Source organism: Lotus japonicus, chromosome 2 (genome assembly GCF_012489685.1).
Source record: "Lotus japonicus ecotype B-129 chromosome 2, LjGifu_v1.2".
Classification (NCBI taxonomy): domain Eukaryota; kingdom Viridiplantae; phylum Streptophyta; class Magnoliopsida; order Fabales; family Fabaceae; genus Lotus; species Lotus japonicus.
In genome coordinates, this window is record NC_080042.1 from 47184078 (window position 1) to 47249481 (window position 65404).

Genomic DNA, 65404 nt, shown 5'->3' on the forward strand with positions numbered 1-65404 from the left:
AGCTCTTAAGACATTCGAGCATAATGTCTTGTGGGCTTGTGGGCCGGACGAGCCTTGACAAGCCTAAGACCCGCCGTGTTACTGGTATAACGCCGGATCAAGGTTCAACATTAATTGGACGATCGAGGATAGAGACAAGGATGGTCGCCATAACTGGGACGGACTAATCCAGGCGAAGAGTTTCTCGCCCGTTGTATTGGACCTGAGTCTATTTTATTTACTTGTATCGGGAATTGGACCCTTGATGTATGACCCAATTCCCAGAATCTTCTAGATTAGGATCCACCCACTATAAAAGGGGGGGCTCCATTGTACTAAGAGACTTTTTTTTGATTAATTAATGAATAGTACTCTTTATTGATATCATCTTTCCTTATTTGTGCTCTCCTAGAGTTTGCTAGAATATTCCTTTATTCCTTAATAAGCTTCTAGTACGGAACATTGTGGTAGCGTTTGGTAGACAGGTGGGTAGAGAACGGAACATGACACATGGGTTCCGTTCTGTGTTTGTCATGTTTTTAAGATGGAACGGAACGGGACAAAAGACTCCAGGAACGGGACACTTTGATTCATAGAAAAAGGGTGGAACGGAACAGTTTCTTAAAACTTTTGTAAGTTAAAAAATACCGCTAATTTATATTTGAAATTTTATGTATCTAAACAGTTTAAAATCACTTCTAAAATTGAAAGCACTTATTATATTTGTAGACAAAGTTAAATGAAAATCTACTTTTTCAAAAAAATCACTTAAAATAAAATCAATTATTTTTTCAAAAGTAAAATCACTTTTTGTAAGCAATGATAAACGAGCCAATTAGAGTGCGTTTGATTCAACTTATTTTGGAAAAATCACTTTTAATAAAAAAATCACTTTTAAATTCCAAAATTATTTTTTTAATCAAAATATCACTTTTTGTGTTTGTTTCAGGTGAAGCTGAAAACATATTATTTGAAACAGTTACTTTAGCTTATCATGAAAATCTATGATGATAGATGAGAGGAGATAAAAAAAGTGATTTTAATTAGAGTAGTCAAACACGAATCAACTTAATTAAAACATAATCAATTATTTTTTCAAAAGTAAAATCAGTTTTTGTAAGCAATGATAAACGAGCCAATTAGAGCGCGTTTGATTCAACTTATTTTGAAAAAATCACTTTTTAATCAAAAAATCACTTTTAAAATAAAAAAAATCACTTTTTGTCCTTGTTTCAGCTGAAGCTGAAAACAGATTATTTGAAACCGCTACTTTAGCTTATAATGAAAATCTATGATGACAGATGAGAGGAGATAAAAAACAAAAAGTGATTTTAATTAGAGTAGTCAAACACGAATTCTTAAAATCTCTTAAAAAAATTATAGTTAAAAATTAATATTTTTTAATCTAAACAAACACACTTAAAATAGCTTAAATAGATAATTAGGTTTCTGCTTTTTTCAATAGAATACTGAAACAACTTAAACAATATATAAGTGATTATTTTATGAAGTAAGCAATAACAAACGATTTCTATGCAAAATGTTCAATTGAGTTTAATTTGTTTTCCTCAATCAAATATTAAACATGCAGGGTTATATATGTAACCTAAATTATGGTTCTGTTATATTGACTTGGAGTTACCAAAAACAACACACAAATTATTATTGTCCTGTTCCATCCTGTTTTGTCCCCTTCTGTTCTGTTTTGTCCTGTTCCGTTCCGTCACCAAATTGTGTGACGGTAATAGTTTGTGGACATTAATTTTGACACCATCCTTATAGATTTTCTCACGACCCCAATCAACTACACACTGCACACTGCATTTAAGATTACAGGTCATACACATGGTACCAGTAAGTAAGTAAGAGCATCTCCAATGGTGAGATCTTATTTTGAGACTTAACTCACTTTTTGTGGGCCCAGACTGCCACATAAGATTTAAGACACTCATAAGGTCCCAATGCACATTTCACTCTAGTGGTTGAGATCTTATTTTATTTTTAACTGGACCCACGGTACCCAATATATTTATATTATTTATTTCTCTCACTATTTTTAACTTTGGTTCTGGTATTGATAGGAGAGAGAAAAAATATTATTTTATTTAAGATTCCGGATTTGAGAGTACCTGAGCTAAGGCACGGATCTTAGCTTTTGCTAAGATCTCATGCCATGTAGGATAGCTCCAATGGTGAGATCTAATAAAATCCGGATCTTATTTTAAGACCTCAAATTAAGGACTCCATTGGAGATGCTCTAACAATGCCAAGGTTTTTCTCCCTACATTTTTTTTCCGGACTTGTCTTATCCAGAGTCAACTTTCCGAGATTTTCGGATATTCTCAATTGAAGAAAAGAGATTCTATTCTATACGTTTGATATATTGCAACTCAATAAAGTTGATTTTTTTTCTGCTTCTGCTTCTCTTTTTTTTTGTAGAGAATTTACTTTTGATATGCGAATGAAACAAGGTCACATTCGTAAAAATGACATCTCATTATGCGTCAGACACTTGACGAAACAGCTTCCTTGTCCAAAACAACAACCTAGGGGTGCACATGGGTTGGGTTGGATGAATTTTGGTCAAAATAAAATCCGAACCGATCAAAATTGGCTGGGTTGGGTTGAGTTGGATTTCACGAATTTTTTCTTCGGACCCGATCCGAACCAACCCGACGAAGTTTGGATTGGGTTGGATGGATTTATTGGGTTACTATATTAAAATAATAATATATCTAAAATATTAAAAAATCTTGTAAAAATTATTATAAATTCAGAAAAAGTTATAAAAAGTACTAAATATGTTATAATACTAAATAGCATGAAAAAGACACAAAAAGTTATAGAAATAATACCACATAAATGACATATAGCCAAATATCATAAAAATATAAAACTTCATTACCAAATGACATGAAACAATCTAATATAAATAGTATCTAAAAAGTGAAAAACAACACTAAATGTCATGACACTTAGAACTTAGATGTCTCCAACATGCCAAATAACTATATATAAACATGTAACAAATAACTACGAACAAATACTCTAAGTTCAAATATGACAAATAACTACAAATACTTAAGTCTCAAAGTTTCAAAAAGTCATTACTCCGACACTAGCACTCAAAGTATGAGTAAAATTATAAAAATTATTATTATATGTATGGATTCTGGGTTGGGTTGGATGGATTTGAACTGAATCCGAAATCCGATCCAAACTTGGTTGGGTTGTAGTAAAATCCATCCGACTAACCCGATTGCCCGATCCAATCCGCATTTTTTCTATTGGATCGGATTGGGTTGAGCGGGTTCATTGGATTTAGCCGTTCACCCCTACAACAACCATATCAAACTCATCAATTTTTCTTTTCTTTTCTCTTCAATCTTCCTTATTCTCATTTCATTTTAATTTGAGTTGAAGCAGTAGCAACTTGCAATATCATGATTACTGTGAACTGTAAATAAGGTGATTTTGATTCATCTTCACAATTTCTGGGTTGCACCCTCTTTCTAAATCTTTTCTGGGTAGCTGCCACTGTTCTTAGTTTCAGGTTTTTCTCTGCTTTTGGTTAAAAGCATGAACTTGCTCTTTTGTTCATTGTGAACTTTAGCTTGATACTTGAACTGGGTCAGCATAGAGTCCCAAAAAGGTTTGATCTTTAGGCTTACCAAACGTTCTTCGTGCTTGAATGACTGATGGGTTGTGCTAGTTGGCCAAATATGCTCCTTACACAAGCTTTAAATTACTAAGTAGTGTTTTGGTGTTTAGAGGCCCACGTATCATGTGGGTAATTGAGCATACCAGAAAAATTGAAACTTTATTGCAAGAGTTCAGAATTCAGACACCCTGGATCAGTTGTTCAAGGTCTTCTGAACTTGTGGCTTAGCAAGGTTTGATTGCTTACTAGGTTTTTACTGTTAAAATTACTATTTTTTTCTTTCTCATTTATAGCTATTTGGTGAATTGGTATGTTCAGAGGGTATTAGAGATTTGGTTTGCTGGGTTTGTTTATTGTTTGAGGGTGTTGCCAAATTGAAGAATTGATGGGAATTTAAAATACAGATTCTTGGAATGCACAAGTAATGGGATTGAATATTTGTCCAAACTGCAAAGAGTTATTGGAAGGTTTTGATAGCAAACAGAAGAAAAATCTCAGGCAAATGGGTGATGACAAGTTGGTGACAGCTCTTTCTGAAAAAACAAAGGATTGGAAGGAAAATTTGGGGCAGAAATCGTCAGAAGAAGTTAGTTCTTTGCCTCGAATAGGTTAGTTCTCATCAGCTCTAAGTTGAAGTTTCTTTTATCATTAATCATATTAGGCAGTTGATGAGTATGTAGTAGCATTAAAATTGTCATTCAGTAGGTTCCGAAGATATTTTTCCTGTCCATGTCAGTCTCTTATTTTGTTTTTCAGCTGATCTAAATTTTTTGTGTTTGTGTGTGTCCCCTGAATCTTAACTAAAGGGTTATGAAGCATTAGGTTTGATATGAATTACCTCATTGGTGTCAGTTGAACATATTGCACGTTAAATAAATGCAACTTTTACATTGACTTTACTCTTTTACATAGATTTTATCCCTCTATCTTCCATTGTAACAAAAAAAAAAGATTTTATCCCTCTAGTTGTGGAAGAGTAATAGTTCTTTCAGAATCAAAACTTCATTTTTTGTTATTGCATAATCCATTGGATTTACTTCCAGCCAATGAGGGAATTAGAATGGAGATAATAGAAGTTTTGTCAATCATAGAAGGAAAAAGACTTGCATTTTCCCTGTATTGGAATGTTTAGTTTGTAGGTTTGCAGAGAAACTGCATTTGGCAATAGCAGAGCCAAGAAAATAGTTGAGGAAGGGAACTTGAGAAGAGAGAAGATGAAGACTTGAAAATGGAGGATGTTGTAGAAAGGAGATGGGGCTGACATGAAGAGAAGCATAGATTGAAAAGTGGAGAAGAGAAAAAGATTATAAAGGAGGTCTAAGAGAAGCATAGATATAGAAGTGTACAAGAGGAAAAGATGCAACATGAGGTCTATAAAGAATTGTTTCATGAATGGCCTTATTCAAAAGCCTTTTAGGCATCATTGTTTTGATGGGTCTAAGTTACTTTCTTTATGATAACAAACTAAAAACACCTTGTCCAAATTGGAATTTTCAGTTCTAGTTTCCGTTTTCTTTGTCTTTCTAAAATCTAAGTCTATAATTCCAACAGAAACATCAACAAAAGCCATTTCTCACTAATTGCAAAAAATTAGTAAAATAAAATGGGGCGTTCTGAGAAAAGAGTTGTATGTTTTTTTATATATATGAATGGGTTAAGACTTGATTTTTGCGTAGAGTTGCATGCCTACCTCCTATAGCTGTTGGCCTTGTCCCCTTGGACTATTGTTTTTAACTTGGTTCTTTCAGATTGATATGCTGTAAATATTCAATTTTTCTCTTCTCCTGAAGTTTTGGACCGTTTCATCACAGAGCCTTTTGGATCTGAGAGAAACCTGCATATGGCAGACCATGATATTATATCAATGATGGAGAAATGGGGGTCTCCAACGCATGAGCTAATGTTAGACAGGTTGTCAGAAAGTGAGAAGGTATACACAAGTGTTATATTCTGTATGCGGTCATATTTTAGAGTCTTGCTTGTGCATTTTATTCAAATTTCATATAGTTATGTCAGATCTTAACAGCTGTCATATATCTTAGTGTTTAGTGCTTTTTTTACATTAATATATCCTAAATATTCATGTTAAGGTTCTGAATCTTCATTTTGTTTATATTTGTGTTCTTTTTATTGGGGTTGATGTTACTTCTCCAGTGGCTTAGTATGCAGATACAAATACAATAGTTTTGAAACTTAATTTCTCATCTGTAAATGTATTGTTTCATTATCCTGCCCACAACGAAGTACTAAGAGTTGACCTACTTTTGAAAAGCCTTTATGTCTCTTGGTACTCCACTTATTTCTGGGTTTATTTGATAATATGAGGCATGCCTTCATAGCTTTATTTTTGACAATGTGGCCCGTATTGTGATACATGAGTCAGTTTCCAAATTCTCTTTATTGGTCACCACATTTTCTTTTGTTGTTTCTCAGCAAAAGCTGATTGCTAACCTACTGAAGAAACAGAATGATGGGACTGTTGAAGTTGATCTAGAAAAAAGTGCACCTGCTGTATCAGAATTGTTGGAGCTCCAACCTTTTGAAGAGTCAACAGTGAGCCGAAGTCTTACGTCTGATACAAAAAAATCAGCTCCCTGGTTACAAATTGCCATACTTGTGGTTGGAACTAGAGGCGATGTACAGCCTTTCCTGGCCATTGCAAAAAAACTTCAGGCATGTCTGAATATTTCCTTCCAATTCATCCTGGTGAAATGTCAACTAATTGTGATTTTTGCTATTTTTACTTGCAGGAGTATGGTCATCATGTTAGGCTGGCAACTCATGCTGATTTTGGCGCATTTGTAAAATCTTCCGGTGTAGATTTCTATCCTTTGGGTGGTGACCCTCGTGCTTTGGCAAGATGTAAGAAGTTCATTTTTGGCATTCATTAATATTTAATGATTCTCATTTCAATCTATACTTTGTTCTTGGACATGGATTGATCCTCGTTTAGCACCTTAACTTTTGTTCACCTATTCAATTTGGTTTCTAGCAAGCATGTTAGAATGTGTTGGTATCGATCTTATTGTGCAGAATTAAAATTTCTAGCATTGAGTATGAATTTTAGTATTGTATAGTGGTTAAATTTATATTTTTGCTTTCTGTTCTGGCCTAGATCTGTATATGGACCTAAAACAGATTCAAGGGTCATGGATTTCAAGTACTAGCCAGGCATCTTAAATAACATTTGCTTTATAAGGCAAGAAGGAGAGTTTCGGACAGGAAAAAAATGCTGAATTCAATTAGAAAACTTACTCACGTGATACTTAATTATGGAGGTCTTATAATCTTACTTACTCCTATGCCTTTAATCCTTGTATCATGTGAATTCCTTATTTTCAAGGTGTAAGATATTTTAAAATCACCCAAAGCCTTCATATTATACTCTCCATCATTATCCAATCTATAAACATTTACGAAATCATGACAACCATGTTCAGCAAACTAATGCTCATAAAAAGTGATATTTTCTATTTTGACACTCTTCTAATATTGGGCCAGTGACATTATTTTGAATAATTTTTTTTAATGTTATTCTTCTCTTCTCTTTCTTTTCATTATATATTATATATATTTACTAATATCTTGTTATATATAAAGCCAATGATGAGTTTTCTTCTAAAAGCTTAAGCGGTCAAGAATTTGATCCTTCTTCCATTCTTCTAATAAGAGTGGAATTTCAGAATAAGGTAGAGTGAACTTGTGGCTTGTTCATGCTTTAAGCCCAACGGACTCTTGCATTAAAGGATATGTTAGATATAAATGTATCATGAGCCTTCACATTACAACTTAGGAGAGTTGGTTCTTTTCATATGCTAATTGAGTTATTTCAATAATAGATATGGTGAGAAATAAAGGTTTAATCCCATCTAGTCCAACTGAAATATCCATCCAAAGAAAGCAGCTGAAGGCCATTATTGATTCTCTTCTTCCAGCATGCACAGCACCTGACTTGGAAACAGGCATTCCTTTCAGAGCTCAGGCTATTATTGCCAATCCTACTGCTTATGGTGAGTGGTAGTAAGATTATTGGATCTTGTCATGTATTTTTTATATTTCATTCCTTGTTTGTGTTTTATGTATCATTTTAGGTTTAATTCTAATAGTTCTTGTACCATGAAGTGCTAATGATATTGCTTGCTTCACAAGTATTATGTTTGGTGATTCTATCAATACCCATGACTTAATCTACTCTTTTTTGTGTGTACCTATTTAATTGTTGCTGCCTTGATGATATAACTAAACAATATTTATGGATTGACATATCACACTATGTTATGGCCGTACTTTTACCAAACATTTTCAAATGAACTTAATTTAGGTGGCTCTTATATTCCCTTTAATAGAACTTAAACTTTGGAGAAATTAAACGAAAATTAGGATCTTTCTAGTGACCAGTCTGGCAATAATCTAATTCATATTATATGAACTAAAGCTGTAAATTATTGCAATTATGATATATTTTCTTATGCTTCTTAATGTAATGAAAATGAAAGTTAGTATTAGAACCTGGGCTAAGCCAAACTCTACCTCAAAAGCTGGCTCAGAGGTGAGAATTTCTCTCCCATTTATAAGTACATCTAGAGCGTGGAGATCACAAACTTCTTATTCATAAAAATTCCCTTATATCTACCGGGCTGGTCAAGTCTATACCCATATCCCCATCATAGGGTACCTACAAGACAGTCATGTCAATTCTTTAATTTCAAATTTCAATGGGTGGCCCAACAATGGATTTATGATTGACTGATATCATATTTGAATTTGGGTTAGGCCTACTTCCACCCCAAAAGCTAGCTCAGAGGTGAGGACTGTCCTCCCATATATAGGTACTTCATAAGCCATATCTCTAGCAAATGTGGGATTTAACTTTAAGAGATAACTAGAAATGAGGAGAAGTGCAGTGTGCAACAAATTTGAGAAATGGGAAACAAGGTAAATGTGAAAGTCAATATATAGTTTGTCCTTATTGAAAAATAATAGGTAAATGCTGTTCTATTTTATTCCTCAGCCAAAGGCTGGTATTTATAGAGAGGATACAATTATTACTCCTTGAATTAAGGAGAGAATTACTACTCCTTGAATTAAGGAGAAAATTATTACATATAAAAAAGTCAATAATAGAATCTCTAGAATTGACTGGAAAACAATAAATACTGATATATTTTCCAACACCCCCCCTCAAGTTGGTGCATAGATATCTATCATGCCCAACTTGCCTATCAAATGCTCAAAGGTAGGTCTTGCCAAGCTCTTGGTCAGGATATCCGCAGTTTGCTGACTCGAAGTCACAAAAGGTAGACATATGATTCCAGCATCTAACTTCTCCTTTATGAAATGTCGATCAATCTCAATATGCTTGGTTCTGTCATGTTGAACTGGGTTATGAGCTATGCTAATAGCAGCTTTACTGTCGGAGTATAATTTCAATGGAAGCTCAATTTTCATCTTAAGTTCTTCTAGGACTCTATGAATCCATAATCCTTCACAAATACCTTGAGCCATAGCTCTAAACTCAGCTTCTGCACTACTTCTTGCCACAACTCCTTGTTTCTTGCTCCTCCATGTCACAAGATTACCCCAAACATAGGTACAATATCCAGAGGTTGATCTTCTATCTGTGACTGAGCCTGCCCAATCAGCATCGGTGAAGATAGACACATTTCTTTCACTAGTCTTCTTAAAAAATAAGCCTTTTCCGGGATTTCCCTTCAAATATCTCAGTATCCTATAGACTGCCTCAAGATGTTCCTCAAAAGGAGAATGCATGAACTGACTCACTGCACTAACTGAGAAAGCAATATCAGGTCGAGTGTGTGACAAATAAATCAGTTTCCCAACCAATCTTTGGTATCTTCCAGTATCAACGGGAACACTACCTTCTTCCCAAAGTTTAGCATTAGGATCCATAGGGGTATCTGCTGGACGACATCCACTCATTCCTGTTTCTTTCAATAAGTCTAGAATGTATTTCTGCTGTGAAACCACAATACCATTCTTTGATCGAGCAACCTCCATTCCAAGAAAATATCTCATGGGTCCTAAGTCCTTGATTTCAAAGTCTACTGCTAATTTCTCTTTTACTCTTGCCATTTCAACTGTATCATCTCCAGTAAGGACAATATCATCAACATAAACAATCAGGGCAGCAACTTTCCCATCATGGGAGAATTTTGTGAATAAGGTGTGGTCAGCCTGTCCTTGAGTGTACCCTTGTTTCTTCATGGACTGAGTGAATTTTTCAAACCAAGCTCTAGGGGACTGCTTTAATCCATACAAAGACCTATTTAGTTTGCATACATTTGATCCAAATTTGCTTTCAAAGCCAGGAGGAATCTCCATATATACTTCTTCTTCTAGATCACCATTAAGAAACGCATTCTTAACATCCAATTGATGTAGGGGCCAATCCAGGTTGGCAGCAAGAGATAAGAGAATTCGGACAGTGTTCAATTTTGCAACAGGAGCAAATGTCTCTGAGTAGTCTATACCATAGGTCTGAGTAAAGCCCTTCGCCACCAAGCGAGCCTTGTACCTTTCAATTGACCCATCTGAATTATACTTCACAGTAAACACCCATTTGCATCCAACTGTCTTCTTGCCATCTGGTAGTGTCATAACACTCCAAGTTTTGTTCTTTTCAAGAGCTGTCATCTCCTCAAGTACAGCTTCCCTCCACTTTGGAATTTCTAGAGCAACCTGGACATTTTTTGGAATTTCTACACTAGACAATTTTGAGGTGAAGGCAGACAGAGATGAAGACAAATTTGAATATGATATAAAATTGGAAATAGGGTGTTTAGTGCAAGATCTAACAGGTTTTCTAATGGCAACATGATCATCTATATCAGGATACAAAATACGACTCTCAGAAACAGAGATAGACTTACCTTTCATTTTCTTAGGAGGTTGATCATTCCCCGGTTCAGATTCCTGACAGTGTTGAGATGTGGACTCATTCCTTTCTTTGTGGTGCTTTTTCACATAAACCTTCCCTTTCCAAGTCCTGTTTCCTACTTCAAATCTGTTCTCTTTAAGTGACTCATTATTTTGTGGCATTTTAATTAGATCATCATCATCCCTATTGTCAAGATTCTCATTGGTTTCTTCATGAGAAAATGTAGGCTCTGATTCCTCAAGTTCCTTACTCATAACAGGAGTAGGATCAGATAGAGTATCTTGGCCATTTTCTGTTGGTGCAGAACTATAAGTCTTAGAGCTTTGTGGTACAGGCAAAGATAATTTATTTAAAAAACTCATGTCCTCAATTTGAAACGAGTCTTCCTTTATATCCCCCCCTTGAAGATGAGTGTCATTAAAAAAAGGTTTATTTTCAAAAAACGTAACGTCCATAGTGACAAACATTTTCTTGTTTTTTGGATCAAAACATTTATACCCCTTTTGGGTTGGGGAGTATCCAACAAAAACACATTTTATAGCACGTGGTTCAAGTTTTCCAACATTTTTATGTTCATGAACAAAGGCTATGCAACCAAAGATTTTTAATGTCAAATCAGTTGAAACACGAGTACTAGGAAAACATTCTTTGAAAGTATTAATTGGAGTTTGGAAATTGAGAACTTTGGAGGGCATTCTATTAATTAAATATGCCGCTGTTAAAACAGCTTCGCCCCACAAATAGTTTGGTACTTTACTTGAGAAAAGTAATGCTCTAGCAACCTCCAATAAATGTCTATTTTTTCTTTCAGCAACTCCATTTTGTTGAGGAGTATTAGGACATGAACTTTGATGTACAATCCCATTTTTTAGGAAAAAATCATCCAAAATAGTGTTAAAATATTCTTTGCCATTATCACTTCTAAAGACTTGAATATTTGTTTGATATTGGTTCTGCACCATTGTACAAAAATCCTTTACAGCCCGACAAACATCTGATTTCCCCTTTAACAAGTACACCCAACATACTCTTGAATGGTCATCTATAAATGTGATGAACCATTTTTTAAGAGAAAGTGTACTTGTACGGTTAGGGCCCCAAACATCACTGTGAACAATAGAAAAAGGTTTTGATGGTTTATATGGCTGTATTGGAAATTGGGAACGATGATGCTTTGCAAACTCACATGCTTCACATTTAAGCAAAGAAAGGTTCTTATTATAAAATAACTTAGGAAACAAGTGTTTTAAGTAATGAAAACTAGGATGACCTAATCGTAAATGCCATAACATAACGTTGTCATCATTATTATTCAAAACAAAAAAGGATTCAAAGCAGGAACTTATTGTTTTTGGAGGTAGTTGTGATGCAGATCCAATGTCAAGGTAGTAGAGTCCTCCACTCTCCTTAGCACTGCCAATCATCTTCCCCGAGTTCAAATCCTGAAAGACACAGTGAGAACGGAAAAAATTGGTTTGACAATTTATATCTCGGGTTAATTTACTAACAGACATTAAATTACAGGATAAGTTTGGAACATGAAGGACATCGTTAAGAGTTAACACTGGAGACAACACAACTGACCCTTTACCTGCAATGGCTGAAAAAGAGCCATCTGCAATTTTTATTTTTTGATTACCTGCACATGGACTATATGAAGAAAACAAGGTGGATTCACTTGTCATGTGATCCGAGGCACCTGAATCTAATATCCAAGTATGACTGGGACTGACACTAAGACATGCAGAATTACCTTTTGTTGCTATAGAGCAAGAAGGGGTTGAAGACTCGAGGAGTTTGAGCAGTTTGTCTAGTTGTTCCGTAGTGAGCGGAAGCTGAGTCGAAGAGGATTGCTGCCCTTGATCAGAATTACTTGCTTGAAATGCACGACGACCTTTCTTCTTCCAGCTAGGAGGTTTTCCTATGAGCTTCCAACAATTTTCACGTGTGTGCCATTCGCGCTTGCAGTGATCGCACCAAGGAACTTTTTCTGACCTTTTTCCCTCGCCGAGGTTCCTAGTAGCCAGAGCAGAGCCTTCAGATTCAGAACTTCGTGGTGTCTTGCCCATCATAATTCCTTGTCGTGCCTCCTCCCTTCTGATTTCTGCAAAAGTTTCACGAAGAGTTGGCAATGGTATTTTTCCTAAAACTCGACCCCTTACCTCATCAAGGTCTGTATTTAGCCCAGCAAGAAACATGAAGACACGATCATTTTCTTGCCTCTTGAGAAACAGAACACTATCTTCTGTACACCTCCAATTGTCATCATAACAGAGATCTAATTCTTGCCACAGGGTCAACAACTCATTGTAATAAGCAGTTACACTCCTGTCACCTTGTTTAGCCTGCCATAACTTTGATTTTAAACCAAAAATTTGGGAGGAGTTTTGAATATCAGAGTATGTTTCCTTAACAGCTTCCCACACATCCTTTGCAGAAGGCAAAAACATGTAAGGCTTACCTATTCCAGTTTCCATAGAGCTTACCAACCAAGCAATAATCAAGGAGTTTTCAGATTTCCATTGTTTGTAACGAGGGTCTCCGCTTGTTGGTTCAGCTACTGCTCCTGTTAAAAAACCAAGCTTCCCTTTGCTATCCAATACCAAGCGAACGGTTTGGGCCCATTCATTATAGTTCTTCCCATTCATCTTAGGAATATTGACCTTGAGGGAGTATGAGGAACCCTCTTGGTCATTGCAACCTATATTGACATTACTGTCACCATAAACACTGTTGTTTCTGTTTTCATTGTTGCCGTCATTACCGCCACTGTTTGTGACGAACTTTGGTGTGCCATCTCCACGACCACCACCATTACCGCGGCCACCGCCGTCTCCTTTGCCACCGCCATCACCGCTGTTGACGCCCGAGTCAAGTGATTGTTCGCCGTGGTTGGCTGTGGATCCGGTGTAGGCCTCTGCTATGGAGGGCCACCTATTGCGACCTGCCATAGGAGGCTAAATGGGTATGTGAAACGGGTCGGGGAAGGAAATAGGTTGATCAGACTAGCTGTGGAAAGCTCTACAGTAGAAGTCCCAACCTAGGGCTCTTGATACCATATTGAAAAATAATAGGTAAATGCTGTTCTATTTTATTCCTCAGCCAAAGGCTGGTATTTATAGAGAGGATACAATTATTACTCCTTGAATTAAGGAGAGAATTACTACTCCTTGAATTAAGGAGAAAATTATTACATATAAAAAAGTCAATAATAGAATCTCTAGAATTGACTGGAAAACAATAAATACTGATATATTTTCCAACAGTCCTCCTAGTCTTTCTTTATCTTTTTTAAATACCCTTTATATATCTATTCTACTCAAATTTATATTAACAGAAAGTATTAAGTGACCCTATCCTTCAGAAGGAAAAAATATAAACTTGGAGCCACAAAGGTGACTGCCAAATTAACTGTCAGAAATTCAAGGTCATTCATTTGAAAAGCATGAAGGACGATGAAATTGTTTTCTAAAAATTGTTTCTCAAAATCATGAGTTATTGACTTGCATATTCTTTCATCCTTTTTTTTCTTAATGCTTATTATACAAATGTATCCATTTTTGTTTATTTCATAACTTCATTTGTACATCTGTCTGGTGCATGGTTTTTGTGAATAAAATAGATAGAATTATATGTTATGTTCTGGCTTGCAGGGCATGCGCATGTTGCTGAAGCCCTTGGGGTACCCCTACACATCTTCTTTACAATGCCTTGGACGTGAGTTTAAATTGTTACACCATTGAGTGGAAATTTCAATATTAGGTCACTTTTAATACGATGGGAAGATATATGCTTTATGCAAGATATAATATTATACTTGATTTTTCATTTGAAATATTAAAATCAACAACTTTGAATATAGACAATACAAATTCCTTTTTTATCCACAACATTCCACAAAACCTCTCTAGAAACCTATGTCATAAGCAAATCAATGAAAACTTTGTGTAAATCTTGTTGATAACTCTAATATCTATCCATGAATCTCGGTAGCAGATATGTTTCTTTCATAGTGAACCTCCCAACATAAAACCGAATTGCTCTTTTGTCGCGTGGGTCTCTTGTCTTAATATATGCAGATCCACTCTTTCCTACTGCTTCATATTATGAGCTTTTCTTCCCTAAATTTGTGCAGTTCTGTATGTTACCTTGTTCTTAAAGTTTGGTTTTAAAGTGCTTCTCGTCCATTCGTCTGCCAAGCTCTTATACCTCATAATCTTGGTCGACAACTTACACCATGTTTAGATTCACTTTTAATCCTCACAAAATCACTTCTCTCCCCACAAAAGCCACTCTTAGTTACATCTCCCAGAATCACTTCTCCCTCAAACTTGGAAATCTACTGAGTTCTCAAATACACACTTAATGAGCTATCTTGTGCCTTTGTCTTAACCCTAGTTTTATTATCTGGTCCAACTTCAATGCTATTATCCATCCTTTTCAATATTCCCTTAACCTCAAATTCTTGAATGCTTTGATGGAAAATATAATTTTGTTCCTCGTCTATGGTGTTAAATCTGAGTTAAATGATACTTTTATCCTTCATTTAATTTAAGAAAGCAATTCTTCCGTCTTTCCTTGATATGTCGCCGCTGACCAAGACTTTTCCCTTGTCATCATTAGTGACTACCTTTAGTAGTTTAAATTTGTCATGATACTAGTTAAAGATTATTTTACACCATCATGCAGACATGTACTCACCTATTATTAAAAGAGTTTGACTATTCAGGTGGTTTTTACCATGGTCAAACACTTTTAATGACAAGTCAACACTTGATTGGATGATAATTTTTTTTACAGACAGTGGATCAAAATTAAAGTACTCAATAGAGTATGGTTTTATTAAATCAGATGCCTTCTTAGTTTCATTTTACATTTTTACTTCACAATTCGCATAAAAAAGCTTATGATTGATTGTATCTTCCGATACCCCTCCCTCCAGTTCCGTGGATAAACTCTCAATTTTAAACATGGCCTACAAAGCTTAGTCCTGTATTAGTTTTGATATTTTGCATCATCTATTTATTGTTCTTTCTAAATTTGTTTTGAGGTCACTTAAATTTTTTTCTATAGGCAGGCCGACATATGAGTTCCCACACCCCTTGGCACCCGTTCCTCAAAGTGCTGGTTATTGGGTATGTCATTTTTTGAAGCTATTTGTTCCTATCTGAATTTGGTTATTTTATGTGTTGAGAACCTAAGCAGAAACTGAAAAACTGAATAGAAATTATCATTGAATCAAAGGTGTAATTACAAGAGTGATTCTCAGTATTTATACTTGAGAGAGTAGCTTGCTAAACAAGCTATCTAGACTAACCATAGTTCTAACTGAACTAACTAGAGTTGACAGCTGGCTAACCAGGGTTAACAACTAACCGCAACTGACTATAACAAACTCATAACAAACATTGAGTTTAACTGCCTTATACTCTAATAGACCCCCTCAAACTCAAGGTGGTTGAGAAAGAAATTTCTCAAACACATTGAGTAGGAGAAAGAGGTTTAGTAAAAATGTTAGCTAGCTGGTCAATAGAGGGAATATGGGTCACAAACAGTGACTTGTTGAGAACCTTCTCCCTGACAAAGAAAATGTCAAGCTCCATGTGTTTAGTTCTAGTATGAAGAACAGGATTATGAGTTAGAGCTACTGCCCCCATGTTGTCACAGTAGATCTTTGGTGTCTGAAAAGGAATATGAAGCTCTTGTAGAAGAGATTGGATCCAAAGAAGCTCTGCAGAAGTGTTGGCCAGGCTTCTATATTCTGCCTCTGTACTGGAACCAGTGTTTGTTTCTTGGAGCACCAAGACACCAAGTTTGGACCAAAAAACACACAAGAACCAGAGGTTGATCGCCTATCATCTGGATCTGATCCCCAATCAGCATCACAGAAGGCAACAAGAGGGACTGGTTGAGAAAGAGAACAAGGCTTGATCAACAAACCATGATGGCTGGTTGCCTTAAGATATCTGAGAATCCGTTTGACAGCTTTCCAGTGCTCTTCTAAAGGCTGACTGAGAAATTGGCACACTTTATTCACAGAGAAACTGATCTCAGGTCTGGTTAGAGTTGCATACTGCAATGCCCCAACAATAGACCTATAGAGTGTTGGATTATCAAAGTAATCAGCACCATATTTACTAAGTCTAGCACCACCAACCATAGGAGTGGAGATACCTTTAGCTTCTGCCATATCTGCTCTCTCCAATAAATCTCCAATGTATTTAGATTGAGTGAGAAGCAAGGATCCATTTTGTAAATGATGCACCTGAACCCCTAGAAAATAATCCAACTTACCCAGCTGCTTGAGTGAGAATTCTGAGTTCAAATTCTGAACAATTTTCTGAACCAATGTCAAGGAGCTACCAGTGATGATGATATCATCAACATAGACTAGGACATAAATGCAGCAGGAACTAGTATGAAAGGTGAATAGAGAAGGATCACAGCAACTTGGCTTGAACCCAAACTTGACTAATGCTGCCTTAAGCCTCTCAAACCAGGCCCTTGGGGCCTGTTTGAGGCCATAAAGTGCCTTATTTAGCTTGCAAACTAAGGACTTGTCAGCATTCTGAAATCCTGGTGGCTGAACCATGTAGACTTCTTCCTCAAGAGCACCATTGAGGAAGGCATTATTAACATCCAGCTGATGAATATGCCACTTCTTAGTCACAGCCAAGGAAAGAATCAACCTTATGGTGATAGGTTTCACCACAGGAGAGAAGGTTTCTGAGTAATCAAAACCCTGTACTTGATGATAACCCTTTGCTACTAATCTAGCCTTGTATCTGTTAATAGAACCATCAGCATTTTCTTTAATCCGAAACACCCACTTGCAGCCTATTGGTTGTCTATGAGAAGGAAGAGGAACCAAGGTCCAAGTATTATTAGCCTGCAATGCATCATACTCAGCTTGCATAGCTGCAAGCCATTTAGGATCCTTCAAGGCCTGCTTTGTAGTGGTAGGCTCAACTTGAGTGAGCAAGAGAGTAGGAAATTGTCTTGGCATGACAATACCAGACTTGGATCTGGTTTGCATAGGATGAGCATTAGTTGAAGCAGTAACAATAGGAACAGCAGCAGGTACTGCTGCAGAACCAGAAGGTGCAGAAGATGATGCTGCAGTAGGTTGAGCAGGTGTCCCTTGAACTGGTAATGGTGAAGACTGAGGAGTGACAGGTTGAGGAGAGGGAAGAATAGGAGAAGGCTGTATATGAGTAGTGAGAGGAGGTGTCTGAAAAAGAGGGATCACAGAAGAAAGTCCCTGTTTATCCAAAACAGAACTGAATGATGTAGGGAACAACTCAGGATAAGGGAATCTAAATTCATTAAAAAGAACATCCTTAGAAACAAAAATCCTACCCTCATCATCTAAGCATTTATACCCTTTGTGAGAGGAAGAGTATCCCAAAAAGACACACTCCTTGGACCTGAGAGACAGCTTGGACTGATTGTATGGTCTAAGAAATGGATAGCATGCACTTCCAAAAACTTTGAGAAACTTGTAATCTGGATGAGTTTTGTGGAGAAGAAAGTATGGACTAACATTTCCTAGAACAGAAGTAGGAAGCCTATTGATAAGATAAACTGCAGTTAAGAAGGCATGATCCCAATACTGAGATGGCATATGAGCTGCAGCTAACAAAGAAAGACCTGTCTCAACAATATGCCAATGTTTCCTTTCTACTGTGCCATTTTGGTGATGAGTATGAGGACAAGTGAGCCTATGGACAATCCCTAATGAAGCAAAATGAGAAGTAAGAGGTTTAAATTCTGTGCCATTGTCAGTCTGAACAGATTTTAGTTTGAGATTAAACTGCAATTCAACCATTTTCTGAAACTGAACAAAAACACTACAAGTTTCAGATTTCTTTCTTAATTGATAAATCCATGTAAAACGAGTGTAAGCATCAACACATGTAAGGAAGTAAGTATAACCAGAAGATGACTCAACTGAGGCAGGACCCCATAAGTGCAAAAATAAGTTCTAAAGGAACAGTATAAGTAGTATGAGAAGAAGTAGAAGGTAGTCTATGAGACTTGGCCAAACAACAAGAAGTACAAACTGAAAACTTTGTTTTATTAGGTATGGGAATATTACAATGAGATAGTGCTGAAAGTAAAGCCTCATGATGAGGATGCCCTAATCTACCATGCCATAGATCATAAGTAGTAGGCACTACAGTGGTAGTATCTAAGGAATTTATTGAAGAAACAGTAGAAGTAGAAGCAGGTAAACAAGTAGAGAAAACAGAAGCTTGAGCTACATCATCAGATTTAGGTTCCTTGAAGAAATTGGAGGAATGCATGCTATCAAAGGAGTATAAACCATCTTGTCCAAGAGTCCCTCGAAGAAGCACTTTAGAGGTGGCCTGAGATTTCACAACACAATGATAAGGATGAAATTCAAAGAAAACATGATAATCTTTAGCAAACTTACTAACACTAACTAGATTCTTGGTTATAGAGGGAACAAGTAGAAGATGTTTGAGTATAAATTGTGTGTGTGCATTATAAGGAGAAAGAAAAGAAGCTGAACCAACAGAATGAATAGGTAAACCTTGGCCATTCCCCATGTAAACATGATCATTACCAGTCAAAGAAACACTGTCATTGACCACTGAGGCATCATTGGTCACATGATTTGTAGCTCCAGAATCTGGAAACCAATTGCTCAAATCAGAAGCTCCAGAAGTTGATGCTCCAGAAGATGAAGCTGGGAGGCCAGTGAGCATGGCCTGAGGTGGCCTGGCAGGAGAAAGGGAAGGCCTATGAGCTCCTGAAAACTGTGCAGAATACAGAGGATGTGGCATTCCATAACCAGGCATGCCAGATGCACTACCAAACATAGATCCATGACCAGGAAATTGAGGCACAACTCCATACTGTGAAGGAAACTGAGACATGCCAAAATAAGGTGGTAAGCCAAACTGAGGAATCATCATCTGAGGAAGTGCAGCACCAAATTGCGCTGCCATAGCATAAGGAGAAGCAGGGAAAGCAGACTGCTTCCCAGGCATGCCAGATGGAGAAGAATTGCCATTGCCACGATGATAGCAGATGCTAGCATCATGGCCCCACTTATTGCAGATCTGACATTGGACATTGCGTCCACCACCGCGACCTCTACCAGAACGACCACCAGAGCGGCCATCGTAGCCTCCACGATTCCGATCATCATAGGAGTAATCATCGTAGCCTTGACGACTGCGACCCTCATACTTGCGATCCTCATATCGCTGACCTTGTGAGGAAGAAGACGACTCAGAACCAGAGGCGGAACCAGTGGTGAGGTTCACCGCCGGTGTCGGTGCCGGAGAAGACGACGAAGGCGGCGCAGCAACTTGAGTAAGAAGCGCTGAAACTGGAGTGTCAGATAACTGACGCTTGCGCGCACGCTCCATGCGAGCCTCATGAGCGATGATCATTCCTTCAACTTGCGATATTGGACAAGGATCATCGCGATTATAGATGACAGTCATAACAGAGGAAAATTCCTCATGAAGTCCATCGAAAATGGCTTCCAGTTGCTCGCGATGACTAACAGGATCTCCAATCGAAACCAAAGCGTTGACAATCGTCTTGATCCGCTTGAGATACTCGCTGATAGTCTTCGAGCCCTTGGTGATTGTGCGTAACTCCGTTCGAAGCTGCGTCGATTGCGCATGAAAGAACTCGAGAATCTGCTCCCAAATCTCCCAGGACTGCTTGCAATTCACCACAGTAGGAAGAACAGAGTCAGAAAGAGACGAAAGAAGTCATGTAAACAATGCTGAATCTTGCTGAATCCAGTTCGTGTAAGCTGGATTCTCAGTAGCGCTCACTCGATCTTCTTCAGAGAGAAAACGAGGAGGAATTTCTGGATCTTCCAGAAAGCTCTGCAATCGATGAGAACGAACAACGCCTTCAACAATTTGGCGCCAAGAACGAAAAATCGTATCATCAGGCTTGATCGAAATTTTGTGTGCTAAACCATTGGTAACACTGTGCTGTGCTCCTGGATTTGCTGGAATTTCAGCCATGGCTGAAGAAGAAGAAGAAAATCACAAGAATCGAAGAAGAAAATCACAAGGATCTAACCGTGCTCATGATACCATGTTGAGAACCTAAGCAGAAACTGAAAAACTGAATAGAAATTATCATTGAATCAAAGGTGTAATTACAAGAGTGATTCTCAGTATTTATACTTGAGAGAGTAGCTTGCTAAACAAGCTATCTAGACTAACCATAGTTCTAACTGAACTAACTAGAGTTGACAGCTGGCTAACCAGGGTTAACAACTAACCGCAACTGACTATAACAAACTCATAACAAACATTGAGTTTAACTGCCTTATACTCTAATATTATGAATAAATTAATGTGTTAAATACCAATAATCCTGTTTCAATATTTCCTTGCGCTTCCAGCTGTCCTATATGATTGTGGATCTACTGATATGGTGGGGGATTCGAGGAATTATCAATGACTTCAGGAAAAGGAAATTGAAGCTTCCTCCTATTGCTTACTTCAGTATGTACCATGGATCAATATCCAACCTGCCTACTGGCTATATGTGGAGTCCTCATGTTGTTCCGAAACCTAGCGGTATGGAATGGATGTAATAATAACAGTTATATAATCCAATGTTGTCCTCTCTGTACTTTTTAAATCAATAATCATTTTTTACATTCAGTCATTAAAGTATGAAAACATTCATCAGTTGTTATTTTCTAGTGTACCCTCCTCAGTCACAATTACTTCTGACTTGGATTTACTTTGATATAGATTATTTGAATTGTTAATACATAAATTTATTTGGTGTAATTAAATAATTAGATGTACAGTTTAACTACAATGCTTCAGATTCGGTTCTTCAAAACCCCAAATTGTGCAATTATATTAAGTGCAGAACACATTTTCTGTTGATGAAGTACCACCATTCGTAAAGAATGCCTGTCTTTATATTTAATTGTATGTTTTGCTTGCTGTCAAATGTGTTTTCAGGACTAATGATACTTAACAAATTTGCAGACTGGAGCCCTTTAGTTGATGTTGTTGGTTATTGTTTCTTAACCCTTGGATCAAAGTATCAACCACGGGAAGATTTTGTCCAATGGATGCAGAAAGGATCAGAACCTTTATATTTTGGGTTTGGAAGCATGGTATGGCTACTTCTCTTGATATGAATAATTTTATATGAAGAAATTTGTGGTTTGATTTTTTGATTTAATATTTACTTTTTTGGCTTAATTGCATTTGTGATCCTCTTAGTTTAGACTATGTGGTTTTGGTCCCTCTTGTTTCTATCGAGCTAATCAAGTCCCTCTAGTTTTGAAACTAAGCAAAATTTAGCCCCTCTCAATTTTCATATGCATAAAATCATGAAATCTTTATTTTCTTTTTAAATATTTTAGGGTTTGTGTTGGATTTGATAGATGATATGATTTTAAAAGTTAAAAAATTTGTGAAAATTTGGAAGGATGTGAGATTAAGGTTTTAAGAGGTGGAAAATTGGGAATTTTTAATTTTTGAATGAAATTTAATAATTTGATTAGTGAGCTGACGGGAATAGCGTCTACCATGATTAAATTGATTTGATTTGTGATTATTTTTCTCTTGAAAATAAGAATTTGAGAGTTTTAAGTTGAATAATAATGATATGAGGAGTTGATTTGCAACAATTAAAAAGTTGAGGGGCTAATCTGCTAAAAGTTTATTGGGGGATTAAAATAACCTATAGTCAAAACTAAGGGGACCAAAAGTGCAAATAAGCCTTTTTCCTTTTGGATCTTAGGTATATTACTACCACCCCTTGGCTTTTAACTCTGTATCCAAAGAAATAAACAATGGATGTGATTTTGCATCTAACTAAAAATGCAACACTGGTGTCTGTCCTTTGCATGTCTATACGGTCGTACACAACTACAAATTAAATTTCACTTTACACCGAAGTAGCTTCTCAAAAAAAGGATGCATGGGAAAAATTGAAAAATTGTTGAAATCCTTGACATCTCATATTTGGATAATCAATGATCCTTGTACTCTTCATCAGTTGCATGTTGATCAGTAGAGAGGCTTTGCATTTATATTATAGAATGAGTCTTATTATTTATCTTGTGGCCATAAACAGTTTCAGATAAACTCTAAAGCTTGTATACTTGGCATGTTATGGTTTTGTACGGTTATGAAATTTTTCTAATGTAATTTGGGGTCCTTTAAATGAACATATTCTATTTGACTTTGTTAGCCTCTTGAAGATCCTAAAAGAGCTACTGATGTTATACTAGAAGCATTGAAGGATACAGAACAACGGGGAATAATTGACCGTGGCTGGGGAAACCTAGGGAACTGTAAGTATTTTCCTTCAATTTCATTCTGTTTGTTTCCTTTATTCTAAATACTCATTGTTGTGGATGATCTTATATTTATTGTTGGCTTGTTCTTCTGGCATTCGATTGTATGTCGGTGGCAATGACTGAATGTGATACTTAATGTTAAATACTGGGGTAGTTGAGTGTTTTCTCTTCTTTCTCCATTATTTTGATGGTTCTTCCATATTTCTATGAGTTCGTAGCACAGCAATTTGCACTACATAATAGTTTGATTGATATTCTCATTCTTCAGTGTCATACTTTTTTTATTCTTTGGAATTGGAAAGTCCTCTTATAAGGGAGGACCTTTAAAACTAAATTTCAAATTAATCAGGGATACATACATACTAGCATTTATAAAATTTCACTCCCTAAAGTAATAATTTATAAGGAAGAAGGGAAGAAATTAACACCTTAAGATTGAAGCATTCACCCAAATTTTAACTTGGAAATGGAACATATCAGCACATTTTGATGAAAAACCTTAATGACACCCATTCAGATATTTTTCTATAACTTGTGTGTAGTAGAACTAAGATTACCTGCCTCCTCTTCCTTATCGTCATTAGGTTAAATTTTGTTCCATACGTTTAGATACTAATTGTTTCTCTTGCATTATGTTTTCCATTATGCAGTGGCAGAAGTTCCTGACAATGTATTCCTTCTAGAGGAATGTCCTCATGACTGGTTGTTTCCTCATTGTTCAGCAGTGGTGAGTTTCAATGTTTGTGTTTCTTTTGGGTTATTTCAGAAAGAGAATGTTTTAGAGTGGGTAATATGGATTTACATTTTCTTTATTATTTGATTCTGTCGCTACATTTCTTTCCGAAACCATAATTTAGATGTTAAAATTCTTTCTACCAAAAAAGATAAGACTATGAAGCACAAACATTTATTTCTCCTTGAGGTGTTGAAGTGTCAAACACATTTCCGACACTGACACCCGTATGATTCGTATCAGATATGAAGCATCAGGTGTCATATTAAAAATTTAATTTTTACCAAGTAGGACACTTAACCAACGTAGCTTAGACACATAGCCAACATTTATTTTAAATATCTGTAAAAAGTATAAATTACGAAGTAAGTTAAATACCTAAATAATGTTAAAGGTCTCCAGCATAATTCATTTGGAATTGAGACTTCTTCCTTTATTCATCTATGTACCCCACACGTGTAAACATGAGCTAAACATCTTGCACTTGTATTTTTTGAAAGAGTACATTAACAATTTATATCTTGAAATTTGTTCATGTACATACTCCTAAAAAGCAAGTGGGAGTATGTTAGCATTGTCTGTATTGGTGTGTTTGTGTCGTGTTTGGTGTGTGTGCTATAGGCTAAGAAAAGAACGGCTGGGGAGGTTGGTGTGGAATGTGAACTTTATATCTGACCACAAAATAAATAAAATTTACCTGAGGTATTTTGGTACAAAAAATGCAGGTGCATCATGGTGGTGCGGGAACCACGGCTACAGGACTAAAAGCTGGGGTAATGTTCAATAGTGTAATTACTAAAGAAATTTTCCTTTTTGTTAATCCAGGGATCTAGTTATTAATGTCTCAGGATTATGCTTTCTTGATTACTTATGATTTCTTTAGTTGCATCTAATATAAAACATGAGCGTATTTGCTTTCTTTTTCTCATTTTTTTCTAACGTCAATACCATAACTCAACAGTGTCCAACAACCATCATCCCATTTTTCGGAGATCAGTTCTTTTGGGGAGATAGGATTTATCAGAAAGGACTTGGACCAGCCCCTATACCAATATCTCAGCTCAGTCTTGAACATTTATCAAATGCCATAAAATTCATGCTCCAGCCTGAGGTAACTTCCAATTCTACGCAATTTTCATCACTCCCAAATTCAAAAATATGTGAATAAGCATTGAATTTAAGTATCGTGAAATTCTTTTGTAAGTACATACACTCCTTGTCACCCCTTGATATACGGAGGGACGGATCTATATTATAGAGTAGGGGGAATTGCCCCCACAACAATTTCTCATACCCTACTAATTATATATTAGAGTAATAGTATATTAGGTACTAATATATTTTGTACTAATATTATAGTTTCCCTCACACTATTATACTGCCCCCAACCAAATACCATATGCCCCCACGGACTTATACAGTTATACATCGTCACATTAATCAATTTTTATTGGTATTAGTGCAGACCCAGACTTCCAGTCACCTCACATGGTGAAATTCTATCGTATGAAAATTTTCTGATGTTTCCTCATATTGATTTTTTTTGTCTATCTTCACATGTATGTATTAAACAGGTAAAGTTGAGACCTTTTAATTGTTTATGAAGAACAGATAGACACAAAATAACAACATGAAGGAACATGAGAGGGTTTTCACATGAAAGGTTCACAATCTGATGTTATCATGTTTCATGAGAATCTAATAGAGTAGCTCACCGGTTAGCTGAAAAATCAATATGTTGGATTTTTGTTTGCATTGTATTAGATAATCCTCCTCGGGATTGTAGAGATGAGTTTGATTTACGAGGTCTGCCATAGTTTATCACTTTTGTTTCTAGATATTTGACCCCCCTTTTAACAAAAAGAAAATCTGTGTTAAAATCTCTTGTAATATTGTCTTCACGAGGTAAAATTTCTGGATCTGGTGTGTTCGGTTGGACTATGATTTTATTTGGAACTTGATAATTTAGTTAGCCTAGTAAATTGATGGTGGTATTAAGTGTATCTATGTTAGGGTTCTAAATTGTAGTCAGTGGGACTATTGTGTTTGAGTCTGGGTTTGATTTATCTGTGTGCTTTTGTTACTTGTTTTGGTATTGAGTTGCTTTTGTTATTTGAGTTGGGTTTATGTTGGCTTTTAGCAGGGTTAGTTTATTATAAACTCTCCTTACTCCTTACTCCTTAGGTTAGAGTATGATTTGAGTCTTAAATTTGAAAAAAAGGGTTTCATTTCATCCTTGGAAAGGATTCTCCCTTGAAAGAAGGATCTCCTTCTTGTGAATCCATTAGGATTGTTTTCGCATCCCTCTCTATCTCTTCTCTCTTATTTTATTTTCCAGTTTATATATTCAAAAAATACCAAAAAGGTATTCCTTTTCTCCTCCTTAACCTTTAACCTTGTGGCTGATACGGTTTTCTAAATTCCAACAATCTATTTTCTGGTTTGTACAGAAACCAGTCTTTTTCTCTTATTATTTTGTTGAATGTAATTGTACATGCCAAAATTCTTTAGGAGTTGATAGTGAATTGAAGTAAGCTAGAATAGCATATCATACTAGGGGAAGCAAAGACAATAAATTTTGGGACATACAAACTCTAGTTACATTCAGGCTTTTATTTTTTCACTTTTTATCTGTAGTTTCAGATGTTCATAAATAGTGTAATACTGTTGGTTTACAAAGACATTATGGTAATGGAATATTAAAATGTTCAGGTAAAATCTCGAGCAATGGAAATTGCTAAGTTGATTGAGAATGAAGATGGTGTTACTGCTGCAGTTGATGCATTTCACCGCCATCTACCAACTCAGCTACCACTGCCAACTCCATCTCCAATGGAGGAGAACTATCCAGATCCTTTTCAGTGGTTTTTTCTCCATCTTGCAAAGTGGTGTTGTTTGCCTTGTGGTGGTGTATAGTTTTTCTTTTCTTAACTATATTTTTTTATTCACTGTATAATTATATTTTATAGATTTCCACTTTTTCAGAAGGGCTGCCACAATAGTTTGCTGAATATTTCATTCATTTTATTCGTCTTTTTGTAAGGTGAGGGGTTCTAAAGAAGGTTCTGATTAACAGAATTGAGGGCACTTGTAATGAGAAGATTGGGTTGTGACTTGTGTTGTGAATGCTACCATATTACATTTTGGCATTCTTATTTTATTTACTATTGTTTACGTCTTTGTTTCTTGATTTAATACTAGTAATCCAGTTCAGTCTAATACAGGCTCTGCCCTTGTAGTTTATGATTTTTGACCTTTGCTTGCTGAAGCTTCAAGTCTCCGCTGGGCTATGGCCCCGTTTGGAAGAGCTTATTTGAGCTTATCTGATAGCATAAGCTCTTATGTCAGTGTTTATGAGAGCTTATTTAATTTTCATAAGCTACTCAGGATAGCTTATGAAAAAGAGCTTATGCTTATATATAACTTATTTTCGATTTATTTCAATAAATATTTTAAAATAGCTTATGAATAAACGCTTATGGTCATAAGCGCTTAATTAAGCTGTGTTTCCAAACGGGGTCGTCTCTAGCAATTGATTTGGGCTTCCGTCGAGTGTGTTTCGAGGTCGATTGTCTCCAATTATTCAAGGCTTGGAAGAGAGGTGCAGCGGGGAGAAACTATTTGGCTACTATTGTCATTGATTGTCGTAGACTTAGCTTGCATTTTGATTCAGTTGCTTTTACTTTTACTAGACGCTCAGGTAATTCCGTGGCGGATTATTTAGCTTGGAATGCCTTCACTTATGGTGAGTCTGTCTGGGTGGAGGAGGTTCCGACTGGCGCTATTCGTTTTGTAGATGCTGACATTTTGGCTTCTTTTCCCGTTTGATTTATATTATGCTATTTGAGTTAAAAAAAAAAGTAACACAAGTAGTTACTATAAGAAACTTTAATTATAGTAAATAAAATCATAAGCAACCACATCTTAATTAATTAGGTACAATAATATACATACATATACGATTCATACATAGGAATTAATCTTTTTTATATAATTTGATATCCCTCCACCTGGATTCCATGTAATGGCTTATATCATCAGGTGCAGCATAAACCCCACACTTGAAGTACAAATCACCTGGCCCTTGATCATGGGTCTGGAACTTTTTCTCACCATTGATGAACACAGTCACAATTCCTCCATTGACATCATGGATGATGTTAAGTCTGAACCACTTATCATAGAGATTCTCAGCCACCAGACTTGTACTGTAATACCTCATGTCTCCGTTGTAAATTCTTAATAGCAGTGTGGTTTTACCATGTGCAGCACCATGGATCTGAGCTATTGTAGCACCGGATGTTCCCTTTGGCACAAAGGTATAACCTTCAAATTGCCAAACCCCAGAGTGGTAGTCATGTCCCTGCAAAAACATAATGGTTACTTTTTCAATTGAAATCATGCTTATCCTTCACTTAGGCAATTCTGAGAGTATGACAACTATGAAGAGCAAAGTTGTTCCGAACATGTTAATGTTTTTTTTTTAGTTTTAAAAACTAAAATATCAAAATTGCTCTGATGTTTTTAATCTTTTTTTACTTTACAAATTACAGTTTTTTTTATGTTAAAAAACATATTTGAAACAGTTTTTTTTTTTAAAAACAGTTCTTACAAATAGTTTTTAAATACAAAACTAAAACTGCAAAACAGTTCTCACTTTTAGTTTTTAAAATTAAAGTCTCAAAATAAATGTTTTCTATTTCTGTTTTTTACTTTCAAATTACAATTTTTTTAACGTTGTTCATACAGTTGTTTTCTTCTGAAAAATAGATTTTAGAAGCCGTTTCTAAAAATTATTTTTATACACAGAAAACCAAATTAAACTGAAATCAAACAAGAAAACTCCGCCTATTCTTGCATAGCCGTCGATCTCAATTTTCGAAGGCCAACGTAAAACAAGCTGATATATTCAAATGAAAGGAGAAAAATAGATACCGTGATACGAATTTCTGTACGTGGCTGAGTGGGGCTGTCAGGGCTATAAGGCTTGTCATTAGAATAAACCCAGAATCGATGAACTCCATCCTGATAGCTGTACCTTTGGTCGAGTGGTATGTTATATGGCTTCTGCACTGCAAAATTTGCTTCAGTCAATGGGACAAGGGTGAACCCTGAAGTAGGATCTTCACCACACACCACAGAGAACAGAGATAGAATCACCAAAATGTAAGTGCTAATCATTTTTCCTTTTTTTGCTTGCTCAACTACTTGATTAATTCTTGTATAGAATTAAGGTTGAGGCTCTATGTTGAAGAAATGGTAGATATATATACTTATATAGTCACACATCAAAAGGTGCTATCAAATAACTTCATTGATTCATGTTGCATAATCAATAAATTAGATTGTTTACGTGTGTAATTGACCCTTCATATGTTAGTATTTCATTTTGAGTTACATGAACGTTGTTCTGGCACCACTAGTATAGTTCCTGGACTTATCTGAATTTGCATATTTTAATCTACTTCTATTCCATTGATATGGTATAGATATGTTTTTATTCATAAAATATATTATTTTTTAAAATATAAAAATAATGTAAAAATGTATTTTTAATCCCTAGAAAAATTTATATTTTTTTGTGTATTTAATTACTTTCGTAATTTCGAGCCGGGTAGGACCACTCCGTACCAAATATTTAACGCAGCTGCATCCACAAGGCGCTTAAGCTAAAACAACCTCGTGTTAGTTGATCTACGTGTTTGGTGGTGTAGAAAAAACATACCACTTTATTAAATATAAAAATTAATTGATTTTTTAAATCAACTAAGAAAACATCATATTTTTAGAAATAAAAGGTATTCTTTTTTTTTTTGTCAATAAATAAAAAGATATTCTTAACTTATGATGATGGGTATATAGCCAGAAACGTACTCAATTTGCAGCTTATTCCTCTATTGCTTTTGATGCTTGGAATTGTAATTATTCAAAAGACAAGGAAGGATTCCAGAGTCCAGTCAATAATGCGGTCACACGGGAACCTGGCCCAACAACGTATAAGAACTTGTATGGGTGTAAGATTTGGCACTCCAAACACACAAATTCTCACCTCATTTTAACGCATTAAAATACTTAAATACCCCCACATAAGTTAAACTCATAAATTATAGTCTGTGTTTTGAAAATTTGGAATGTGTTGTAACTTGTAACTTACGGCTTGTTTGAGACGTCGTCTTAGACATGATAGTATAAGATTATATAATACATTATGGACTTATCCATTGTTTGGTGCCAACATTGTATTGTATAAGATTATACATCAATCATCTCTTATACATTAAAATGATGGATTATTTAATACACTCTATAGATGATGAATAAGACATGATAAGAGTGTGATGTATAAGTTACATGAAAATATTTAATCAATCGTAACCACCACAACCCTCCAGCATTGCAACGACCACAATCCTCCACAATTGCCGCCACCACCCTCTACCACTGTCGCAACCATCATTGACGTCATCTCCATCGTTATCGTCACTGCCACTGCCACCATCACCCTTCACCTCTGCCACACCACTGCCATCATCGCCACTATTGTCATTGTTATCGCAACTGCCACTGCACCCACCACCACCACCACCACCACCACCACTAAAGCCACAACCACCACCACCACTTTCATCACAATTACCTTCCAACACCACCACGGCTGTCACCATCGCCAAAACCACCACTTCTATTGTACGTCACCACCGCCCAACAAGACTGCCACCACCAAAATACTATCCACCACTTCCTCCACCGCCATCTTCATCGCCACCACCACTACCTATTGCCATGACCCACCACCATCCACTGCCGCCACCACTCAGCATTACCACTTCCACTTCTATAGCTATCACCATCCTCCATCACCGCCACCACCACTTTGTTCTAGTGTTGGAATTGGAAGTTTATCTTAACCAACTCAATTCAAAGTGCACCAAGAAAGGAAATTGACGCACATATTTAAAAAGGGAACAAAAAATATAACATAAAAATTTAGAACATCATCGCAACTTAAATTCTGGTTCACCTTGGACGTGTTATGTAAGGCCCAAGTTTTTCAGTTTATACCAAGTGAATAAATTCTTATTCACCAGTAGGTTTGATGCATGGCGAAGGGAAACCTGAACAAGAGTTTAGTAAATGAAATAAATGTATGAAGGAGAAAGTTCAGGAAAAGTCTGAGGTTCGTATTGAAGTCGATAAAAGTTATAGCACAATCGTTTTACGCTTAAACCTAGGTCAGAAACCCTAGTATATAGCTAATTTTCACTTTTAGGCACGACGGGAGTTAATTCCAAAAATCTTCAGAGAAATGTTAGAACTTCTCTTTTTCCATATATCACAATCGTTTCGAGGCGAAACTCTAGGATCTACGAACGTCCGATTCCAATCATCGGAAGTTTGCCGAAACCGAATCCCTGGTATTTCAAAACCCTAGAATTTCTCGACAATGAAGACTTTTTCTATTCAGAGCTTCAAATGAATATTCCACACGCGTACACCCATTTCTCTTGATGATTTCAATCTTTCTTCCGAAGGAAGTTTTCCATTCCGACATTCGATGCAAAAAGCAACTTATCGGGTAAAATAGTTTTATACCGACTATGCTTTAGTTGCCAAAAATACAAGGAGACCTCTTTATAGTTTTGGAACTCTTTTGCCAAAACATATCTATTAATTCATGGAGAATGAAGTCGGAAAAATCAGATTCGCGAAACTTTCATTTTCCCGCGAATTTCCAACCTTTATATATAGCAAAGAAAGGAAGAAAAACACAAATTCTCCTCCATTTTCTCTCCCAAAACCGCGGCCAAGAACAAGGAAGAAGGAAGAAGAGTTTTTCTTCATCGTTTGCTTGATCGTCGATCAATCAGTTGCTACTTCAAGGCTTCGAGGTATAGTCGCTAATCCTTACCTCTGATCGCTTTTTCCATAGCTTTTCTGTAGAGTTTTCTGAGCGGATAGTTTATGGGTTTTTGCAAAACTATCCTGAATCTTTCATTTCTGATTCTAAACCTCTTCCTTATGCGCCCAAGATCACTTCTGCCGGGTTAGATTTTCCGTTATGTCGCCGGAATTCCGCCGGAATCAATTTGAGCCTAAAATACCCATTTTTGGAGTTTTTGGTGTAAAGCTTCAACCTTTAGGCTGAAAACTATCGCCTTAGCTTAGTGCTAGTAGGATTAGTTGTCATAAACGTCGTTGGTGACGTCCCTGCAAAATTTTATTTTTGGGATTTCAGTTTTGAAAAATCCTAAGTTAAAAATCATGACCAAAATACCCCTGCGACAGTTTTTGATCCGATAATTTTTCCGAGTTCAGAATACCCTTAGTTACGGCTTATGAAAGCATAGGAACCAAGTTTGATCGAAGAAAAATCGAGCCCCATAATTGCACAAAGTGGCCGAGCCCTATTAGGGGGGAGGAGGAAAATTTCCTTTTCCGAAAACTTGTCTTTCGCGCTAGTTTATCGTACCTTAGGGTATAGATTACTTCGAGTAACCTTAGTAAGTATCGATAGCTTAGTTTCCGATAGATTCTGATAGTATTCTGTGATTTTATTGTAAAGGTGCTTTTGAGGATTTCCCCGAGGACCAACACTTTGAGAGCGAGGAAGCACTAGTTGATCATTCTGGAGAACTTTCATGTGAGGGCTTCTCACTGAATCTCTAGTTAATGCTTAGGGTCGATGTTTCGACATTGTTTACTGTTTATGCACTGGAATTGTGTGTGATTGGAAAATGTTTTCTGAGGCTTCGGCTGACAATGTAGATGATTCATCTACTGAATGTTTTTGAGATTGTCTTACATGCTATGTGCTATGTGGGTAATCTAGGATGTGTGGCGCATGCTTTATATGCTAAGTGCTAAGTGTTTATGATGCGATTTATTGATATATGACATGTTGTTGATTGTGATGATTTAAATATGCTCTGTACTGGAATCTGAGATTCTGAATGGTGAGAATAGCGGGCAGGTCATGCCGATTTTATTTTGAGAGTTTTGAGAAAGTTTGATAGGACGAACGAGGTTCGGGCCTTAATTTTGTTTAGTGGATCGAGACATCCTCTGAAAGCTGGGATTGGGAGATCCTGAAAATGTATAAGACTTGCGATAAGACAAAATGGAATCTATTTTATAAAGAAAACTCATAAGACCTTAAATAACCTCTAAATCTTTAAGTAATGGTATAAATCTCGAAAGGAGGCTTTCGATGCAAATCATAGTTTTGGAAAAACGAGGAGTGTCGTCGGATCCAAGTGTTGAGTTTGTCGTGGTTGTGCTGTTGGAGCAGCGTTTGTTGTCGTGCTGTTGGAGCAGCGTTTGTTGTTGTGCTGTTGGAGCAGCGTTTGTTTGTTGTGCTGTTGGAGCAGCGTTTGTTGTTGTGCTGTTGGAGCAGCTATGTGTTGTTGTGAAGTGTGTCTTTTGTCGCAGAATCGACTTTACCTTAGGGTAAGCTTTTAGAGACATTAATTTAGCTAGAAGACGTGGCGACGTGTCGAGTGAGATCGGAGACGTTGATTGACTAATCATCTTGCATTCATGCAACATTAATGAGGTATTAACACAGGACGTACTCTGGACCTCGTCGGTTTCCAAAATGGTCATAAGACCCGGAATGTCGTGGAAGAGCGTTTGTAGACGTCTCTTGTAGCAGACCGAAATGGCAGACCTACGGGTTTACTGCTGATCTGGCTACCTTTGTGTGGTGTAAGAGGCACGCGGGCCGAAATTGTTCCACCGTGGCTGGTGTTAGGGCTGATCCGTTTGATGTCCATCCCTTTCCGGAATGCATGTGGTTAACTGGGTTAACCTGCATATCATTTCATGCAACATGCATACTGACTTAGTGATGAGTGTGTTTGATACTTGTTAATTCTATTTGAGGCATGTTAACTGTGATTTATCGTCGTTTATATTCATCATGAGATATGCAACCCTAGGATGTTATCCCTAGCTAAAAGCCTAAGTGGCTATCCTATTATCTGTATCTATCCTTGCTATTATTTACATAATTCCTTGGAGTTGACCCTCGCGTCTTCTGTGTGTGCTTTGGCGAACAAACGCCCTTTGTCAGATGTCTTTGGCGGACTAGTTCACGACGGTTCACCCTTCGGGGGAAACTAGAGTTAGGATGCTGGAACAGGAGCGCATCGCGATAGCGAGCGGAGGACGGAGGATGTACCTAGACTTAGTCGTTCTGGATTCAGATTCGGACGACGATCACGCTAGCATGTAGGATTGAGTGTTAGTGTGAGCTCCTCGAGATGGGATTAGTGTAGGAGTAGAGTCTTAGCTCTGAACATCATTTGTTTCATTCGGGACAGGGTAGTTTCCCACCTATAGCTTTTTGTGTGGTTTCGTTACGGGAATCACAGAGAGTTGGTTGGACTTAGGAAGTCTTGTTTCAGGCCGATGGGCCAGCTTATTCTCATTTTGAGGGATAGTGTTGCGGACACTTAACCTTTTCTTTTGGTTTGTACTTTTGCCTACGGGCGCTACTCTTCTATTACCCGTCACTGGAGGTTCACTCGTGACGAGGTTGCTACTTACAGCGGGGGCTGTTTATATATTGTATATTAGTTTTATTACTTTTCGCACTTGGGTTTTATTTATTTCAGTCTTGTCTTAGTTATAATCGAAAAAAAAATATATTCACGTTTTTCCGCATTAAGTTTACTTTTGGTTACTAAAGTGACGCCACCGAAATCGGGGTGTTACATGTTACACCATGTTCAGAACATTGGGTAGAACATGAAACAACAACAAACAGAATAAAACGTTCTATTAAGTAAACAAAACAATAAAACAAAATAACACAAGAAATTGTAACCCAATTCGGTGCAACGTCACCTACGTGTGGAGGGTTTTTCACCCAAGAAAGGAAATCCACTATTAGTAGTTTAGGAACAACCGGTCTTACAAGAAGACTCCTTGTTCAAAGCCTTACAGCCTAAACGCTACCTAGTGTATTTCTACTTAGTACCCCCCTAAGTATGAGAGCCCCCCTCACTTTCTCTCAATCACTCACCTTAGTGATTGAACCACAAGTTACAAAAAGTACAAGATGGACTCACAAAAGTAAACCCTAATAGATTGGAGTAGGTTCAACATCAACCATCCCTTGTGGAGAAGATGATTCAGAAACAGGGCTTGAGGGGGACACATGCTCAAGAGTATGTACTTCCGGATCTAGTGGATCATCAACAATAACAACATGAACTGGGCTTGAAGGGGTGTCCTGTGATTCCCATTCAGTTGTTGGAACATTGGGCTCAACATCTTTGTTGGGGTCCGATACAATAGGGGTTTCAAGAAAATCATGAATGAAAGTATCAATAACATCATCAACAAACTTACTTGGGGTTTCAGGAACCTCCGTAGTCACGATTGAGTCAGTCTGAGAATCCTCACCAGCAACAACCTTCTTCTTCTTTGGAGTTTGCTTGGACCTTTTCTTCTTAGAACTTTCAACAGGACCAAGATGTGTAAGGGAGATGACATCTTCAAGTACTTCTTCAGACAACTGGGACACTCGATCGAGTAACCCTAGCATATTTGGGGGGGTTTTTGTAGTTAGCCCCAAAAACTTCACACCATAAGCATTCTTCACAGGCTTGGGCTTAGAGGTGTTCACCCTGCTCGATTCTTTAGACATTTTGGAGTGAAATGAGAATGTGAGATGCATAGTGGATTGATCAAGATGCACGGTTGAGCAAAGACAAGCGGTTGTGAGGAGTTGGAATGAGAAATCGTGTGATGTAGTTATAGGGGAAGTTATCAAGATAGTAATTATGAATCCTCTGATCACGCGTGCCACACAAGTTAAGACCATCAAAATATAGCCGTTGGCACTCAAGACTTCCACTAATTGCTATAATTCCTCAAATAAGCATATCCCTAACAAATCCATTATTTCTCAAATTGCACGACATCAAGGGCTTTTGTGAAAATATCTGCTAGTTGCTTCTCATTTCCCACATGTTCTAACTGTACAATTCCATCTTCAACACGTTCTATGATAAAATGATGTCTAATATTAATGTGTTTTGTCCTGCTATGCTGAACAGGATTTTTAGAAATATTTATAGCACTCAGGTTGTCACAGTATAATGTCAAGACATCCTGTGGGACATTGTACTCCATCAACATTTGCTTCATCTAAATCAACTGAGTACAACTACTTCCAGCAGCTATATATTCTGCCTCTGATGTGGATATTGATACACAATTTTGTTTATCGCTAAACCATGAAATTAAATTGTTCCCAAGAAAGAAACAACCTTCAGATGTGCTCTTCCTATCATCAGCACTTCCAGCCCAATCAGCATCACAATAACTAATCCACATGGAATTTGGATCATGAGAGTACAAAATTTCATAGTCACTTGTTCCATTAATGTACTTGGTAATTCTCTTTACCTGAACGAGATGACTGGCCTTAGGTTCAGCTTGATATCTAGCACAAACACCAACAACAAATGTGATATCTGGCCTACTTGCAGTGATGTACAAAAGACTTCCAATCATACTTTTGTATAGACTTTGATCCACACTCACTCACTCCTCATCTTTGGTTAGTTTGATATGTGTTGCGGCTGGAGTCCTCTTATGACTTGCATTTTGGGTAAATGGTCACTTTGGTCCTCAAAAGTATCCACCGACTTCACATTCGTCCCTGAATGAAATTTATTCATCTCGTAGTCCCCCAAAGTGACAAACGTACATCACTTTAGTCCTTGACGTTAAAAAACACTTAACAGACATTAACAAATTTATTTTTTATATTTTTTTACCCACATGGAAATCATTAATTTAAATTTAAAAAAAACAAATTAACTTAAAAAATGATTAATTAAAAATTTAAAACACAAAATCCTAATCTCCTTCTCATCTTCTTTAGCTTACTCCTTTTTTCTTCATCTTCTTCTTTAATTCTTCCATCACCATCAAACTCCATCACAACCCAATCTTCTCCCTATTTATACAATGGGGTGCTAATTGACCACACAATTGAATCAGGTCCAACAACTTATCTACATATACAGCATCACCTTTGAATACACAGCCATTACACAGGATTCAGATTGACCACACAATTGAAATCCACACCCAAAAATATGGAAGGAGGAATATATAATCTACAAGGAGTTCTAATGCAATTTATCAGTTTATTCCACAACATGCTGCGTGACTGAAAATAGAACACAAGACATGCCTGTTCTTCTTCTCTTGCAACCCTGAGCACTATCAGAGCAGTTCTCAGATCGAACCCACCTCCACCGTAACCCATCATAGAAACCCACCTCCATTGCAACCCTAGCCACATCCAAAAACCCAGACCGAACCTAGCTCCATCTCCACCCACAGAAACCGCCCTCCACCCCCTTCACCCCAGACCGAGCCATCATCCTCTTCACCCACTCTGACCTAGGTTTGTGTGCACAGTGGCAGATCTGATTGGGATTGGAAATCTGGATTGAAGCTTCAAACCAAAAGAGGGAAAGATTGAAGCTTTTATCTGGGTTTGGAAATCTGGATTCAGATCTGTGGGTTTGAAAATCTCATCAGGGTAGAGAGAACTGCGTTTCGATGGGGGCGGGGGATGAGGTTTGTGGTGGGGGATTGGGTTGTGGTGGGGTTTGATTGTGATAGAAGGATTTGTGAAGATGGTGAAGAAGAAGATGAGAAGAAGGAGATGAAGACCGGTGATTCACATCCATAATTTTTTTGTTTTAATTAATTAGATTTTAGTTCAATTGTTATTCTAATTCAATTAAATGATTTTTCAGTTTTAAAAAAATGAATTTGTTAACGTCTGTTAAGTGTTTTTTAACGTCAAGGACTAAAGTGACGGACGTTTGCCACTTTGGGGGACCGCGAGATGAATAAAATTCATTCAGGGACGAATGTGAAGTCGGTGGACACTTTTGAGGACCAAAGTGACCATTTAACCCTTGCATTTTCCAATCCAAATTTCTTGAAAATGCTTATGACTTATTTCCTTTAAGAAATGAACATTGTATTTTCCATTTGTTTCACTTGCAACCCCAAAAAATAAGTCAGTTCTCCTACTAGACTCATCTCAAACTCTGACTTCATTTTTTCAACAAAATGTTCACCATCTGGTTCGACATTCCTCCAAACACAATGTCGACAACATAAATCTGTGCAATCATGAGTTCTCCTCCTCTTTTCTTGACAAAAAGAGTCTTATCTATTCCTACTTTGATATAACCATTGTTGTCTAAAAATTGAGTCAACCTCTCATACCAAACTCTAGGTGCTTATATCAGCCCATACAGTGCCTTTTTCAGCATGAAGACATGATCAAGAGAACTAGGATCTATGAAACCTTTTGGTTGTTCTACATATACTTCTTCATTCAATTATCAATTCAAAAATGCACTCTTCACATCCATCTGATACAATCTGAATTTGAGCAAGCAAGCTACTCCCAGTAACAATCTGATGGATTCAAGACGAGGAACATGAGCAAAAGTTTCACCAAAATCTACTTTTTCTATTTGAGTGTATCCTTGAGCCACGAAGCAAGCCTTGTTTTTAGTCACAATTCCACTTTCATCGGACTTGTTCTTGAAGATCCATTTAGTTCTAATAACATTCACATCATCAGGTCTAGGTGCAAGTTCCCAAACTTCATTCCTTTTGAACTTCCCTAATTCTTCTGGCATAGATTGTATCAAGTATTCATCAGTCAGGGCCTCTTTGACATTCTTTGGTTCCAGCTTAGAAATGAAACAAGAGTTCGAAACTATGGTAGTGTTTGACCCAGCTTTTTTTTACTTTTAAGTTGCTTTGAAGTGAAAGTTGGGCCAAACATAATTTTAAAAAATCTCTAAAATTTAAGAAGCTTATTTTTTATAGTGTAAAATAAAGAAATGATCTTTTTTAAAATAAGTTAGTGAGCGGAACTTTTTACTTAAAAGTAACTTATTTTGCAGCCATCGCACGATAGAATTTCCATCTCGTCCTCGTTCCCTTTCCTATTTCCTTCTCCAACGAGATCTCAAATAAGATCCAATGCTTCTGCTCTGTGCGATTCTCTGAAACACGTTCACCACTAGGAACGCGCGTGTTGAGTTCAGTCTAGAGGTTGGCATGTCGATTCCGATGGAGAGCAGTGGTGCTCTACATTGGAGACGCCATGTATGCGGAAATTACCGGGGTGCAGTTCCAATACCTCGCCATTTGATGCCACTGTATCTTGTCGGACACTAATATAAGTCGTTCTGATCACACTCTGTTCGCCCCTGTTTGGCAAGGGTGGCCAGGCTCAAGTTTCACTTGAAATGGCCCGGGCGAACACGAGGCAAGGTTGGAAATATGCTTGGCAAGGGTGGTCAGGCTCAAGTTTCACTAGAAATGGCCCAGGTCTCACGAAGCAAGATTTTCCATGCTCTAGTTTCACTCGAAATGGCCCAGGTCTCACGAGGCAAAGTTGGCCATGCTTGGCAAGGGTGGCCATGCTCAAGTTTCACCTTAAATGGCCAACACGTGGCAAGGTTGGCCATGTTTGGCAAGGGTGGCCATGCTCAAGTTCCACTAGAAATGGCCCTAGTCTCACGAGACAAGGTTGGCCATGCTTGGTAAGGGTAGCAATGCTCAAGTTTCACTAGAAATGGCCCAGTTATCAGAAGGCAAGGTTGGTCATGCTCAAGTTTCACTTGAAATAGCCCAGGCCAACACGTTGCAAGGTTGGCCATGCTTGGCAAGGGTGGCCAGACTCAAGTTTCATTTGAAATGGCCCAGGCCAACACGTGGCAGGTTGACCATGCTTGGCAAGGGTGGTCATGCTCAAGTTTCACTAGAAATGGCCCAAGTCTCACGAGGCAAGTTTGGTCATGCTCAAGTTTCACAAGAAATGGCCTAGGTCTCATGGGGCAAGGTTGGTCATGTTCAAGTTTCACTTGAAATGACCTAGGTCTCACGAGGCAAGGTTGGTCATGCTTGGCAAGGTTGGTGATGAACCTATTTTAGTAGTGTTTTTAGGGTCATTAATTTCTTTGTTTGTTTTGAGTATTTTTGTTGAGTCTCATCTAGTGTTTCATGCAAGGTTATTAGAACCAGACCGGTGACCAAACCGGTGAGGGCACCGGTTCAAGGTTCATTGGTTCAACCGTAGTTGATCCGTGGTCCAACCGGTATTACCGCTATATATTAAACAATAGTATTTTTTTAAATTTTATTTTAAAGTTGACCAAGAGAGTTTGATTTTCCACTGGAGCATAAAAGAGAATTTGATTTTAAAACCGTTTTCCTAAATTCATGCATCAAATCTCATCTTTCTCTTTCTTTTTAAAAACAAATCTCATTTAATTCAAAGGCCCATTAATGATTATTCAATTTTCATTATGAAATTCAAGTCCACTCTCTTGCAATACCAAAAGTCCAAAACACGTTATCAACACCAAGCATTTGTGATTCCAAATTTCCAACGCACAACCAGCCTTTTACATTGATTGAAAAAAAAAACAAAATTGAAGGGCATTAAATTTTAGGCTTTAAGAAGAAAATTAACTTCCTCAAACCCTAGCATCTTATCTCTTTGGGCCGTCAGTGATTTGCACAAATTGAAACAACACACCTCAATGGCACCAACTCTATCCCTCTTTCTCTCTTCTTCTCTATCTCCTTGACTTCCTCTGTCTCAACCAAAATACCAGTGCGATTTCTTTCAACAGTTTCTTAGATTTAGCACCCCCTGCAACATTGAGGAAGCACCCTGCTTGAACAAGGAGAGTGATTTCAGTTTTCTCTATTAGCTTCGTCGATCTCGCCATTCACGAAAAGCTCAAATCTGAATAACGACGTCGTTGGCTATCCTTTACTGAACCGGTTAAAACCGTTGAACCACCGGTTTTGCACCGGTTTACCGGTTCACCGCCGGTTTTTAACATCCCCAGTTATTGCTGTGTTTCTGACCGGACAGGAGGCCGGTTCCCGGTTTGACAGGTCGAACCGGCCGGTCCGGTCCGGTTTTGATAACCATGGTTTCATGCATTCTCATGCATTTTTTATCTTTCTTTATGTTTTTACTTTGTTTTGGTAATTTTGTAGTTTTTTAGGGACCTTTCTTACATTTGAAGTTAGTTTAGGACTTGCATTTCTTTTCCACTTGATTTGAGGGTCCATTATGCTAATAAACTCTTGAGTTCCTTGATATTTTCCCAAGCTTTGTTCCCAAGTAATCAGGTTTGAAACTGCTGAAGAAAGAAGGTCAAGAGGCTTGGAGAATTGAAGGGAGGCTTAAAGAGGAGTTAAGAAGAAGATCAAGAGGCTTTCCAGCGAGTGTTGGGCGTCTGAGCGCCAATGGGAGCCAAAGCTACTGTTTCAGAAGTTGGAATTGGCGCTCCGACATGCTTTATTGGCGCCTGAGCGCCAATTAGTTGGAAAAGTTACTGTTTTGTGAATTTTAATTGGCCCTCAAGCATGCTTTGTTCATGCTTGAGTGCCCCAGACTCGTATTTTTTGCCTATAAATAAGGCTTTGGTCATTTTCATTGAGACACTTAGTCATTTTACACATTTTGGATCAAGTTTAGAAGCTGAGGAGAACCTTGGGGCTTGTGAGAGACTTCCACCTTGTTATCTTTCTTAGGTTCTTTACATTTTATTGTATGGATTCACTAGCCATTAGTGGCTAGTTTTTTTTTTGCTTTGGGTTCAAGTGATTCTATGAAACTCTAGTTGTTAATTCCTATATCTATGCATGAGTTCTTGACTCTACCTTGTATTTCAATTCTAATTTGCATGCTTAGCTTGAGTGCACGCTTGCTATAGGCTAGACTATAATCATAACGGAAGTTTGTTGTAGTTTAGGGACATGAATTGAAATAGATCCTTCTATGCTTGCCACTAGGAATAGAGGAAGGGTTGAGTTTTGTTGGCATGAATTTGTATGTTATAAAACTCAAATGAATGATTAAGTACACAAGAAATTGGGCTTAACTTTTAGTCTGAGAGAATTGTTTATGAGAGGAATCAATAAGTAAGTATATAGGCTAAAGCAACAAGGAATGAATCAAGGTTTCACATGCATATGATAGGTATACTTGAGTGGATTGGATGATCGATAACCCAAGGCATTTTCATCAATTGTTATTTTCAACATTTTAACTATTGCTCTTTTGCAATTTCATTGTCACCAACACCCACACTCAATTTCAGAATTTTATTGCTTTCGAAACTTACAAGCTTTAGGCTTAAATCCACAATTCTCACTCACAATCCTTGTGGTTTGATATTTTAAAACCCGGAGGTATCTGTACACTTGCAGATTGACCAAAAAGTTTTTGGCGCCGTTGCCGAGGATTGTTTGTGGTTTTTGGTTTAAGTTAAGAGTTTGTAGTGTTTTTTTTTTTGTTTTGCTAAGCATTGCATTGAATAGGTTTTACTAACATTTTCATTTCTTTTTGTGATTTCAATTTATGCAATGTAGGCTTGATACAGTTTCATAAGTGTTTGATCTGGAGCCTGAACGTACTCTCCATTGTCGTCGAGCTCAGCAAAGAGCTGCTGAGATTGCCGCCATGGCTGTCCAAATGGCGGAGGAGGAATTGCAAGCACATATTGAAGAAAGAGTACAAGAGGCTATTTCTCAAAGACTTCAAGAGCATGAAGCGGAGAATGCCAATCGTTCTCTTAGGGACCTCACCTCGGCTGCCATGAGCTACGGCTATCCTGGCAGTATAGTTTTCCCCGATGGCATGGGAAACTTTGAGCTGAGGCCGGCATTCATCAACTTGGTGAGCCAAAATCAGTATGGTGGAGTAGCTCTTGAAGATCCTCATGCACACATGGAGCGGTTCATCCGCAATTGCAACACCTATAGAGTTTAAAATGTCTCAGCGGACACAACCTTCTTGAGTTTGTTTCCATTCTCATTGGGGGACACTGCTGAAGAGTGGTTGAATTCACAGCCCCTAGGTAGCATTACACTTGGGAGATCTAGCGGAGAATTTCACCACAAGATTTGTTCCAAGAGCCCTCTTGAGAAATCTTAAGAATGATATCATGACATTTGCTCAATCCACCGATGAGAATCTTTATGAAGCTTGGGAGCGTTTCAAGAAGCTCTTGAGGAAGTTTCCTTAACACAACCTCATCCAAGCTGAGCAAGTGGCAAATTTTTATGACGGTCTCCAATATTCTCCGAGGTTTGGTTTGGATGCGGCTTCAAATGGAGAGTTCGATGCCCTTCTTCCACAATTTGGGTATGGATTGATTGAAAAGATGGCTGTGAGAGCCATGAACTCCAATAATGAATGCCAAGCCCGAAGATGAGTGCTTGAAGTTGAAGCCTATGATCAACTCATTTCCACCAATAAGCAACTCTCCCAGCAAATGGCTGAAATTCAGAGCCAAATGAAGGCGACCAAGGTGGTCGGTGTTCGAGTAGCAAAAGTGGAGTGTGTGACTTGTGGAGGGCCTCATGATAGTGAAAGTTGTACCGAGACTTCAAGAGGTGTGTTCTCTTTATCATACAAAGAGTTCTATATTGAGTTAATTTATTATGGAATTTATTCTCAAAACTGAAGTCTTATGTATTCATTTATTTCAAAATCTAATAATTCAAAAGATCTCCCTTATCTCCTCGAGTACTCTTCCCGAGAAAGCCTCGATCCTCAAAGTCAGCAGTAGCTCAGACCTCCCGTCGGATCCTTCTCGCTGACTCGCATAACACTCCGTGTTCACAATCGGTATACTGTCAATACCTCACCATACTCAACAGTCATGCATATATATAACATTTCAAATAATCAGGACTAGACTTATCCACTAACAGTTCAATAAACCAATATAACTCGACAGGTATACATATCCAAAATGCAGTGAATCAAAACTTGTCTTATCCACTACAATGTGATAAAACATAAATCTCTCATATCCACTACAGTGCAAAAAAACATAAACCTGTCCTATCCACTACAGTGCGATAAACATAACTTTGTCCTATCCACTACAAAGCGATAAAACAGAAATCAGTAAACGGCATCAGCCTCGGCAGTCCAACAAATCGGCATACATCTCACCAATTCAATAAATGACCTAAACCTCAACAGTTCAAAATCATTAACAATTATCGATTCTTCAACACGTAAGCATATTAACTAGAAACTAGGAGAGTTTCCCTTACCTTTGGTAATTCTTCTTTCTTCGTTATCTTCTTATTTCTAAAACGACGAAATTAAGTAAACCATAGATTCAGAAAGGGTTAAATGACAAATTAGTCCTTGTCTTAGTAGCGAGTTTTGAATTTATCCCATACTTGGAAAATATTAAGCGATATCTCTCTGAACTTGCACGCATTTTGGTATTAGTCCTCGCCGGAGGGCGGAGCTCTGGCGAGATTGCCCAGTGACAGGTCAGAGCTGACGTGGCCTTATCCACATCATTTTTAATTAAATTTTAATTTTCACATATTTAGTTTCTAATTAAAATAAAAAAATTGAAACTAAAAAAAAAGACTCAAATTTGTTTCACTAATAAAAAAACACTTAACTTTCATCTTCAATCTGTAAGCAAATTTTATCCACTCTAGGGTTTTCAACATACAGAAAACCTAAGCCAGGATTTTTAATTTATATGATTCTCACTAACTTTAAAGGGAGGAGATAACTAACCTGGATTCATGCCAGAATCCATGAAGAAATCCTTATGCTCTCTGAATATTTTTCTCTCCTCTTTGCCTTCCACTTTCAGTCCTTCTCTGATGGATGAGAAGAGAAGCAGAATACGTTACTTTGAAAACTGCTCAGTAAACCCTTTATTGTAGGTTGGTTATTGTAACCACCCACTATCTTTTAATTTTCTGAAGGAAGAGGAGAGGGAATTCAAAATTGAATTTTGAAACCCCCAACTAACTTTAATTGCTTTAATATCCTAATGACCATCACATTGAGGATCTTTTCATAAAGTTAGTTCTATAAGTTACATGGGCCACATTAATTATTAAAATAATTTAACAATCTCCCACTTGGCCCATGTGACGACTTGAAGATTCAACAAACCATAAATGCGTACTTTACGCTGAAATTTATCAGGTCATCATCATCTTTAATTGAAATGAGATGATCGGATCATGGCGGTCACAAGTCATCATGCAACATGATCCCTTCCATGTATCACAGAACCAACTCAAATCAAAACAACTTTAATGAACACTTCCTGCAATGTTCAACTTTAATGTTTTCAAACAAAACACAACTTGTTATCTCATCTAAGCCATACACGTATACACCGTACTATGAATAACAAGTAAAACAAACAGAAACACATATTTAATTGAATTCATAAGTGTCATGTCCATATAAGCAAACCCATCATATGTACATATGCATTCTATAATATTATGCTAACAAGGACTTGTCTATAATGCCCATCTCTACAACATGGCCAGAAAATGTTTTGGGCGGCAATCCCTTAGTTAGCGGATCCGCTATCATCATATCAGTACCAATATGCTCAATAGACACTCTATGTTTCTGCACTTCTTCTTTGACAGCTAAGTACTTTAAATCCATGTGCTTTGCACCCTTAGAGTACTTATCATTCTTAGAGAAGAAGACAGCTGCAGAATTATCGCAATAAATTCTTAGCGGCCTTTCTATACTGTCGACAATACCAAGCCCTAAGATAAAATTCCGCAACCATAATGCATGAATACTGGCCTCAAAGCAAGCCACAAATTCAGCCTCCATAGTTGAAGTAGCAATAACTGATTGTTTTGCACTCTTCCATGATATTGCTCCACCAGAGAGCAAAAATACATAACCAAATGTAGATTTCCTTGAATCTACACATCCAGCATAGTCTGAATCCGAGTAGCCAACCACTTCAATGTGATCTAGCCTCCTGTATGTAAGCATGTGATCCTTGGTGCCTTGTAAGTACCTAAGGACTTTCTTTGCAGCTTTCCAGTGGTCCATTCCGGGATTACTTTGATATCGGCCTAACATTCCAACAGCAAAGCTGATATCTGGCCGAGTGCATGTTTGAGCATACATTAAACTCCCAACCACTGATGCATAGGGAATAGACTCCATTTCCTTTCGTTCCAAATCATTCTTAGGACATTGCATATTACTAAACTTGTCCCCTTTCTGAATTGGAACTATTCCTGCGGAGCAACTTTTCATTCTAAATCTCTCTAACACTTTATTGATATAACCTTTCTGAGACAATCCTAACAACCCTTCTGATCTATTACGGAATATTTCTATTCTTATAACATAGGATGCCTCACCCATATCTTTCATTTCAAAGTTGTTAGAGAGAAATTTATTTACATCATGTAACAAACTGATATCATTAGCAGCAAGTAGGATATCATCAACATACAGAACCAAAATAATAAACTTGCTCCCACTGACCTTCATATAGATACACGACCAACGGTGTTCTCTACAAAACCAAATGACGTAATGGTATCATTGAACTTGAGATACCATTGTCGGGAAGCTTGTTTTAGTCCATATATTGATTTCTTTAACTTACACACCAAATTATCCTTTCCTGTGGTCAAGAAACCCTCTGGTTGGTCCATATAAACTTCTTCTTCTAAGTCACCATTCAGAAAAGCGGTCTTTACGTCCATTTGGTGAAGCTCTAGGTCATAATGAGCCACCAAAGCCATGAGAATTCTCAAAGAGTCCTTCTTAGAAACTGGAGAGAAGGTTTCTTTGTAGTCAATGCCATCCTTTTGAGTATAACCCTTGGCGACAAGTCTAGCCTTATATCTTTCAATGTTGCCTTTCGAGTCACGTTTAGTCTTAAAGACCCACTTGCATCCGACTTGTTTTGAACCTTGAGGCAACTCGACTAGTTCCCATACTTTATTTTCATCCATAGATTTCAACTCTTCTTTCATAGCATTGAACCACTTTTCAGAATCGCTACATTCCATGGCTTGTTTGAACGAGACTGGATCCTCATCAATGCTCAAGTCACATGCATTCTCAAGTGAATAAATCACATAGTCATTTGAAATAGCTGATCTCTTAGGTCTTTCAGACCTTCTTAATGCTATTTCTTGTGCCTCTTCTTCCACTTGTTCATTTGTGACTTGTGCATTGTCAGCTGGCTCATTACTTTCATGTTCATTTTGTGGATTAGGAACATTAATTTGTTGTTTCCTTGTGTTATGTGACTGTGATACAAGAGGAACAACAATATGAGGAGAAACATCAATTGAATTATCTTGAGTTTCTCGAATATCCACCTTTCGTGATTCATCACTCCCACTGAACTGACCATTCTCAATGAACCGAGCATTACCAGACTCTACAATTCTCGTATTATGGTTAGGACAATAGAATATGTACCCTTTTGACTTTTCAGGATAGCCAATGAAGTAACCGCTAATGGTTCTTTCATCAAGCTTCTTTTCATGGGGATTGTATAACCTTACTTCTGCTTGACAACCCCAAACATGCAAATGCCTTAAACTAGGTTTCCTTCCTGTCCACAGTTCATAAGGAGTCTTAGGAACCGCTTTACTAGGAACCCTATTAAGCAGATATGTGGTTGTCTTTAATGCATGCATCCATAATGAAAAAGGTACATTACTATTACTTAACATACTTCTAACCATATCCATAAGAGTACGATTCCGCCTTTCTGCTACACCATTTTGTTGTGGTGTACCGGGCAATGTATATTGTGCACATATGCCCCGACTTTCAAGAAGCTTTGCAAAAGGACCTGGACATTGTCCACTTTCATTGAATTTACCATAAAATTCACCTCCTCTATCAGACCTCACAACTTTCACTTTTCTATCTAGCTGTCTTTCCACCTCATTAATGAATACTAGTGTTTTTTACCCGCGCGTTGCACGGGAAATATGTCTATTGTATTTAATACATTAATTAATACTTTGATTATTAAAAATATATTAAACAACGAATGAAATAGAAAAGTCAGAATTGATGAGTAAAGTGGAGATAAAGACTTCTCTTCTAAGCCCGATTGAGACCAAGAGGAACTCGTTTCACATTCTTCGTAAATATGAAGACGATAACACAAATCATAGATATAAGGAATTATCAACATATTAATCTTAAAAAAAATTAATGTGATAGTAGCACAAATCAGGATTGTGTAAGATATATCATAAAGTATAACATTATTGTGTTTATTCCAACTAAGTAGGGATGACAATGGGTAGGTACTATAATACCATCTCCATACCCGCGTTTTTAAAAATTACATGTACTCGTCTCCATACTCACGTGGGTAGCAACTCGAAGCTCCCCACCTTTAGACAATTCAATGTCATTACAGGAAGCTATCCATCTTTGCCAAAATCTAAATCTATAGATGACAATGGGTCTCAAAATCATAAGGTACCGGCAAAAAATACCCACTATGGATTTGGTAAAAAACCGCTAAATGGGTATGAGGTTGAGTATAGATAATTACCCGCAAAAAATAGTGGGTATGGGTGCGGGTATGGGCACTATAGTACCCAACCGGCCCATATCCGCACACATATGTTATTATTATTATTATTATTATTATTATTATTATTATTATTATTATTATTATTTGGAAATATATTAAAAAATTAACTTAAGCTATAGCTTTCAAACTCACTATTTTTAAAAATAAGTTTGGGATATATTAATTAATACTTTAAAAATAAATAATAAATAAATTAAGATAAAATCAAGAAATAAACCACCTAAATCCTAATCAAATCTAAAATTTAAAAATTTATTTTTTTTACTCTAAAAATAAATCAAAAATAAATTAAGATAAAATCAAGAAATATACAATATAAATCCTAATCAAATCTAAAATTTTAAAATGTATTTTTTTTTATGAGAATTAATCTGAGAATGACACGTGTTGTTTTTTTTTTTCCAATTAGTGAATATTCTGCACCCTAGAAGATTTTCTTTTCCTCAATCATTTTGCTTTTGATTAAGAAGAGAAAAGCAGGAATCCTTGAAGCATATGACATCTTACAATTAGTTGAAGAACAAAATCAATTCATGAAGAAGATTGAAACAGAAACCCAAAATGAAGTCTTGAAGAATAAAATACCCTCCTTCACCAATTTGAAAGGACTGTAGTGAAAGAATTGTATTTAGTGTATTTGTGAATCTTGGGGGGAACCCTTGTGAAACAAAAAATCAAAGGCACATTTCAGTTAAGAGAAACAAAAAATGGTGTGTTGCCTCATATGTGGGCACCCCAACAAATTATCTATATATGTGAGAAAAAAACAAAATAATTCTCCCACCCAAAAAAATTGTGGTTACTTCACCAATAAACTTATACTAACAATCAATTTAAATTGAACTTAAGGAAATATATAGAGTAAAGTAAGATAAGTCACCCAATTGGCATACTAAAACATGAGTATATGCAAAACTAATGAGTTTGAGGAAAACATGAACCAACCTTAAGAATGGGCTAAACATACTCATGAAGATTAAATGTGAGCTCTTCATATGCTTTCATCAATTTGACTGACATGTGCATCATTAAAAAAAAATAGTAAGTTGTGCATCATTCACATACAGTGCAAATAGTATGCTTATACACACAGCTCAAACATGAAGAATAAAAACGGGTAAAATTTGAGAAATGAATATAAATTCAGGCTATCCTAAGTTTCGTAAATTTCTATAAATTATACCAAAATCTGGTTTAGAATGGTTTCACACGCATGAATTTCTACAAACTATACTAAAATCTGGTTTAAAAAAATACAAAAGCGGAAGAAGAACAATAGAAAAAACATTACATCAGAATCAAAACATTACGTCTTCAACAATGATTCGTCAAAGGGTCTATGCAAAAATTTGTAAACTTTTGGATCAAAACACACAAAATATGTGAAATTTAAGAATCTAGGATTGAATTACGAACAAAGGATAAACTGAAATGGCACAAACCATCAATCACAACATGATAAACTCTTCTTCACGTAACATCATCTTACGACATACCTCTGTCCTGATCGCGACATGTGGCAGAGGTAGAAATAGCAGCTATCAAATCTCTGCGTGTCCATGGTAGCTTTGTGGACCCTCAGCACCAAATCAACTCCCTTTTCTTAGAATTAGCATTAAATAAATAATAAGATAAATTAAGATAAAATCAAGAAATAAACAACTTAAATCCTAATCAAATCTAAACTTTAAAAAGGTACTAAATAAAGATAGATAAAAACTACCAAAATCTAGCAAATCACAATAAAAAAACTCATAAAATCCCGAATTAAATAAAAATATGAAAGTTCAATAAAAATACCATAAAAATTCATTTATACTCTAAAAGTAACTCAAAAATAAAATAAAATATTTCATGAAATTAAAATTAAAAATAAACAATAAATAAGAATAGATAAAAACTATCAAAATCTAGCAAATCACAATAAAAACTCATAAAATGCTGCATTAATTAAAAATCCGAAAATTCAATAAAAATTAATTATTATACTCTATAAATAAATGTAAAATAAAATAAAATATTTCCTGGAAGTAAAATTAAATAAATTAAATAAATAATAAGATAAAATTAAGAAATAAATAACCTAAATCCTAATCAAATCTAAAATTTAAAAAGGTACTAAATAAAGATAGATAAAAACTACCAAGTCTAGCAAATCACAATAAAAACTCATAAAATCCTGAATTAATTAAAAATTCAAAAATTTAAGAAAATTTAATTAATATACTCTAAAAGTAAATCTAAAATAAAATAAAGTATTTCCTGGATTTAAAATAAAATAAATAAGGCTTAATTGCAACTTTGGTCCTCGACGTTTACCAATATCACGATTTTGGTCCCCCACCTAATTTAATTACGTGGATGGTCCCTAACGTTGTAGGTCGTGTGCAACGTTAGTCCTACCGTTTATTTTTTAATGGAAGAGGCTTACGTGGACGTCCAGTTGAAGAGAGAAATGAGGTATGAGGAGAGAGGGAAGCACGTGAGTATCACGTGACCCTTATCTGAACCCATTATACCTAAACCCCTGACCTCCCTGGAACGAATATGGTAACGCGATTTAGATCCCTAGGGTTTCAGATTTAGGTATAATGGGTTCATATAAAGTTCAAGTGAGTTCACGTGATACTCACGTGCTTCCCCTCCTCAGATCTCTTTTTTCTCTCCAACTAGACGTTCACGTAAGCCTCCTCCATTAAGAAATAAACGGTAGGACTAACGTTGCACACGGCCTACAACGTCGGGGACCATCCATGTAATTAAATTAGGTGGGGGACCAAAATCGTGGCATTGGTAAATGTCGGGGACCAAAGTTGTAATTAAGCCAATAAATAATAAGATAAATTAAAATAAAATTAAGAAATAAACAACCTAAATCCCAATCAAATCTAATACTAAAAATGGTATTAAATAAAGATACATAAAAACTAACAAAATCTAGCAAATCACAATAAAAACTCATAAAATCCCGAATTAATGAAAAATTCAAAAATTCAATAAAAATTAATCAATATATTCTAAAAATAAATTTAAAATAAATTAAAAGACCAAATCTTATCTTTTAAAATAATATCAATCAATTATTTTAGAATATATAAAATTAAAACATATATCAATTGAAAATTATATCTTCTAAAATAATATCAATTAATTAGGTTAGAATATATAAAATTAAAACATATATCAATTGAAAATAATATCCTCTAACAAATTGACACGTGGAATAATTTTTATGAGAATTAATCTGGTGCTGACACGTCACTATGGAAGTTCTTCTTTTCTAATATATATTGATATTGATATTGATCTCAAGGACATTAACTGATTGAGACTTTTCATGCAGCAGATACATATAACAATAATGTGAGAAGTCATCAATAAAGAGAATGAAATACTTTTCTCCACCCCAAGATGGAACATCAAAAGGACCACAGATATCAGTGTGTGTCAACTCCTTGTATCAACTCAAGGAGTTGACTACTTCTTGTAGCCGGGTTCTTTGATATATGTTTGGTTTGCTTGCCTTTAATGCAATCCACACATATATCCAAGTCAGCAAAATCCAATTGAGGCAATATTTCACTTTTCATTAACCTCATCATCCTTTCTTTGGATATGTGACCTAATCTTTTATGCCACAAGAAAGCAGAGCATTCATTACGTGCAGTACATTTAACACTACTATTGTGCTCAACATTAAACAGGGATTCAACAAAATTAACATCAAGATTGAAACGGTATAAACCATCCAACAAAGTACCAGAACCATAATAGTACGCAAGTTTATACAAAGAAAAACCACCATGTCCAATCTTAAAATCAAAACCTAAGCGATCCAACTTTCCTACTGAAACAAGATTTCTAGCACATCCAGGAACATATAGACACTTTTCTAGATCTAACTGATGACCAGTGTCCAAGATCAATCTGTAAGTCCCAATTCCTTCAATTCGTGCTTTCATCCTGTTTCCCATGTACAGAAACTTTTCAGTTCCTCTTATGGGCTGGATCGAAAGGAATCCCTGCATAATATGTGACACATGAGTAGTTGCACCAGAATCCAACCACCAGGTATTATTAGGTACTTCAATAAGGTTTGATTCGAAACTAATTGAAACATAAAATGTACCTTTCTTTTTGAACCAAGCCTTTCTTTTCGGACAATCTTTCTTGAAGTGTCCAGCCTTCTTACAGAAGTAGCACACATGCTCCTTATGGATTCGGCCCTCTTTAACCTTTAAGGCTTTGTCCTTCTTCTGTTCCTTTCTACCTGGTTTAGCCTTACTGCTACTAGCTCCATCATGAGTCGTGAGATGAATGGAGTGGTCTTTCTCTTTCTTTAATCTCCCTTCCTCCTGAATCAACATGGCCTTAATTTCTTGAAAGTTCCATTTTTTCTTAATGGTGTTGTAGTTCACCTGGAACTGGCCAAACTCAGAAGGAAGTGAGTTAATAATAAACTGCACGAGAAAAGACTCACTTACATCCATACCCATGGACTTCAGCTTTGCTGCCAGATTTGCCATGCTAGTCACATGATCATGAATGGGTTGAGACCAATCAAACCTTTTGGTCGTCAACTCACTCATTAGAGTTCCTACAATGGATTTGTCAGTTATGTCTGATTGTGAGAACTCCTTAACTTTTGCCATAAATTCCCTTGCATTGTCTGTTTTGGGCATGGATGGCTTAACATTTTCAGCCATTGTCATTCTCATCAAGTTCAAGCACAGCCTATTAGACCTTACCCAAGCCTCATAATAAGACTTGTCATCATCTATACTGGTCTCAGTAATGGCTGCAGGCTTTTCGTCTGTAACTATTGCTAGGTCTAAATCCATATAACCCAGTTGAAACTGAATCTGTTCCGACCAATCAGCATAGTTAAGACCATTGAACTTAATCACACCAGTGACCCCAGCAGACAAAGAAGTCATAGCTGCAAAACATTGATAAGCTTACACATTAATGCTTTGAGTAACTTAAATGGATTCAAACAAATAACTTTACCTATGCATTTAAGCCCATCTTTGGATGTAACTTAAATTCATAACTTCAAACAATAATGATGCTATTAAAAACTACTTTAATAGACAAATAATTAACATGTTTATAAATCTTTAGATATATAAACACATTTTTCAAGTATGTCAATTCTTTCTTTAATGTCATACATTATAAGTAATGGTCCACCTTTGGGTGACACAAATATTTCTTATAATAATAAAACATCATAAACCCATTAAATCCTTTCATAGCATCAAAATCATGGGCTGTAAATTGCAACCATACATTATGAAATTAAATAAACACATTTGATCACTTTGATGATACAAATCCTTCATATATTTAATTTCATAATTTATACCTTACAAGCAATTATCTTTTCTGCAAAATTTGTCTAAATAATGCGGAAGCTATGACTTTCAGAAGGCAAATTTTGCAATGATCCGTATACAGTGAAAATTACTCTCACTAGTCAAAACTTTTAATAGAACCGCATGTCAATATCCCACATAAAAGCCATCGATGTTACTGTTAACGCATTCATAATATCAATTTCCTTCAATATTATATATGACATTATACCACACATACAGGCCCGTAATGCTTCAATGAATTGTTTAATTTCAATACATATATTGGGTATAGCCATGCATAATTACGAGAACAAAAACTTTCTGCCATTGAAAAAACAGTTTCGGCCATATACAATCAATTGGCACAAGGCGGCGGAAGCAAAATACTATAATTGAATCCATAATTTTTTTGAATTCTAAAATTAGGGTTCATAAAATTGGAGAAACACCTTTCATGGAGAATCATACAATTTTCAACTAAGGCTCTGATACCAATTGTAAGCAAATTTTATCCACTCTAGGGTTTTCAACATACAGAAAACCTAAGCCAGGATTTTTAATTTATATGATTCTCACTAACTTTAAAGGGAGGAGATAACTGACCTGGATTCATGCCAGAATCCATGAAGAAATCCTTATGCTCTCTGAATCTTTTTCTCTCCTCTTTGCCTTCCACTTTCAGTCCTTCTCTGATGGATGAGAAGAGAAGCAGAATACGTTACTTTGAAAACTGCTCAGTAAACCCTTTATTGTAGGTTGGTTATTGTAACCACCCACTATCTTTTAATTTTCTGAAGGAAGAGGAGAGGGAATTCAAAATTGAATTTTGAAACCCCCAACTAACTTTAATTGCTTTAATATCCTAATGACCATCACATTGAGGATCTTTTCATAAAGTTAGTTCTATAAGTGGCATTTCCTCTGGTACAAGCAAAAACATTATGGGTCAAATACATGAGTGACATGTTCCAATAGAAAAATTACACTTGAATTATTTATTAATAATATTATGGACTTCTTAAAACTCTGAATGAACCATGTATGTTTATTGTAATTATAAATTAATCCTAGAACCTTCTGATTTTCAAATTCAATCCATCTCTTCTCCTCCCAGCACCTAGCTCGAATTGTTTGATATACGAATCTGACGAATGATGATCTGGCTTTTTTTCGCGTGCACACGTTCCTTCTCTTTCTTCCAAATTCCAATTCTCATTTCTTCTTCTATTCTCTATCGTCCTCTTTCCCAATTCCAATCCCAATTGCTCCCATCTCCATTCAAACATTAGACTTCTATAATCAAGATTAACACACATCTGATTGTTAATGTGTTCACATATACCACCGAGAGAGGGAGAATCACACTTTAAGTTCCTGCCCCTTTCTTCTTCCCTAACATCACTTTCTCCCAATTAGAAGAAGCAGCGCCGCACACCCATCGCTGTCAACCGATTCCTCTCCAGTCACCGCTGTGAGCCTTTACAGTAATCACAATCACTTGGGCATCAAAGGTAGTAGTGCGTGGCCGGTCGGAGTGGAAGGAGATGACGAAAAAAAGTAAAAATTACCAATTAAAAAATTAGGTCAAAAAAGGGGAGGATCTGGAGGTGGTTTAGGGGTTGCTGTTGATGATGGATTGGGGGTGGAGAATATGGGTCTGGGAATGACTATGTTTTACATACATAATTATTAAAAAATGTGAGGGTATATTTAGTAAGCTAAAATTCAGCTGGGGTCATAACATAAATAATGTAAAAAAATCTAGTCAGCACTTAAGTGTTTATGCATTATTGGTACACCTCACTCCTGTAACCTACACTCATTTAAATTTATGGGCACCCAAGCATGCACCCTATAAGTTACATGGGCCACATTAATTATTAAAATAATTTAACACAATCTCAACTTCATCTTCTTCTTTATACATTTCCAGAATTCTTCTTCAATGTTCTTCATATTTCCACCAAATTTCTCTTTCATCTCAGCAAATGAACAACTAAAATCCACGAACTCAAAATTAAACATCACTAAATCATAGATAACATCACCATCCCAGAATAAGCAAGTAAAAACGGTTCTTGTTCTATTTTATTTATCTTCCTAGATCCCAAAAGTAAAACACTTGACCAATCAAATACTGTGTTATGCACCGGTTCATTTCGCCGCATCATGTCTTCATTCAGCAATAGCATATACCAAAAAAAAAAAATGCAGCATAAACCATCCTCTCAAGAGAGGGAAATGATGACATCAAGAATCAAAGAAGAAAGAATTGAAACTCATTAATCACCATGAAAGACCCATTTGAGAAACACATCAAATTGATCACCCAGAAGATAAAAATGAATATAGCTTGAACCTTTAACCCCAAGTCCACCACCACCACCAACTCGCCTTCACCACCAATCTCTCCATATCCCTCATTTGGTCTCTAGGTTCGCCTTCACCCTTATACAGAGTCTAGAATATAGATGGAGCAAGGAGGAGTGGAGAGAGAGAGAGAGAGCGCAAAATTTCTGAAGAATCCAAATGGTGAGAGTAGGGATGGCAATATAACCTGAACCCGTGGGTGCCCGCCCAACCCCGACCCGATTTGATGGGTAAAACCTGATATAATTGAGTTTGGTATTAGTGAAACTCGCACCCGAACCCGAACAATATATATGAAATTACAAAACTACTATTATAAAACGGTTTATTCACAACAAAATAATATATGTTGTATTTTATTTTGCAAAAAAGTATATGCATCAAGTTAGGTTAGGATGAGTGTTTGAGGCTACAAGGGTTTGGGTAAACCGAAACCCGACGAGTTTGGGTTTAGATTGGGTATGAGTGTTCGGGTTCGGGTTTGGGAAAGGAAAAACCCAACCTGTTGCCATCCCTAGGTGGGATTAACCATTTCCTCGAACTTAATCTCGTGAAAGGGGGGTTGTTTGTCCTTGAGCCGTTGCGAAGAGAAGAAGCGTGTCGTGCCGTCGATATACTCCGATATGCTCTAATCAGCTTCGATCTCTAAGAGAATGGAAACGGATTGCTGGGTTTGTGGGGATTGGGGTTGCTTGGTTTGCTTATGGGTTGGAGTGGAGGTTCAAGAAGATGCTGGTGAAGATGTGGATAAAGTCACGTCAGCTCTGTTCTGTCACTGGGAAATCTCGCCGGAGCTCCACCCTCGGGTGAGGGTTAATACCAAAACGCGTGCAAGTTCAGGGAGATATCACTTAATATTTTCTGGGGAAGGACTAAATTCAAAAGTCACTACAAAGATAGAGACTAATTTGACCATTAACCCATTCAGAAACGAAGATGAAGAAAATTAGTAAAGAAAGAATTTGAATAATCGGACCTTCGCCGCTGGATCCGCCCTCAGCCACAATGTCTATCACCCCTATCCCTCCACCACTACTATCACTTCTTGTTCCACCTCCACCGATCCTCACTGTGTCTGCCATGACCCCCACATATATATATTGTCTCATCAAGTTCCATTTGACCGCTACCATAACCTCCATTGTAACGGTGACTGCCAATATCGTGCCTTCTCTTCCATGACTTCAATGACTAGCGTCTCTTGTAGTGGTGTCTAGACGTTACCATAGTCTTTTCCCAAATATCTTTATCGAAACTGGCTCCTCACAGTAAGTCTCAAGCATTAGCGGGAAATACAAACCTTGACATCCAAAGAGTTGTTGGTTGTCAAGGTTTGTATTTCTCGTTACAAATTTTCTCTTGTTAGCGTCGGTCGTAACTGGTCTTGGAGTGTGTGGATAAGCATTTGTAATTTGCTAGGCATAGAGACAGTATTGGCAGATGATGCAAAAGCACATTTCCATCAATTCCCATTTGTATTTACTTAAAAGAAAAATTTGAACCAATAACTTCCTAACATATGTGTTTAGTTAAAAGAAAAATTTGTTGCTTAATTGATTTGATTATATGAGATTGAATTTGTTGTGCTTGTGTTTTGCTTGAAAAAAAAGTGATAAAAAATATGCACACCAACTATTTGTAAAAAGTCATCTTTAAGTTTTAGCCTTCAACAAATGAGCTTTTGGATCTTAGTCCCCCTTTCTAAAAGTCCTGCCTCCGCCCCTAGGAAGAAGGCTAGTATACTGTTACATGAGAGAGACTATGTCAAATGAATTATGTACAATTGTTATGACTCTGATTAGTTCTTGTTGTTGATTATGACATGATGAAATGAATATATAGTTATGCACATTATGTTTGACGTTTATTAAATCATACATTGTATTTTGTCACACGAGTAAATGAGAGTGTAAGAGCGATGTCTCATGTGAATGAATGTGTTATTTCATATTTGAATAAAGCGATGTGACTCTTTGCATGAAAGAATATTATATTATTCTTGTAAGTGCATTACTCTTGAATAGAGCAATGCGACCTTTTGTATGAAAGAATTTGACTCTTAGAAGAGAATCTATATATAGTTTTTTATGAGAGCACTATAATAATGATGAAGGACTTGAACATTGTCCGTGTCTCTCCCTATAAAAGCTTGTCTCTATATTTACTATTAAGAAAAATGAGCATAGAAGGAAGGGAAAAAGATAGAAGAGTTTCTCCATTGCTGAAGATCATATAAGGAGTTTCTACATTGATAAATGACATTCTATAAGAACATAGAATCACATTCTATAAGAACATAGAATCAATCTCACATCATGGGTAGAGGTTAATACTTCACAATCATTCTTATTATTTGAAAACTGTGAACTCTCAAGATCTTTCTTCTTCGTGATTTCTATTATTAAGTTTACATGTGAGGGGGAAAAGCACACACACATATATATATATATATATATATATATATTTTACCCAAATTTTAGTCATATGTTTTACACTGATCACCCAAACCAAACAATTATGTATGATTTTGCAAGTGTCATAACACACTTCAATTTTGTAGTAACCGAAAACGGTATGACAAATACATATAGTTCCAAGGAATTCTAGCAAGATAATAGACTTTAGCTAGAAAAAGGAACTTGTCATTTCTTATATATTTTAATATCTCTCCACCTTGATTCCATGTAATAGCTAATGTTACTAGGTGCAGCATAAACACCACACTTGAAGTACAAGTCTCCTGGACCATGATCCTTGGTGTGGAACTTTTTCTCTCCATTTATGAACACAGTCACCGTTCCTCCACACACATCATGGATGATGTTAAGTCTGAACCATTTATCATAAAGATTCTCAGCCACCAAATCTTTACTGTAATATCTCATGTGTGCGTTGTATATTCTTAGTATCAGTGTGGTAGCAGCATGCGCAGCACCATGGATCTGTGCTACTGTAGCACCTGATGTTCCATTTGGCACAAAGCCATAACCTTCAAATTGCCAAATCCCCCAGTTGTAGTCAAGCCCCTGCATGTATAAATGGATACGTAAATGCTTATGTTAGGAGCAATATATAACATGTAACTGGAAATGCTGACTAGTTTGTTTCACATTATATGGCCTGGCATGGGTCTCGTTGATTGCAGTTTTTTATCACGGTATTTGAAAACTGTTTTTAAAAATTATTTTCAAGAAAAATAAATAGTTTGAATTAGATGTTTTTCGACAATAAAAGAATTGTAATATGAAAAATAAAATTGAAACATAAAACATCTTTTAATTTTTCTAGTATTTTAGTTTTAAAAATTAAATTAAGAACTTTTTATAAAAATAGTCTTTTAAAACAAACAAGTTTTTTCTGTTTTTAAAAATAGAAAACAGTTCTTAAAACTTGTAATCGAACAAGCTAACATATCTTTCTAATACTCTTTTTAATGGGTTAAAATTCATGTAGAGTCACTAAATTATATGGATCTCACTTCTAACTTTGTGAGACCTATATATAAATTTTAACAAATTATACAAAGAGCGTTAGAAAAAGTGTTAAAAAGAGTGTTGCAAGCACTCCTCAACATGTAATACTAGGATTTGTTTTATTACAGTTTTTGAAAACAATTTTTATTTTATTTTAAAAAATGAAAAAACATGTTTCTCACAACCTCTTTCAAAAACTGTTTCATAAACACATCTCATTTTAAGTATTAAAACCTAAAATACTAGAACAGAAAGATGTGATTTGTTATTTGTTTTTAGTTTTTAAATTACAGTTACTTTAGTGTTGAAAAACATCTTCTTGAAAATTGTTACCAAAAACTGTATTTGTTTTTGGTCAATCAAAAACTGTATCTAAAGTTAGTTGTTACATGCAGAAACCTACAACAATCAAGCAACTCCTCGCAATAACTTAATGGACTGGATTTAGCATTGGCAACTTTGTGCCGGCCCATGAATGAAGTACAGCCCAAGTCGAACAATTTGTAAATGGTAATCAAGGAATTTTTTTCACTCTTATATGCAACCTTGTATATATAATTTCTCCCTCTTGTAACAAAAAAAAAACCTTGTATATATAATATTGATACGGTTAAGATTTGCTGTAGTTTTTAATAAACCTTGCAATTTGAAAAGGACCTATTTCTCTTAAACACCATTGTAACCCAGAAAAAAGTAAGAGCACAATATTTTCATTGAGTTCTCAAAATGAAATTTATATAGCAAAATCAAAATATTAATTAGCTGTTACAATACAAGTATGGATACAAAAATCCTAAATTAGATGAAAAATAAGGAAATATATCTTGTTTAATTTCTATTTTAGTTTTCTATATTTAAAAACAATTTTAGGAACAACTTTTGAATATTGTTTTCCAAAAGGAAAGAAGAAAAATAACTGTTTGAATGAGATATTTTCAACATTAAAAAAACTGTATTTAATAAATAAAACAGAAGTAGAAAATCATCTCGCTGTTATGATAATTTAGTTTTAAAAAATGAAAAATAAAAACAATTTTTTGAAAACAAGTTGTGATTAACATGATTTTAAATTTTCCAGTGTTTTAAAAAAAAATAGTTTTTAAAACTGTAATAAAACAAGTGTCGTGAAAAGGGTTTGTTGTTAAAGTAGAATGTGGAAGTCTTAACCAGGTCTTTGTTAGCCCAATATGAATGTGATCAAAACGCTTTGCTAATGTGGATGTCTTGGCTAGATTTGCACTTTAACGGTTGACTTAGAGCAGCAAAACACTATGTTAGGGTTTGAAACAAAGAGTGTCGTTCCTCGCTCTTTGGGGGGCTTCTCCTCCTTTAGGGGGGTCCTTTCCTGCTCTAGATAGGTCTTCTCCCCACAATAGGTGGGTTTCCTTTCACATTAGGTGGATTTGTTACCCAAATAAGTAAGTTTTTTCTTAGTTTTTGTTTGGATCTTTTTTCCTTCTCTTGGCCATCATAGCCTCTGCCCCTGTCATCCCTTTCTCCACCTAGGCCGCCTCTCCCACCTCCATCTGACAACGGGAGCCTTGTTGCAGATCCAGTGCTGGTTCGGCCACCACCTCAAGTCCTCAACGCCACAGATGTCGTAAGCACCATCGCAACACAGGTTACCGCCATAACCCAGATCTAAGGTCATCCTCCTCATCGTTCTTTCTAGGAGAGTTATGGGTAGAAAAGTGAAAGCTTTGAGTTGAAAGGTAACAGCTTTGGTTTGTCTTGTCTTGGTGAAGAAGTGGAAGTGGGGTTTGAGCCGTTCTTTGCGTGCTCATCCTTTACTCCACCGTTTGGTTTGTTGTTATCACACGGCCTCTGTTGGCTCCTTCACTTCCCTGTTTCTGATATGCAAAAGCTTCCCTTTTATCCCCTCACTTCTAAGAGATGCTAGATTGTTCGGCCCCTGTTGGTGTCGCTGAAGTCGTTCTTGGGCTTTTATGATAGCTGCACCTATTGCAACTACGGTAGAGCCGAGTGAGTTATTTTTCTAGAGCGTTGGTTAAAACTGAAGATAAAAGATTCTCCGCCTAGAAGTCAATCAGACTCTCTGGTGTTTTGGGGTTTAGGGGCTTTTGAATGGCCCTTAGGGTTTTTACATCATGTTTTATGCTGGATGTTTCAGCTTATTTGCTTGAGTGTTAATGCTTGTACTCAAATAGCTTATGTTTTGCATTGCGTTATCGCTCGTTGAGATTTATTCTCGTATGTTGTAAGTGTCGTTAGGAAACCCTTTGGGTTATGAATCAACTATGAGCCTTTGTAAAAAATATATAATATGGTATCAAAGTAAAAAATGTCTACTGACTCATGATCTATTGAAAAAACGGGTTTAATAAAAAAAAAAGAGAGCAAGTCACAAGCATTTAAAACTCAAGTTAAGACTGAGAGTATTGTGGTTAAAATATGTAAATGATATTCAAATCACTTGCGTTCTTAGCCCAATGTAGCCCTATGTAGATGCAATCTCTCTATTCTAATTCGCGCGTTATGCGCCTATAACTAACCTAAAGTTTGTCAAAAAAAAAACTAACCTAAAGTTCTTTTTTTTAGTATATTGGAAATATAAATTGCATCCGCCAGGAATCTATCTCTGGACCTCCCCTACACAACACATATGTCCCCCAGCTCCTACCACTTAAGCTATCCTCAGGGGACAATCTAAATTTCAATATAATGAGATGTTTTTATGCTTATTCACAAGTTTAATAGTTTGTTTGCAAATTAATATACCACATAAAAAACGTATTGTAAATAATATATATGTAGTAAATTTATAGGTAAAAGCATAAATGACTTAGCTTTAACAGAATCCACCTTAAAATTCTCAATAAATATATGTGAATCGAAGCAGAAGAAGAGCACCTGAATACGAATTTCAGTGCGTGGCTGAGTGTTGCTGTTAGGATTATGAGGCTTGTCATCAGCATAAACCCACAATCGATGAACTCCATCTTTATAGCTGTACCTTTGGTCAAGTGGTGTGTCATATGGCTTCTGCAGCTTAAAATTTGCTTGCGTCAATGGGACAGAGCTGAACCCAAAAGTAGGATCTTCGCAACAAACTAAGTTTTTCAGGGAGAACAAGAGGATCAAAGATAGAATGAAAGTGTAATAGCTAATCATTTTCGTTTGCTCAACTACTTGATTCCTTCTATAGAATAGTGGGAGTCCTTGTAGAAGTAATAGCTGATATATATAGTCACCACATAAAAAAGTCATATTTTTAAAGAGTATTATATTGAAATATATTTAGCGGCCAATTTTTGTTTCTTCTATTAACATATGTATTTCGGCCAAATCTATAGCTGCCTATGTTAAACAGATGCATCTAAACCATATTTTTGCTACTAAAATTTATATAATTTGCAGATAAAATTTTAGATTAAATATGGTTTTAATCATGTAAAATAGAGGTGATTTGAATTTGGTTACTGAAACATGTGAATTAGTTGTGTGATTAACCGTCACCAAATACATTAGAAGCAATTTAAATCACCAAAAAATAAATCGTACATAGGAACAAACTTTTCTTAGTTTTCCCATTTTATTAAGATATATTAAAAGTAATATATGATGAGTAATCATGTCCGAGTTAAGAACAAGAACATTATCATGGGCTAACTCAAGTGTACAAGACTTTTGTGACCTTACGCGATCAAAGGAATAAAGGGTGTGGCAACTGGACCATATAACCACACGATGGTGGTCCTCCAATTAATAAGTTAGAAAAAAAATGTGAAATGTTCTTCATTCTTGCATATTTAAAATTAAATTTTAACGTTTTCTATTGGAGTTTCATGATGTAGCTTGTGCCACTTGAATATGCATGGGAAAAGTGTTGTCACATACCGTCGTCACCTCAATGGGGTTATTTGAGATTGACAACAATGTCAAAGTTTGAAGGTTTGATATTCATTATTAATATAAGCATTTGCTGCCTGCTAGGGAGCGGCAGTATTATTCTTTTTTTTTTTTTTTAACATTCAAGACAAGGAAACACTGCACCCACTGACCCAACTCCCAAGTCCAATCAATAAACTACTTTGGACTCACCACCACCTTGACTTAAAAAGGAATCTAAAGTTTGTGGGCCCTAGCCCATTTTATCTAAAAGGGTGCACATCCCTTATTTCCAATGGGTGAGTCCAGTCCAGCTACTACGTGAATTGGTAGTATTTGCCTTCTTTCTTGTGTTAGTTTGTGTTTTATTTGGTGGGGTTTATTGTGTTGATATCCACTTTATTTAGTGACTATTTTTTTTTAAAGGTTGTTTTATTTTTGAGTTTAATTTTGATGCACCAACGATGTAAAAGCTCTTTACAGCGTCATCCAATAATATTTGTTCATTTTGACACGTTATGACAGCTTACAATTTCAATTAAAATAAAAAAAAAATAAAAAAAACTGAATCCTAATATGTTTTTTACCCGTATCCGTATCACACTTCCTTTGTACTCTTTCTCCCTCTGCGAACTGCACCTGCTTCCCTTTCCCAATTTGATTCGAGCTCTCACAATTTTATCGCACATGCCGAGCCATAATCGAGCCGCATCACGCCACCAAGTACTACCGCGTCGTGCGTCGAACGCGTTGGCCGTCGTGACTGCTGTGCCGCGCCGCCACGTTAAACACCAAATCAGTAATCGGCACAATAGAGTAAAGATATTAGATGAAAACGATTGGGGCAAGTAGGAGGAAGACGGTGTAATATGCTAGAATTAGCAAGAAGCAAAGAAGAATACAAGTCACACCAAACTAAATCGGGTACACCAAATTAGGATTCATATTTTTTTTTTGATTTTATTTTAATTGAAATTGTGACGTTTCAAAATAAACAAATATTATTGGATGACGGTGTAAAGAGCTTTTACACCGTCGGTGCACCAAAATTAAACTCTTTATTCTTTGCATGAATTGATTCATGCATGTGTTTCAGATCTTACAACTTAAGTTATCATTCGAGGGCTGGTATTCACCTTATTAATGAAGGTTGTAGTTTTTAATTGTCCGTTATAGTTTCAAGAGGACTTGTGATGTACTCATTAATTTTATTAGGGAGAGATTTTTATCTGGATTAGATCCACCAAGAGTGTTGTTTTGCTCACTCCTCCCCCACCTGCACTTCAATTCTCACCTACTTAATTTTTAAAACACAAAAATACTATTAATTTTACAAAAATATTATCCCCTTCTCACCGCACCACTTTAGTAATTTTCCCCCTCTTCTTTCATTCTTCTCACCTCACTCGATCATCTTCTTCTTCTTCAACCTTCCTCATTGGACGAGGTTCATTAGATGAGTCTAATAAGCACTAATAAGAATTAGGGTTAGCCACCTTGGAAGTGTTTCCTTTGAGGGCTTATAAATAAAGCATGATATGCTCAAACACTGATTTGACATTTTGCTCAAACTCTTGCCTTCGCTAGAACATTGAGCCGCAAATGTTTCTAGCGGGAGTGTTCGTGTGGATTTTTGTAGAGACGAAGTTGGTATTGCTTCGTGTGCTCATATCGGGTGAGGTAATATTAAATCCTTCTTGTCTGTGTGGTTTTTAACTTTGAAACATGAACTCGTAAGTTCTTCTTATTGGGAATAATTTTTTGTTGCGGTAATTGTCCACTAGATTCCCAACAAGAAGTATGCTGATCTACACCAAGCACTAGAGCGAACATGATGTCCCCCTTATCTATGTGATGGATGTTCTGCAAGTTGTGACTTGACTTGCTGGGACCATTTCCTTCGGGTCCAGGCCAAGTCTGCTTCATCATTCTCTCCATTGACTACTAAACCAAGTTGAACCTTAAGCCACTATCACCCTTTCTAAGGTTAAGAAGTTCATTATATAAATCATCATCAATTGCTTTAGCGTTATAGAGTCGGTTGTTAATAATGATGAGACTCAAATTATTGACAAGAAATGTTGGCAACTGCAGTAGAGGCTCTACATTAGGAAACATATCACCTCGATCGGTTGATCAACCTCAAACTAAGGGTCGTGATAAGAATACAAACCGAGTGATAGTTAGAGACTTAAAAAGAAGAGTAGAGGAAGCAATGATAACTGAGCCGACCAATTAGATAATGATATGTGGGAATATCGACCC

At 36.4% G+C, this 65404-nt stretch overlaps 4 protein-coding genes and 1 non-coding gene across 8 annotated transcripts; 1 reads left to right on the forward strand and 4 right to left on the reverse strand.

Moving 5' to 3' along the window:
- The first annotated feature begins 3329 nt into the window (after positions 1–3329).
- On the forward strand, positions 3330–26779 carry LOC130738150 (sterol 3-beta-glucosyltransferase UGT80B1-like). Of its 4 annotated transcripts, none has more exons than XM_057590069.1 (15): positions 3330–3872; positions 4045–4248; positions 5452–5570; positions 6107–6313; positions 6391–6502; positions 7480–7650; positions 14192–14255; positions 15616–15673; positions 20944–21121; positions 21521–21678; positions 22764–22866; positions 23523–23599; positions 24331–24378; positions 24567–24716; positions 26318–26779. In XM_057590069.1, exons 2-15 carry the CDS (start codon positions 4065–4067, stop codon positions 26519–26521), a joined length of 1833 nt encoding a protein of 610 aa, XP_057446052.1. In that variant the 5' UTR covers positions 3330–3872; positions 4045–4064; the 3' UTR covers positions 26522–26779. The 4 variants fall into 4 exon arrangements, with proteins under 4 accessions (XP_057446052.1, XP_057446049.1, XP_057446051.1 ...); XM_057590066.1 differs by having other exon boundaries at positions 3331–3872; positions 6074–6313; XM_057590068.1 differs by having other exon boundaries at positions 3334–3872; positions 6074–6313; positions 21548–21678.
- Positions 26780–27507: 728 nt separating this feature from the next.
- LOC130738151 (citrate-binding protein-like) lies at positions 27508–28840 on the reverse strand. Its single transcript, XM_057590070.1, has 2 exons — positions 28541–28840; positions 27508–27968 (listed from the first exon to the last, which is right to left on the reverse strand). Exons 1-2 carry the CDS (start codon positions 28784–28786, stop codon positions 27582–27584), a joined length of 633 nt encoding a protein of 210 aa, XP_057446053.1. The 5' UTR covers positions 28787–28840; the 3' UTR covers positions 27508–27581.
- A 6921-nt stretch (positions 28841–35761) lies between these two features.
- LOC130736527 (secreted RxLR effector protein 161-like) lies at positions 35762–36130 on the reverse strand. Its single transcript, XM_057588349.1, has one exon. It carries the CDS (start codon positions 36128–36130, stop codon positions 35762–35764), a length of 369 nt encoding a protein of 122 aa, XP_057444332.1.
- Positions 36131–42618: 6488 nt separating this feature from the next.
- On the reverse strand, positions 42619–42725 carry LOC130741622 (small nucleolar RNA R71). The gene has a single exon (XR_009020510.1). It is a non-coding gene; the product is annotated as a small nucleolar RNA R71 (small nucleolar RNA).
- A 15631-nt stretch (positions 42726–58356) lies between these two features.
- On the reverse strand, positions 58357–62470 carry LOC130738152 (citrate-binding protein-like). The gene is made up of 2 exons (XM_057590071.1): positions 62162–62470; positions 58357–58843 (listed from the first exon to the last, which is right to left on the reverse strand). The coding sequence occupies exons 1-2, from the start codon at positions 62420–62422 to the stop codon at positions 58460–58462; spliced, it is 645 nt and encodes a 214-aa protein (XP_057446054.1). The 5' UTR covers positions 62423–62470; the 3' UTR covers positions 58357–58459.
- Positions 62471–65404: the final 2934 nt, after the last annotated feature.

Excerpts from the sequence above, each read along its gene's own strand:
- LOC130736527 (XM_057588349.1), bottom strand. The coding sequence starts at position 36,130 with ATGATTGGAAGTCTTTTGTACATCACTGCAAGTAGGCCAGATATCACA.
- LOC130738152 (XM_057590071.1), bottom strand. The coding sequence starts at position 62,422 with ATGATTAGCTATTACACTTTCATTCTATCTTTGATCCTCTTGTTCTCC. Across the intron at positions 58,844-62,161 it reads GCACTGAAATTCGTATTCAG|GGGCTTGACTACAACTGGGG; the intron begins GTGCTCTTCTTC and ends TTATACATGCAG.
- LOC130738150 (XM_057590066.1), top strand. The coding sequence starts at position 4,065 with ATGGGATTGAATATTTGTCCAAACTGCAAAGAGTTATTGGAAGGTTTT. Across the intron at positions 21,122-21,520 it reads TGTTGTTCCGAAACCTAGCG|GACTAATGATACTTAACAAA; the intron begins GTATGGAATGGA and ends ATGTGTTTTCAG. Across the intron at positions 22,867-23,522 it reads CTGGGGAAACCTAGGGAACT|TGGCAGAAGTTCCTGACAAT; the intron begins GTAAGTATTTTC and ends TCCATTATGCAG.
- LOC130738151 (XM_057590070.1), bottom strand. The coding sequence starts at position 28,786 with ATGATTAGCACTTACATTTTGGTGATTCTATCTCTGTTCTCTGTGGTG. Across the intron at positions 27,969-28,540 it reads GTACAGAAATTCGTATCACG|GGACATGACTACCACTCTGG; the intron begins GTATCTATTTTT and ends ATGTTTTTGCAG.